The sequence below is a fragment of the Monodelphis domestica genome, chromosome 1, assembly GCF_027887165.1.
Source record: "Monodelphis domestica isolate mMonDom1 chromosome 1, mMonDom1.pri, whole genome shotgun sequence".
NCBI classification, from domain to species: domain Eukaryota; kingdom Metazoa; phylum Chordata; class Mammalia; order Didelphimorphia; family Didelphidae; genus Monodelphis; species Monodelphis domestica.
This window is the reverse complement of record NC_077227.1, coordinates 381921720-381993808: the sequence shown is the minus strand read 5'-3', so window position 1 is coordinate 381993808 and position 72089 is coordinate 381921720. Positions and strand designations below refer to the sequence as shown.

Sequence of the window (72089 nt, the reverse complement as noted above, 5' to 3'; positions counted from 1 at the left end):
AAGTTTGGGGACCTCTGGTCTAGGCTAATAGCCTCTTCTCTGTTCTATAATCCCCTTCCCCATTTTCTTTCTTTGGCAACCCTTAGCTGCTTTAGTCTGTTCAATTTCCGTTCAAAGGAGTCCCTTGCCTGAGGGAAAAATAGTGACTTGTCTGAGGTAGGGATCACCCAATCAGTCCCACGTCCAGATTAAAACCTGACTTCAACCCTTGACCATTTGCTAAAAAGGTTCATTTGGAGGATACCCACTTCAGGAAGGCTGGAAGTTGATAGGGTGAATGTGTCAGGATGATGTCATTTAACCTGAGGCTTATATTTTCCTGTAAATAATGGGTTTTCCTGTAAGTTAGGGCTTTTTTTTTTTGCTTTTTTTTATTCTGGTCACCTTTTTCTCTCAACAAAGTGTCATTTGAAATGGCTTCTGGTTCCTTGAATATTGGCTAAAGGGGGTGTACTTTGAAATTTTCAAGGTCACCTCAATTTCCACTTTGGAGAAGAGCTAGGTTTGAGGAGATCATAGCTCACATAACAAGAAGGGAGCAGAGTAGAGTGCTTGCACCCCTTACCTCTCCCTCTTCCCAATTCTGACTACATCACTGGCCCCCTGCCCAGCATTTCAATGCGAATACTTCGTCCCTCCCCTGGGTGGAATAAGGGGGTGGGGGGAGTAGTGTGAACCCAGCACTCAGTGAGGGGAGGGGCACAGAATGGGGTCTGTAGGGGCATGGGCACAGCTCTTGTTCTGGAGTGTGGACTGGCACTCCATCTCCAAAAGGTTGCCCATCTCTGCTATAGGTGATGGGGATCATATAGGCAGGAAAATAATGATTGTCTTCTTTACCTGTTAACCAGGTTATGTTAAAAGGAAAACATTTCTTGGAACTTCTAACAAAGAAAATGTAAAAGTCCACAGACTAGTTGTAGGATGTAATCCAAGACCAGGAATTCTCTCTCTACAGGAATGAACACAGTATATAAAGAATAAGTTATATCCGACCTGATCACCATTACTGGCCTGAAGGGTTGTTGGATCTACTTTGTTCTCTTCCTATTCTCCTCACAGCCCAAGTATGCACACACAATAGGGATGGAGCTGTAAATGCTGCCTAGGAACCAGACACTGTACCAGAGAATAGTGACAAGTGAATGAGGCTGATACCATCTGTGTGCCAAAGGTAAAATTCAAAAGGAAGAGTGATAACCCCTTTCTTCCTTTCATTTTTGCCTTCACACACAAATATAAAATGAGATGGACTAGACAATCTCTAAGGGCTCTTCCCACTCTAAATCTAGTTTAGTCCAGTGGAAAGAGCACTGAGTCTGGACCTCAGTTCAAATCCTGCCTCTGACACTTATGTAAGTGATTTTGAGGAAGTCACGTAATCTCCCTGAGCCTCAATTTTTTCTTCTGTAAAATAAAACAGTTCAGTTACATGCAAAGTAGGGCCCTGGCTTGGAATCAGGAAGACTCTTCCTGAATTCAAATCCAACCTCAAACACTTACTAGCTGTGTAATCCTGGGCAAGTCATTTCATTCTATTTGCCCCAGTTCTTCACCTGTAAATGAGCTGGAGAAGGAAATGCCAAATCATTCCAATATCTTTGCCAGGAAAAACCCCAAACAGTGTTATGAAGAGTCAGATCTGACTAAACTGAAGTGAGTCCCCTCTCAAAAGCTTTAGACCTAGAATTTTATGATTTATAATCCAAAATTGACTTCTCAAAATTGTTTCCCCCTCTCTAAAAGGGGCAGTGGATAAGACTACTGGCAAGATCTAATTAGAGTTGTTGTCAAGAATAAATTATATATATATATATATATATATATATATATAAACATGTATATGTAAATACATATAACTGTAAATTTAATGCCACAGTAATTCAGATTACTATTTTTCTAATCATTCTTATTACAAATCTGGTTAGCCTTATAAATAAGTGTTGGTTTTATATTCTGGTTTCTCAGTATTCCATGATTGACATACTTTTTTGCAGAGAGCTAGGTCACTATGCAAAATTTATAGATTCTGACCTTTACAGGTACTGCTTGGCCTCTGGGATTTTTTACGGGGAGGATATCCAGCCTGAGACTGGGAGCTCAAGTTAAGTAAGCTCTTACAAATTAATCAAGTTCAGTCCTCCAACCCCTCTTCCTCAGAACACCTCCTAAAGCACACATGGGTTTTTCTGCCTCTAAAAGCGCTGAAAGTGGAATTAGGGGATTAGGTTTGAATTCTAACTCTGCTAATCTACCATGTCTGTATTCTTGAATATATTCCTTCACCTCTCTGGGTCACCATATAAGTAAAATGAGGAGATTGGATCAGTTGATGCTTATTGTTCCCTCCACCTTTAAAACCTTGTTTGTTGGCTCCTAAGGGCAATAGCTGGGAAGTAACCAGATTTAGACATGGAGTTATGACTTTTGTGACATCTGACATTCACGTTCATATTATGAATGTGCAGAGAGATAGCACAATACTTAGAGAACTGATCTTGAAATCAAGAAATACCTGTATTGACATCTGGCTTTAGACACTCACTAGCCAGGCTCTCTTAGGGAAGTTACTTAACCTCTGTTTGCCTCTGTTTCCTCATCTGTAAAATAGGGATAAATAATAGCACCTACCTCCTAGAGTTGTTGTGAGGATCAAATAAGATAATACTTGCAAAGTACTTTGCAAATCTAAAAGCCATGTGTAAATACTGTTTATCAGCTATTATTATTAATAAGAATATGCCTTGAAGTGGTAGAGTGAGCCCAACTTTGTAGTGCTCCTGCCCCATTTCTAGAGAGTGAAGAATCCTAAAAAGGATCCAAAGAGGGAGAGGAGAGATAGCCAAGTGGCAATTTGTTTGAAAAGGGGTTTTAATGGGAAGTCAGAAAGCCATAGCATTTGTAAACTGAATTAGAAGAATAGTGGCTAGGGCTAGGAAGATGAGAGTCCTGCTTTTTAATCTGCCTTGTTCAGACCATATCTAGAGGATGGAGTTCAAGACATAAGATTTTAGGAATGAGATTTGTAAGAAGAGGGAAGAAGAGCTGTGAAGGACCTTGCCAGGTGTATTGAAAAAGCTAGTTATGTTTAGTCTGGAACAAAAGCACCTCAAGAACAATATGAAAGGTACTTTCAAGCACTCAAAGAGTTGTCACATAGACTTTAGACTTCTAGCACCTGGCACATAGTAGGAGCTTAATAAATGTTGCTTGCTTGATTGTACTGTCTTTCCCCATAGAACACAACTAGGAGAGGTTAGCAGACAGAGGGAAGTTAAGGCTAGAGATAAGGACAAACTTGCTTCCCATTAAAGCCACCCAATGGGTGCCGAATTTTAAGTATGAGGACTTGGCTTCAAATCCAGTCAAGACACTGAGGGGGGAGACAAGAGAGATATTCTTTGAACATTATCAGAGATGTGAGAATTAAAACAGATCCCTCTGAAATCCAGGAAACCTTCAACTCACTTAAACCAAACTTTTATTTCATCATAGGACTTCTATATGACCTTGGTAATGAAGATAACCAACAGCCTCTTGTGCATCTGTAAGTTGGGAGGGGTCTATCCCAAACATGAAGACTCCCCCCATCCCACCACAGCAGAATGGGAAGATGAGAACCATTTGTTCCAATGACCATGAAGATAGCTGAAGCAGGCTCTTCACAACCTGGAAATGCTATAAGGTACTTATAGCTTGATCAGACATTGAAAACACCAAGGTCATGCACTTCATCCTGGACCATCACCAGTTAACCTGACTTTTATCTTGTCACTGGTCTTGGATGACTGGAAGAAAGAGTAAGTTTCTACGTCTGATTCACTTAAATCCTATTTATGCATGTCAATGCATCCCCTTTATGATATCATTGATCCTCTTCAATTGGAGGACAGCCAAAAAATGAACTTGGGCAAATGATTTAACCTTTGTATGTTTTACTTTCCTCTTTTGTACTATGAGAAAGTTGGATTAGGTGATTCTAGGATGCTTTGCAACTTTTAAGTCTAGGAATCTGTGAATGAGGGACCTTTATTTGTCTGGAAGTCAGATAAAGAATAGATGGCCTTTTCTTTGATATATTGTAAAAGAGGCTCTTGTGTAGGTATATGGATCAGAGTAGTTGGCCTCTGAAATCCCTTCCAATGCCTTGATCCTCTGAGCATCTTTCTATTCTGGAGCCTCTCTAGAAAGTTAAAAGGAAGATCTAATTTTTTCCTGTCCTGAAACAATTTACACAATTCTTGTAGCCACACCCACATTATAAGAACTAGGAAAGATCCTAATCAAAATTCTTTAGTAGTTCTCTATTGTCCACCAAATAAAGGTTAATTTCCTTGACCTAGCACCCAAGGACCTCTTCAATATGATCCTGTTCTACCCTTTTCAATGCATCTTATACTACTTCTTGCCATGTCTTCCATGCACAAACAGCAGTGAATTTTCTCTAACACCTGAACATTTTCCTTTGTCTCCTTCCCTTTTCTCAGACTGTTTTCTACACCAGTAATGCCCTTATCCCCTTCCTTCACTTATTTTATTCTGTGTATCTGTTATTGTAAGTTAAATTCTATCTCCTACAGGGAGCCTTCTCTGATCTCTCTTGTTCATAAAGATCCTTTTCTTTTGACCTCATATAAAAGTTTTGTTTTGCATCCCTCTAATTAAATGAATCCCACGTATAAAAAGTCAGTGGAATTGCACATTGGCTGTGGGAGGGGGTGGGAGGAGGAGAATGAAAGAACATGAATCATTTAACCATGGAAATTTTCTTAATTAATAAAATTAAATTAAGAATAAAAATGAATAAAAGGAAGATCATATGGTCCCAGATGCTTTTTGCTAGATGGGTGAATAGTGTGAAGATTGGATTTGGCCTTCCCTTGATTGTAACCATGAAGGTACTTAGCTCTTCCTTGATTGTGAAAATTAAATTGCAATCCCCTGTCTGTTTTTAGATTTAATCCCCAAAGTGTAAGTGCAGTACTTAAAGTTGAATATAGAGTCTGCCCATTTTGGATTTAACCAAAAAAGATACAAACACTCATTTCACACATTGACTGGGAGGTCTATGACCTATGTGTAAAAGAGTGGGTGACACTCAGAATCAACTGATTGCCTTCTAGGAGGTCCTATAGTGGAGCATTGGCTGTGACTCCTAGACATAAAGATTAAAGGAAGTGATACAAGAAAAAAGGTCTTTAAGAGAAAGAGACAAGGGCCTGAACTCAGCTCTTCTGGTAGTTCTTCTGGCAGTTCAACTTGGAAGTCTAACTTGGAGTGGAACCTCCTATGAGAAAGAGTTCTGTTGGAGTCTATTGGCAGTTCTAATGGAGTAGAGAATAATTCTTCATTCAGAAGAGTGCTGACTGGGACCTGTTTCCTGGTGACCCCTTTTCTAGTGCAAGGCTGACTCCCTTGCCTGGAGGCACCAGCCTCCAGAAAGGTCCATCATCTTGAGACTCCTTTCCCTTGACAGGGACCTGTGAACTCCTGCCTGACTCAAGAGGAGGCCAGAGAAGCTATCTCTCCCTTTTTCTTCTCTTTCTCTCTTCCTTAATATCTACCCTCTTTATTGTAAAATAAACTACCATAAAATCCATTCTGACTTGAGTAATTCATTTTGGATTTAGTAATTAAATCCTTTGTGACCAACTAAAATATTATTCAGTCCAACCATAAATTTAACAATTGAGAGTCGGAAAAAGGAAGAGACTCTAGGGGTTAGAAGCAGAGCTCCTATTTTAACCTCAACCCTTCGTGTTCTGGGGTTTTTTCCAATGTCATGGTGATACAGATTCTAAGAGAATAAATTTTCATTTCTTTTCTAGAAATAATGCAATATTGAAGTGCCAATGATCATTCCTTCCTTCCTTTGAGAGCAAATCAGAAACATTTTCTTAAGTAGTGTAATTGACCACAGTTGATGGATAAATGCTATTTGGTTGCTTGGTTCCAACCAAGTTGTACAAGAACTGGCTAATGGACTTGTGGTTGTTTAGCCTAGAGAAGAGAAGTGTGGAGGAAAATGTGGTCAGTATTTTCAAGTGTTACAAGTCTTACAAAAAAGGAATTAAATTAGTTTGGCTTGGCTCCAGAGGTCAGAGCTGAGAACAATGAGTGTAGTTGTAGAGAAATAGATTTTGGCTCCAGATAAGGAAAAATGACCTTATAATTAGAGCTGTCTAAAAGCAGAATAGATTGCCTCAGGAGGTGAGGAGCTCCTACTCTTTGGAAGTCTTCCAGCAGAGTCTGGTGGATCATTTCCTGGGGTTGTTTTAGAGGAGATTAATGCTGAGGTAGTGATTGGAGAAATGATTGGATCATTTCTGAGCATCTCTCCAGCTCTGATAATCTAGAAGATTTTGTTTGTTTGTTTGCCTTTGTAGTCTTGGCATTCACTGAATTTAACATAAACTCAAATTTTGGGATCCCACCAGCCCCTGAAAATATTCTTATTCTTCTTGAAACTTCCATATGACATATATTTTGTTATTGGCTTTTGTCCAACCCATAAAACCAACTGCACATCCTAGAATAAGAGGTCTGAGAGGGATCACCTTGCAGAGGAACAGATGCAGTCTGGCACAATGTATAGAATTCTAGACTTGGAGTTAGGAAGACCTGGGTTGCCTCTGACACTGAAAAGTTTCATGTTCTGGGAAAATCACTCCACCTCTCAGTGTTTCAGTTCCCTAATCTGAACTGGAATACTTTACTTCCCTATGTCAATTCTGGCTTCCTTGACTTCCTTTATGAATCAGCCAAGTTCTTACCTTCTAAAAGAAGGCTTTTCTAGTGTCCCTAAATTCTAAGTCTTCCCTTTGAGACTATTCCCAATTCATTTATATATACATAGTTGCTTGCATGTTGTTTCCTCCCAACCCTCAGATTTTCAATTCCTTGAAAGCAAGATCGGTTTTTTGCTTTTATTCAGATTCCTACTGCTTAGCACAATATTTGACACACAGTAAGTGTACTTAATAAATATTAGTTGATTGACTATAAAATGAGTGGATTGGATTTGGTGGTCTCTAAGGTCCCTTCCGGTTCTAAATCGGTGATAACTAAGATAAACATGCTCCAATATATTTTAAGATCTCATTGAAGTGTAATAGGACTCATTGATAGCAATACATTCAGGTTATAAAAATTCAGCAAGAAGGGAGTAAGTGTGTCAACTGTAAATTACTCCATACCAGTCCTAGAGACAAGACTCAGAGGCAAACAGCTGGAGGGGAAACTACAGATGCTCAGCATGTCTCATAGCTCACCTGGCAAAGTGGGTGCGAAGGCTGGCATCAACATACTCCCTGAGCCTAGTAAAGCCCTGGTAAACCAGAACTCTAATAACATGCCTAAGGATAATGTCTATCTACCTATTCAGGCACCTGCTCTTCTTTTTTCACTTTCCGATGGGGAATTGACTCCAAAAGAAAATGCATCTTATGGCTTTCACCTGCATATTCTTGACTATTAAAATCCACTTCTCCTGACTTCTCTCCATCCATCTAAGCCCCATATTCTTTTTCTGTGAATATTTTCAACTTGAGTGGGGGAAGTGTGGAAGATGAGGGAATTCAGTGGAGAGAGCTTTGGATTTGTAGTCAAATGACTAGAATTCAAATCCTAGTACTATGATTTGATGGTAACATAACTTTAGACAAGTGATGGTAACATGACTTTAGACAAGTGATTTCTCTAGGTCCAGGTTTTCTTATTGTCTCTCCCTTTTTCTTGCTCCCACCCTCTCACCTCTCCAGCACCATTTCCTCCTCCTTTAACTCTCTAGCTCTCTCCTTTACCTTTCTTACTCGCCCTCTGTCTAATTTTCTCCCTTCTCTTCCTTCTCCCTCATCCCCTCTCTTTCTCTGTTTGTACTTCTAGTACTTGTCTCCTCTCCCCCTTCCCTTTCTTCTTCTCCCCCTCTTCCCACCCCTTCTCTCTCTCTCTCTTTCTCTCTCTCTGTCTCTCTCTCTGTTCCTGTCTTTATCTGTTTCTCTGTCTCTGTCTGTCTCTCTCTCTTTCTCTCTCTCTCTCTCTCTCTCTCTCTGTCTCTGTCTCTGTCTCTCTTTCTCTCTCTCTCTCCTTCTGATTCATCTTCTCTTCCCCTCCTTTAAGCACTTTAGCCATGGACTTCTAGCAAATGAGTAATGGTGAAGGAAAAAGGATATTTTCCCACAAAAAGCAGTGGAAACAACTGAAAGTCTATTGCAACAAGAATATATGCTTGATTAGCCAAGCCTGAATCCCTTCTGCTTTTTCAAAGAGAATGCATTTTCTGCATTAGCATGGCAAAAACAACATCAACAAAACACCTTTTCCAAAAACTTAAGATATGGTCTTCCCAAAACACAGCTAATGTCAGTGGAAAGAGTAGACATACTTCTAAACTATAAACAATGAAGTGTGTGTGTGTGTGTGTGTGTGTGTGTGTGTGTGTGTGTGTGTGTGTATAGTGAAGACATGAAGCTGAGACAACTTTTAACTTCATTTAAATAAGGGCCCTGATTTCTCTTTGTGATGTTCTCACACTGATACTTGTGGGTAGATGAGATCTACTGAGCCATTTCCTTCACTCCCTGCAAATCAGCTCCTTGTTCTGCTCAAGTTATTAGAGCTTAAGGAGGAAATAGATAGTAAACTGTACTAGTGGGAGACCTGAACCTACCTCTATTAGATCTAGATAAATCAAAAAAGTAAACAAGAAAGAGGTAAGAGATGTGAATGAAATCTTAGAAAAATTGAACTTAATAGATATATGGAGAAAAAATAGAGACAAAAAAGAATACACCTTCTTTTCAGTATCACATGGTACATTCACAAAGATTGACAATGTACTAGGGCATAAAAACATGGCAAACAAATGCAAAAAAGCAGAAATAATTAATGTGACCTTTTCAGACCATAATGCAATAAAAATAATATTTAGTAAGGGTACATGGAGAGCCAAACCAAAATTTAATTGGAAATTAAATAATGTGATTCTCCTAAACTGATTGGTTAAGGAACAAATCATAGAAACAATTCTTAATCTCATTGAAGAGAATGACAATGATGGGACATCTTATCAAAATCTATGGGATGCAGCCAAACAGTACTCAGGGGGAAATTTATATCCTTGAGTGTATATATTAAGAAATTATTGTGGGTAGAGATTAATGAATTGGGCATGCAAATTAAAAAAAATAGAAAGAAAACAAATTAAAAATCCCCAGAGAAAAACTAAAAAAAAAATCCTAAAAATTAAAGTAGAAATTAATAAAATTGAAATTGAAAGAACTAATGGATTAATAAATAAGACTAGAAGTTAGTACTTTGAAAAAACAAATAAAATAGATTAAGTAGTGTTTAATAAAAAAGGAAAGAAGAAAACCAAATTAACAGTATCAAAGATTAAAAGGGAGACCTCACCTATAATGAAGAGGAAATTAAGGCAATCATTAAAAATTATTTTGTCCAAATATATGGTAAAAAATACCCCAATCTAGGTGATATGGATGAATATTTACAAAAATATAAATTGTCTAGATTAAAAGAAGAAGAATTAAAATACTTAAATAATCCCATATCAGAAAAAGAAATTGAACAAGCCATCAAAGAATTCCCTATGAAAAAATCCCCAGGACCTGATGGATTCACAAATGAATTCTATCAATCATTCAAAGAACATCTAATCCCAATAATATACAAACTATTTGACATAATAATCAAGAAGGAATTTTATCAAATTCCTTTTATGACTCAAATATGGTACTGATCCCAAAGCCAGGCAGGTCAAAAAAAAGAGAAAGAAAACTGCAGACCAAGCTCCTTAATGAACATAGATGAAAAATCTTAAATAGAATACTAACAAAAAGACTCCAACAAGTGATCACGAGGGTTATTCATTATTATCAGGTGGGATTTATGCCAGGAATACAAGGATAGTTCAGCATTAGGAAAACCATCCACATAATTGACCATATCAACAAGCAAACCAACAAAAATCACATGATTATCTCAATAGATGCAAAAAAAGGCTTTGGCAAAATACTACACTCATTCTTATTGTAAACACTAGAAAGTATAGGAACAGAAGGGCCTTTCCTAAAAATAATAAACAGTATATATCTAAAACCATCAACAAACATCATCTGCAATGGGGATAAACTAGAAGCCTTCCCAATAAGATCAGGAGTTAAAAAAAGATGACTATTATCACCTCTATTATTTAGTAACATTGTACTAGAAACACTAGCAGTAGTAATTAGAGAAGGAAAAAAAAACTTGAAGGTATTAAAATAGGTAATGAGGAGACCAAGCTATTACTCTTTGCAGATGATATGATGGTCTACTTAAAGAATCCTAGAGAATCAACTAAAAAGCTAATTGAAATTATCAACAACTTTAGCAAACTTGCAGGATACAAAATAATCCCACATACATTAAACAGCATTTCTATATATTTCCAACACAACTCAGCAGCAAGAGTTAGAAAGAGAAATTCCATTTAAAATCACGCTAGACAATGTAAAATACTTAGAAATCTATCTGCCAAGACAAACACAAGAACTATATGAACACAACTACAAAATACTCTCCATGCAATTAAAACATAGATGCAAAACAACTGGAAAAACATTAATTGCTCATGGGTAGGATGAGCTAACATAATAAAAATGACAATCCTACCCAAACTAATTTACTTATTTAGTGCCATACCTATTAAACTACCAAGAAACTTTTTTTTACTGAATTAGATAAAACTATAACAATGTTCATTTTGAAGAACAAAAGATCAAGACTATCAAGGGAAATAATGAAAAAAAAATATCAAGGAAGGTGGCCTAGAAATACCAGATATTAAACTGTACTATAAAGCAGTGGTCATCAAAACAATATGGTACTGGCTAAGAGACAGAAGGAGGATCAGTGGAATACACTTGGGGCAAGTGACCTCAGCAAGACAGTCTTTGAGAAAGCCAAAGATCCCAGCTTTTGGGACAAAAAATCCACTATGTGACAAAAACTGCTGGGAAAATTGGAAAACAGTATAGGAGAGATTAGGTTTCGATCAACATCTCACACCCTACACCAAGATAAACTCAGAATGGGTGAATGACTTGAAAATAAAGAAGGAAACTATAAGTAAATTAGGTGAACAAAGAATAGTAGTATACTTGTCAAATCTTTGGGAAAGGAACGATTTTAAGACCAAACAAGAGTTAGAAAAAAATTATAAAATGTAAAATAAATAATTTTGATCTCATTAAATTATATTTTTTGTACAAACAAAACCTTTGCAACCAAAATTAGAAGGGAAGCAAATTGGGGGGAAAATCTTTATAACAGAAACCTCTGATAAAGGTCTCATTACTCAAATTCATGAAGAACCAACTCAATTATACAAAAAACCAAGCCATTCCTGAATTGAGAAATGGGCAAGGGAAATGAATAGGCAATTTTCAGATAAAGAAATCAAAACTATCAATAAGCACATAAAAAAGTGTTCTAAATTTCTTATAACTAGAGAAATGAAAATCAAAACAATTCAGAGGTATTTCCTCACACCTAGCAGATTGGCCAACATTAGAGCAAAGGAAAGTAATAAATTTTGGAGGGGATGTGACAAAATTGGGACATTAATGCATTGCTGGTAGAGTTATGAATTGATCCAACCATTTTGGATGGCAATTTGGAACTATGCCCAAAGGGCTTTAAAAGACTGCCCTTTCATCTAGCCATAGCACTGATGGGTTTATACCCTAAAGAGACAATAAGGAAAAATTATATTCATAATTGTGCTCTTTATGGTGGCAAAAAATTGGAAAATGAGGGCATGCCCTTCAATTGGGGAATGGATGTAATTGTTGTATATGTTGGTGATGGAATACTATTCTGCTCAAAGGAATAATAAAGTGGAGGAATTCCATGGGGACTGGAACAATCTCCAGGAATTGATGCAGAGTGAGAGGAGCAGAACCAGGAAAACACTGTACACAGAGACTGATACACTGGATACAATCGAATGTAATGGAATTCTCCATTAGTGGCAATGCAATGACCCTGAACTACTTGGAGGAACCTATGAGGAAACCACTATCCACATCCAGAGGAAACAGTGGGAGTAAAAACACCAGAGAAAAACAACTGCTTGAATACATGGGTCGAAGGGATATGGTTGGGGATATATACTCTAAATGAACATCCTAGTGTAAACAACAACATGGAAACAGGTTCTGATCAAGGACACAAGTAATATCCAATGAAATTGTGTGTTGGCTGCAGGAAGAGTGGGTGGGGGGGAGGGAGGGAAATAATATGATTATTGTAACCAAGGAACAATGTTCTAAATTAACTAAATGAACTAATTGAAATGGAAAAAATATTTATAGCCGTGCTCTTTGTGGTGGCAAAAAAAAATGGAAAATAAGCAGATGTCCTTTGATTGGGGAATGGCTGAACAAATTATGGTATCTGTTGGTGATGGAATACTATTGTGCTCAAAGAAATTAAAAACTGGAGGAATTCCATGTGAACTGGAATGACCTCCAGGAATTGATGCAAAGTAAAAGGAGCAGAACCAGAAGAACATTGTACAGAGACAGATACACTGTGGTACAATTCAATGTAATGGATTTCTCTACTAGCATCAATTCAACAATGCAGGACAATTCTGAGGGATATATGAGAAAGAACACTATCCACATTCAGAGGAAGAACTGTGGAGATCAGAACATCGAAGAAAAACAACTGCTGATCACATGGGTTGATGGGTATATGATTGGAGATGTGGAGAGTGCAATAGGACAATCACCCTAGTGAAAATATCAATAATATGGAAATAGATATTGATCAATGACACCTGCAAACCCCAGTGGAATTGGGCATCAGCTGCAGGAGGGGAATGGGGAAGGGAAAGAACATGAATATTGCAACCATGGAAAAATATTCTAAATTAATTAATTAAATAAATGCAATTTTCCAAATAAAAAAAGAACATTGAATCTAGAAACCTCAAACTTGTAGCCCAGTAAAATCCAAGGAACCCCAGATTTAGGACTAGCTTGCAAGTTGGAGACCCCAAAGTCAGGGAACAAGTATAAACTTTGGGGTCTCCAACTTACAAGCTAGTCCTAAGCTTGGGGTTCCTTGGATTTTACTGGGCTACAAGTTTGGGGTTTCTAGATTCCATGTTGACAGTTTCGAAACAGATCTTATAGCTTCCTTGTCCTAAGACTGTGGCTACCCTGGCATCAATACAGGTAGGTTCTGTTCTAATAATCTCTTGATTTCCTGAAGTGTTTTGTGCTCTTTGAGTCAGAGCTGATTCATTGAGCATGGAGACAGTACTGACAGCCTTTGAGGGGTCAACATTTTCTTACTTCTAATGAGTAGTTTTATCCTTTTAAGAAAAAGGATAATGAGGATTTCATCATCTTCTTTCTTGTTAAGGGCACAGGAATGACAGGATTGTTTCACATAAATAGTTCTCTTTTCCACTTTTAATGCTCTATGATTTCTAACTCATCAGCCCCAAAGTGCATTCATTTTTAATCTGATAAACAAACACTCCTTTAGCAGCAGTCATGTGTGCATCCCCAGGTAGAATATTATTTGAATAAAGGCTTTGGGTAATTTACCATGCCTTTTTAATTATAAAATGAATTTGAGGTACAATTAGCTTCTCAATTGGTTTTGGGCTGATTTTAAATCTTATCAGGCTACCTGCCAAACCAACATTTGCTGGGAAAATTGAGGCAGGGGGTATGCATTTGCTTCTCTTTACCTGTCCAGTATCAGCTGCCAAGACTCCAATAGAGGCAGAGCTGCTTAGTACCAGATTTTCTGTTCATTGTCCCAGCATCCCTGGACCTTCAGGTTAAGACATCCAAATGGAGAGAAAATGTCATGAATATATTTTCTGTTGTCAGCATACTAACAGGTCCAGATTAATGTGAATGAATAATGAATCCCATAAAGTGGTCACATTATTTGAATTTCTAATATTTAGAACATATCACTTATATGTGAAATATGTTAACTGGTTTCAGCCCAGTGGAAATATGCCACATTTTAAAATGTTTTTCTCAGTTTTTTAATGAGATATAATAGCAAAGGATGAGAAAAATATATTTGATCTTATTACAAAGTAGTTATAATAGAAAGCAAAAATTTAAAAATAAAAACTAAAATATTATTGAATATTGTACCTAAAATAATTCTACACTCATAATATGATTAAAATGTTATTGTTTTTAAAAATATTTTAGCAGTATAATGCATAGACCTTTATTCACACCTTGGTGAATTTGCTTGCTTACATTCTCAAACAATAAACCAAATGAAGTTGGATGTCTTGGAGCATTGTTTAAAATCAATAATGCCTTAAATGTAATATTGTCTTGTAATCTTTTTCAATAGCTCGGTTAAAATAACTTGAAGTCTATTTTTTGAAAATAGCTTTTACTACCCATGCCTTCTTATTTGATTGCCAAAGGACTGGAAGTAATCGGTGGTTGTAGTCTTTCAGAGTATGAAGATTTCAAGACTGTTAAGAAAATGTTGGTTTTAATTTCAATCTCTTTCTTTATTACTTTCCAATATAAGTCTTAGGTGAACTTTAGACACTTTAAAACCTGGCTGAATTTTTTTTCTTAGAAATGAGATTTTTCTGGAAGATATCCTTTCAAAAAATAAGCTTGTTTCGTCCACATTAAAAATTCGAGCAGTGTATCAACCCTCTTCATTTGTTTTTTTCAAACATCAGGATATTTACAAGCTCATCAATCCCTCATTTGCTCTGGCTGCCTTTCTTGTAATTTTAGTATTATATAACAAGTTGATTTTTTTTTAAGTGATGGAACTAACCAACACTTTCTATAAATTTCTTCAGTATCCACTTCATTTCCATTTAGTTTTACTACTTTAAATAAACTTGAAACTTTTGTCAAAATGACTGCTTTGCTAAGACCAATACATTTTTTTATTGCAATCTTCAGTCCAAACCACTGAAAGGCCCTTCATTTTTAGCATTATTACCATTCTATTCCTTATAATTGTTTGCAAATCACAAAAATATCCCAAACCAAAAACCTGATGTAACTTTTCCTTTATCTTTTATTTGAACTAATTGGTATTCTAAACTATCTTATTTTAGAGTTAATATGACCACATTTATGCCACTAAATTACATCAAATGTTTGTTTTAAAGTTATCAACAAACATTTATTAAGTACCAAATTATGCCAAGCATTGTTCAAAGCAAAGGGATACCAAAAGGGACAAAAGATGTTTTCTACCCTAATGTAATGAATGAAATGCCTCTTTCTTTTTTCTGTGCTGTCACACCAGTGTTACCATCTTAAGTATTCTTCTTTTTGTCCATTTTGTCAAGGATTTTATTTTTTTTAATTAGCATAAGTGTTTATAATATGGTACATAGCAACATATCACATCCACAATAATGGCATATTACAACCCTCTTCTAGCTTACACGCATCACATTAATTGAATTTTGGCTTTAATTAAATAAGACTTGGTGTCAAATGGAATTTCACATTATACAAAATTGCATTAATCACCACCTAGCTGCATATAGCAAAACCTTGATGATTCAGTGGTTTATTTTTTTTTCATAATGACAATTTTTTTCATGTTTCAATTTTTATTTATTTATTTATTTTGTTGTTTTGGGCAAATTCCTGAACAGGTGGTTCATATCTATTAGCCCTTTCTACTTTGGGGACTTTTTCATCTCCTGAAGATTTTCCAGAGCCACCACCTTTATCATGCAGCACCATTAGCTTTCTCAATTTGAATTTGGGTTTCTTTAGCATTTTGATTTTCAAAGAAATATGTTATGGAGAGGACAAATGGACTGACAAGCTTTTTCTATGTCTTTTCAGTGCTGTCTGGAAACAATTTATTGGCAATTTCTTTCAGATCATCTGTATATACCTCCTAAGTCATGAATTCTGTTATTTTCTTATGAATTTGGTGGACTTGTTTATGTTGGCTATAAGAAATCTTATGGATCAGGTGGTCGTGCTTTTTTTACAAAAACCAATCCAAAAGAGGTGGAGTGAGTAGTCATCCATAGTTTTGATGTCAATGTGGGCTTCAGTCATGGTCTGCCACTTTTTTGACCATGGAGCACATCTTGTCCCAGAAAACAAACATCCATGCCATGGAATAAGTTAAAAACTTTTTTTTTCAGTAATTAACTTGACTTTACAAAAAGCAGCCACATCATCATGCAGATCAACAAGGATCACTTCAGAAAACTGACCCTTGACCCATCAGAGGCAATTTCCCTTCCTTGAATCCTTGTGACCAGTGTGTTACCAATATTGCAGTATTATGTGTATTGAACACAGCTGGTACTTTGACATCATACCAATATATTTTTGAAAATGGATCAACCGCTTTCTCCATGGCCTCTTTTTTGCCAACTTTGGTGCTTATTCTTGTGAACCACAATGGTCCTACTCAGGAATTTATATCTAGCAGATGAGCCATATACCTGGTAATATTTCAATTTATTTTAAAAATCTTTTTAAAATGAAAATTTAGTGATTATCAACAAAACCAAATATTTTTTTTTTTTTAAAACCCTTACCTTCCGTCTTGGAGTCAATACTGTGTATTGGCTCCAAGGCAGAAGAGTGGTAAGGGCTAGGCAATGGGGGTCAAGTGACTTGCCCAGGGTCACACAGCTGGGAAGTGTCTGAGGCCAGATTTGAACCTAGGACCTCCCGTCTCTAGGGCTAGCTCTCAATTCACTGAGCTACCCAGCTGCCCCCCAAAACCAAATATTTAAATAAATTTTAAAATAATTATATATACAACTAGTCTCCAGGTTTTCAGTTTCCTTTTTTTAAAAATCACATTAATTTTAATAAGATTTTTTTAAATGTTGTTTATTTCCACAACACCTTCTGGTTTCTTTTTCTTTGGGGATTAAAAAACTGTCATTTCTGTTAACTACCTAGTCACAGTCTGTGCATACATATAAGCTTCAGGTAATGTTTTTTGCCCTGTAAGTTTCAGAATCTCAGTATTTAAAAGCTATAAGGGACCTTAGCAGCTATCTGGTTCAACCCACACCCCTGCTCTACCTAGGGGAAAAAAAAAAAAGCCCTTCTCTATGAAACCAGTATTTAAGCCTAGGTCATTTGCATAAGACTCTCCCTATTGATATAGAGGAAGATTACTCAATGCTATTTTCATAGAGGAGAAAAGGAACTGGCTGAGTTAATAAGAGCTTTGGAGAAGAGAGGACTTCCTTATCTTTTAGAAAAAGGATATACTTGATTTCAGACCTCTTCAAGGACAAATAGGGCAAGAAAGAGAACAGACTTTTGGAAGGTAGATATGTAAGGCAAAATTGCCCTCCCATAAGTACCAGATTTCTAGTTTGCCTCCTGAAGCTTTTGGCAAATTTCCAATTGGGTAAAATAGGGGAGTTTCACTCCCAGTGGTAGTGATCATTCATTCTATTATTGTCTCGCATAGTCTCATCTGTTTAAGTTCTCTGATTACTGTTTGCTTGGATAAGCTTTTATGCTGTTTTTGCTTTTTAATATTCACTATTTGTGATGGTCTTTTATGCAACTAATACTAGTGGGAAGGGAATCAATACTCTATTAACAGTCTTGAGGAACTCCTTCAAGTCCCCTAGACAGGTCACGTTTAAGTAGGCAGATATACAATAATTCTAGTCCAATACTCTCATCTCCAGTTCCTCTCCTGGAGGGGGAATATCCAATGGAGAGAAGAACAAGATTCCAGAAATACTCATGCATACCTCCCCATGAGCTGTATTTATTTAGACAACCCCTGCAAACATATGCATAATCTACATGCCCTGTCTCATACCACCCCAATTGCTTATTTGAAAAGTTGTCATCTAGCCCTTGCTTGAAGATGACATTAAGAAGTAACTTACTACCTACTTAAAACAGCCTGTTAGAAAGTTTTAGGAAGTTGATGTTTGTTTCATTTTCATTATTCCAAGATGAAACTTGGATGAATAGATGTATATATGACCATTGCTCCTGATTGTGCCCTTTGGGAGTACAGAGAACAGGTTGAATTCATCTTCCACAGGACAACCCTTCAAACACTTAAGGCAAACTACCATAAGCCACCCCACCGGCAATTCTTTTTAAGTTTAAATGTCTTCATTTTTGTCCAGTGAATCTAAAAGTATATAAACTTGAGGCCCGTCATCTGCGTTGGTCATCTCCAGATGTCAGTTTTTCAGATTTATTTTTAAATGAGCTGTTCATAATGGACACATGAATTCATATATGGTCTGACTAGTACTATCCTCTCCTGAAAGTTGTCTCTCTGCATGCAGCCCAAGCCCACATTAGCTTTTCTGGTTTCCATATCACTTTGTAGATTTCTTTTTCATTTTTGTTATTTTTGATGGCTCAATGATATTTCTTTACATTGATATATCCTTGTTCTGCCACTCCTCATCATCAGATAAATGGATTATTTCCTTTTGGACACTACAAATATAGCTTCAATAAATATTTTTGTACAGATAGTTTTCTACCTCCTTATTGATTATCATAAACTGCTATATAAGAGATAGCTGTTGTTCAGTCATTTCAGTTGCATCCAACTCTTTTTTTTTTTTTTTTTTTTTAAGTTTTAATATTATTTTATTTGGTCGTTTTCATACATTATTCACTGGAAACAAAGATCGTTTTCTTTTCCTCCCCTCCCCCCCCCCCCCTTTCCCTCTCCCATAGCCGACGCATGATTCCACTGGTTATCACATGTGTTCTTGACTCGAACCCTTTTCCCTGTTGTTGGAGTTTGCATTATAGTGTTCATTTAGAGTCTCTCCTCAGTCTTATCTCCTCCAACCCTGTGGTCGAGCAGTTGCTTTTCAGCGGTGTTTTTACTCCCACAGTTTATCCTCTGCTTGTGGGTAGTATTTTTTTTTTTTAGATCCCTGCAGATTGTTCAGGGAAATTGCATTGATACTTATGGAGAAGTCCATCACCTTCGATTGTACCACAATGTATCAGTCTCTGTGTATAATGTTTTCCTGGTTCTGCTCCTTTCGCTCTGCATCACTTCCTGGAGGTTGTTCCAGTTCACATGGAATTCCTCCACTTTATTATTCCTTTTAGCACAATAATATTCCATCACCAACATATACCACAATTTGTTTAGCCATTCCCCAATTGAGGGGCATCCCCTCATTTTCCAATTTTTGGCCACCACAAAGAGCGCAGCTATGAATATTTTTGTACAAGTCTTTTTGTCCATTATCTCTTTGGGGTACAAGCCCAGCAGTGCTATGGCTGGATCAAAGGGCAGACAGTCTTTTATCGCCCTTTGGGCATAGTTCCAAATTGCCCTCCAGAATGGTTGGATCAATTCACAACTCCACCAGCAATGAATTAATGTCCCCACTTTGCCACATCCCCTCCAGCATTCATTACTTTGCATAGCTGTCATGTTAGCCAATCTGCTAGGTGTGAGATGATACCTCAGAGTTGTTTTGATTTGCATCTCTCTGATTATAAGAGATGTAGAGCACTTTTTCATGTGCTTATTAATAGTTTTGATTTCTTTGGCTGAGAATTGCCTGTTCATGTCCCTTGCCCATTTGTCAATTGGAGAATGGCTTGATTTTTTGTACAATTGATTTAGTTCTTTATAAATTTTAGTAATTAAACCCTTGTCAGAGGTTTTTATGAAGATTGTTTCCCAATTTGTTGCTACCCTTCTGATTTTGGTTACATTGGTTTTGTTTGTACAAAAACTTTTTAATTTGATGTAGTCCAGATTATTTATTTTGCATTTTGTAATTCTTTCTAATTCTTGCTTGGTTTTGAAGTATTTCCCTTCCCAAAGGTCTGACATGTATACTATTCTGTGTTCGCCTAATTTTCTTATAGTTTCTTTCTTTATGTTCAAGTCATTCATCCATTTTGAATTTATCTTGGTGTAGGGTGTGAGGTGTTGATCTAAGCCTAATCTTTCCCACACTGTCCTCCAATTTTCCCAACAGTTTTTATGAAATAGTGGGTTTTTGTCCCAAAAGCTGGGATCTTTGGGTTTGTCATATACTGTCTTGCTGAGGTTGCTTGCCCCCAGTCTATTCCACTGATCCTCCTTTCTGTCTCTTAGCCAGTACCAAATTGTTTTGATGACCGCTGCTTTATAATATAGTCTGAGATCTGGGACTGCAAGACCCCCTTCCTTTGTATTTTTTTTCATTAATTCCCTGGGTATCCTTGATCTTTTGTTTTTCCAAATGAACTTTGTTATGTTTTTTTCTAAATCAGTAAAAAAAATTTTTGGGAGTTCCATGGGTATGGCACTAAATAGATAGATGAGTTTAGGTAGGATGGTCATTTTTATTATATTGGCTCGTCCTACCCATGAGCAGTTAATGTTCTTCCAATTGTTCAAGTCTAGTTTTAGTTGTGTGGAAAGTGTTTTGTAGTTGTGTTCATATAGATCCTGTGTTTGTCTCGGGAGATAGATTCCTAAGTATTTTATTTTGTCTTGGGTAATTTTGAATGGGATTTCTCTTTCTAGTTCTTGCTGCTGAGCTGTGTTGGAATTATATAGAAATGCTGATGACTTATGTGGGTTTATTTTGTATCCTGCAACTTTGCTAAAGTTGTTGATTATTTCAATTAGCTTTTTGGTTGAATCTCTAGGATTCTTTAAGTAGACCATCATGTCATCTGCAAAGAGTGATAATTTGGTCTCCTCCTTGCCTATTTTGATGCCTTCAATTTCTTTTTCTTCTCTAATTGCTACTGCTAGTGTTTCTAATACAATGTCAAATAATAGAGGTGATAATGGGCATCCTTGTTTCACTCCTGATCTTAATGGGAATGGATTTAGTTTATCCCCATTGCAGATGATATTAGCTGATGGTTTTAGATATATACTGTTTATTATTTTTAGGAATGACCCTTCTATTCCTATGCTTTCTAGTGTTTTTAGTAGGAATGGGTGTTGTATTTTATCAAAGGCTTTTTCTGCATCTATTGAGATAATCATGTGATTCTTGTTGGTTTGCTTGTTGATGTGGTCAATTATGTGGATAGTTTTCCTAATGTTGAACCAGCCCTGCATCCCTGGTATGAATCCTACTTGATCATGGTGGATGACCCTTCTAATCACTTGCTGGAGTCTTTTTGCTAGTATCCTATTTAAGATTTTTGCATCTATATTCATTAGGGAGATTGGCCTATAGTTTTCTTTCTCTGTTTTTGGCCTGCCTGGCTTTGGAATTAGTACCATGCTTGTGTCATAAAAGGAGTTTGGTAGGACTCCCTCTTTGCTTATTATGTCGAATAGTTTGTGTAATATTGGGGTTAACTGTTCTCTGAATGTTTGATAGAATTCACTGGTGAATCCATCAGGCCCTGGGGATTTTTTCTTAGGCAGTTCTTTGATGGCTTGATGGATTTCAATTTCTGATATGGGATTATTTAAGAAAACTATTTCTTCTTCTGTTAGTCTAGGCAATTTATATTTTTGTAAATATTCATCCATATCACCTAGATTGGTAAATTTATTGCCATATAGTTGGGCAAAGTAGTTTTTAATGATTGCCTTAATTTCCTCTTCATTTGAGGTGAGATCCCCCTTTTCATCCTTGATGCTATTAATTTGCCTTTCTTCTTTCCTTTTTTTAATTAAATTAACCAGTACTTTGTCTATTTTGTCTGTTTTTTCAAAGTACCAGCTTCTAGTCTTGTTTATTAGCTCAATAGTTCTGTCACTTTCTATTTTATTAATTTCTCCCTTAATTTTTAGGATCTCTAGTATGGTTTTCTTCTGGGGGTTTTTAATTTGTTCATTCTCAAGTTTTTTGATTTGCATTTCCAATTCCTTGGTCTCTGTCCTCCCTAATTTGTTAATATATGCACTCAGGGATATGAATTTTCCTCTAAGTACTGCCTTGGCTGCATCCCATAAGGTTTGAAAGGATGTTTCGCCGTTGTCATTTTCTTCAACGAAATTGTTAATTGTTTCTATGATTTCTTCTCTAACTAAATGATTTTGGAGTATCATGTTATTTAATTTCCAATTAATTTTTGATTTGGGTCTCCATGTACCCTTGCCGATCAATATTTTAATTGCCTTGTGATCTGAAAAGGCTGCAGTTAATATTTCTGCTTTTCTGCATTTAAGTGCCATGTTTCTATGACCTAGTGTATGATCTATTTTTGTGAATGTGCCATGTGGTGCTGAAAAGAAGGTGTATTCTTTTTTGTCCCTATTTATTTTTCTCCATATGTCTATTAATTCTAATTTTTCTAAGATTTCATTCACCTCTTTTACCTCTTTCTTATTTATTTTTTGATTTGATTTATCTAAATTTGATAGTGGTTGGTTCAAGTCTCCCACTAATATGGTTTTACTGTCTAATTCCTCCTTCAATTCTCCTAGTTTCTCTATTAAAAATTTGGATGCTATACCATTTGGTGCATACATGTTGATTAGTGATATTTCCTCATTGTCTATACTTCCTTTTAGCAGAATATATTTACCTTCCCTGTCCCTTTTGATCAGGTCTATTTGTACTTTGGCTTTATCAGATATCATGATTGCAACTCCTGCCTTCTTTCTATCGGTTGAGGCCCAAAAGGTCTTACTCCAACCTTTAATTCTAACCTTGTGAGTGTCAACCCGTCTCATATGTGTTTCTTGAAGGCAACATATGGTAGGGTTTTGTGTTCTAATCCAGTCTGCTATTTGTCTGCGTTTTATGGGTGAGTTCATCCCATTCACGTTCAAAGTTATGATTGTTATTTGTGGATTCGCTGGCATTTTGATGTCTTCCCCTAGTTCTGACCTTTCTTCTTTAGCTTTCTCCTTTTGAACCAGTGATTTACTTTAGGTCGGTCCCCCTAGTCCCCTCCCTTGAGATGCTTCCCTTTCTAGCCCGTCCCTTTTTATGCTCCCTTCCCCTCCCCCCTCTCCTTCCCTCCCTTTTTGTGCTCCCTCCCCCCTCCCCCTCCTTAATTTTCCTTTCTTTCTTGCCCTAATGGATAAGATAGAAATCAGGATCCCACTGGATCTAGATGTTCTTCCCTCTCAGATTTGATTTCACTGAGAGTAAGGTTTAAGTACTTCCACTTCACGCTCTCTTCCTCTCCTTCTCATATGAGAGTTCTTCCCCTCCCCTTCCCATGTGTATCTTTATATGGGAAAGTTTATTCTATTGATTCCCCCCCCTATTTCTTGAAGTTAATCTTAGTATTATCACGGTTCCCCCCTCCCTTTTCCTTTTTTTGCCCCAACTTTCCCCAAATCTTCTTGATTCCCCAATCTTTCCCTATGCATGTTTCTTCTAACTACTCTTATGATGATACAATTTATGAGAGTTACACAAAACATTTTCCCCACATATTAATATATATAATTAGATGTAAATGTAGTCCTTATAGAAGAGAGTTTGACTTAAAGAGAAAGATAAGATTTATCTCCTTTTCCCTTTCTTTCATATTTACCTTTTCATGTTTCTCTTGCTTTCTGTGCTTGGATATCGAACTTTCCACAGAGCTCTGGTCTTTTCTTAGCAAATGCTTGGAAATCTTCTATTTTGTTGAATGCCCATACTTTCCCCTGGAAGTATATAGTCAATTTTGCTGGGTAGTTGATTCTTGGTTGGAGACCCAGCTCTCTTGCCTTTCTAAATATCGTGTTCCATGCTTTGCGGTCTCTTAGTGTGTTAGCCGCTAAGTCCTGTGTGATCCTTATGGGAGCCCCCTTATATCTGAAGCTCTTCTTCTTGGCTTCTTGTAGGATTTTCTCCTTTACTTGGAAACTCTTGAATTTGGCAATTACATTCCTAGGCGTTGTCTTTTGGGGATTTAGTATAGAAGGTGTTCTATGAATCCTCTCTATTTCTATTTTGCCCCCTTGCTCCAGAACGTGGGGGCAATTTTCTTTTATAATCTCCTCTAGAATAAAATCCAATTTGTTGTTTACCTCTGGTTTTTCTGGGAGACCGATGATACGGAGATTTTCTCGTCTTCCTCTGTTCTCCAGGTCCGTGACCTTCTCAGTGAGATATTTTCTGTTTTCTTCCAATTCATTAATTGTTTGGGTTTGCTTTATTGATTCTTGCTGTTTTATCATCTCACTTTCTTCGAGGTCCTTAATTCTGGTCATTAGGGACTGGATTTGCTTTTCAGCCTTGTCTGCCCTTGTATTGGCTGCTTCGAGTTCTTTTTCCAATTGAGCAGTCTTATCTGTCAGACAGCTGATCTCTTTCTCCCATTTTTCTTTCCAGAAGGTTTCCATCTTTTGGATAAGTTCCAGTTTGAGATCTTCCAGAGCTTGTTGATAGTTTCCATTTTGGGAGGCGTGTTCTGAATTTTTTTGGATTTCCTCTTCATTCTCCTCTTTCCCTTGGGTACTTCCACCATAAAAGTTTTCAATAGTCACTTTTTTCCCTTTCTTCCTGGAGGCTTGATTTTGGGCCATGTGAGCCATCCCTTTGGTGGTTTTATTTCCCTTTCCTTTTTGGTCTGGGGTCTGGGTTATAAGAGTGGTTTTTCTGTGAATTTAGGTTGCTTCAGACTAGTTCTTCCCAGCCTCCGAGCCCAGGTATTCAGCTCCGCCCAGATAATCCGTGCGCCTTGTTCAGCGCAGCCCGCCCCAAGTACAGCTCCGCTGGCTTCTCCAGTGAAAGCGCCCTGAGACGTTTTTTCCTGGCAGTCCCCAGATCCCAAGGACCCTGGAGTGCCCCCCCAGACAGAGACGCTCCCCACTCACTCGCTGTCCTGGTGAGCGCTCAGGTAGCTCACTCTGGTTTAGTGGGGGAGGTGGGGTGGGGGAAGGGCGGCTCAGTTCACTTTTCTGTGCAAGCTTTTCCTTCTTATTTTAGTGTGGAAATGTTCAAGCCCCACGTACCTTTGCCTCTGTGGGGTACTGGGGAGTCCTTCTGTTCCTCCAAAGGTGATTTTATGCTCCTTTGATGTAGTCTATTTCGTTCGGTGCTGGGGAGAGGAAAGTGCGGCGTCTAGATTGCAGCCATGATTACCCGGAAGTCTGCATCCAACTCTTGATGACCCAATTTTGTGATTTTCTTAGCAAAGATACCAGAGTGGTTTGCCATTTCCTTCTCTAGCTTTTTGAAAACCCTTACCTTCTGTCTTAGAATCAATTCTAAGTATTGATTCCAAGGCAGAACTGTGAGGGCTGGACAACTGAGGTTAGGTGACTTTCCTAGGATCACATAGTTAAGAAGTATCTGAGGCTAGATTTGAACCTAAGACTTCCCATTTCTCTGGATCTCTCAATCCATTGAGCCATGTAACTACCTCAAGCTCATTTTACAGATGAGGAACTGAGGCAAATAGAGTTGCCCAGGGTCACACAGCTAGTAAATGATGTCAGATTTGAACTCAGAAAGATGAGTTTTCCTGATTCCAAACCCAGCACTTTATCCATTGCCCCACCCAGCTACACCAAAGTAGTAACATTTATAAAAATATGTGCTTCAGTGTATAACAGCTCAAATTTCCCTTGGTGTCAAGTTCTAGGAACACTTCTCTTAGATTCTTACCACTCCATTCTTCTGCTTGTATCAATGACTTATATATATATATATATATATATATATATATATATATATATATATATGTATATGTATAAAATTCTCCACTCCAGAAAGATATCTTTCACTGATGAATGACTCTTTCTTCTTTCACTCAATTAAGTTTTTTGAATAGTTAATTGTAATGAACTACCCTTCCCTTCACTAGATGTTTTTAAGTAAATATTCCATGTCCATTCTTTGATGATGTCCTGGAAGAAGTTCCTTTTAAAGGAAAGAATTAGATGAGAAAAATATGAGATGCTTTTACCTCTGTGATCTTTGAAGGCAGGGCTTTAATCCTCTAGGAGTTTAAAATCTAATCCTTTCATTCATGATATTCCTTATGCTTAGAATGTCTGCTCTTTCCCTTTTTACCTGATTTAAGTCAGTATTGATTTAACCTCCACCTCCAGCCAGATTTTCACAGAAGCTCAAGAACTGGTAGCCCATGGAGAATGGCTGCTTTGATAGACTTAAATTCTATTTCTGACCCTAAAAGCTTTTCCTAATCAGCCTCTCTGGGACACCCATCAGGCACAGCTGGTGCCCAACAAAGGTCTTTTAAGGTTATTATTATTAATTATTATTATTGTTGGTTTTAAAGTAAGGCAGTTTCCCTTTACCTGAGTTTAAACTGCAATTTTCTGTTCCTTAAATAACTTGCACAAGCTAATTAGAAGCTAGTAAAGGCAGCTGAAATAGTGTGAAATTAGGCAGAATGAATTATTCATGACATTTGTTTGCAATTGCCTTGGAGAGGGTTTTCCATTTTAGGGAGATACTTAATAAAGAGAGGATGAATTTCTCCCCTCCCTGTTTTGGTTTCCCTTAAGATCAGCACATTTATGCTAGTGAACTGGATTGTGCTAGAGCAGAATGCATAGACGTAACTTGAGATCCCAGATCAATGTAACTGGAAGGAACCCAAGAATTATAAAGCATGAAATATTAGTCTAGAAACAGGTTTAGAAATTATTTAGTCTAATCTCCTGATTTAACTAATGGATAAAACTAATGGATAAATTGAAATAGAAAGCATAGTAAAAAGACAACTAGCCTGTAGGCTAGAAAGAACTGGTTTCAAATCCCCTGGACACATTCCCCAGAGGAAGACCTTTTAATCTCTCAGTTTGCCTTGGGCAGTTCCCTAAAACCTTAAGTTACTGAGCATATAGTGACCTGCTTTCTTTCAAAGAGTTTCCTCACCCCTGAGTTCCCAGTGAAATCACCAGCCTAGTCCTAAGTAAGCAAAGAAAACAAAACAAAACAGAACTGAAGCCCAGAAGGGGTCACCACCTAATTTCCAAGTTCGTGGTGGCATTGGGGTTCAGTCATTTCATTTGTATCTTATTTTTCAGGACCCCATTTGAAGTTTTGTTGGCAAAAATACTGGAGGGGTTTGCCATTTCCTTCTCCAGTTTATTTGTCAGATGAGGAAATTGAAGCCAACAAGGTCAAGTGATTCACCCAGGTCACACAGCTAATATGTATCTGAGACTGGATTTGAACTCCGGTCTTCCTGACTCCAGGCCCAGTGCTCTGTCCACTGTACGACCATGCTGCCCAGTACCAATTTCGGAGACAAGGACATCTAAAGGAAAATGAGGACATCTCTTCCTTTTATATGCATTTATACCATTCTTCAAGCGTCTGTGATTTTAACAGCATCCTCGAAGCCCCCAACAATGCAGGTAATAGACCTTCCCATTTGTCTTGGAAGCTTTAATGGATTTTCAGGAGGAATTGCTATAGCCAAATGGAAATAAATTGTAAGCCTCTGATAACAAGCTTCTCTTAGCTTTGTGTAACCTACAAGAAACTGGTGACTCAGAACCTGCCCCAAACCTTTCTAGATTGGTAAGAACCAACATACATAGCTTATACTTTGATGGTTTAGCCTTTAGAACCCAGGAATAGTATGTGAGAAGGTAATACATGTATGTTTGAGAGAAAAAATATATATGTAAAATATGTGTAGGCATATCATTTTGATTATAAATTGTATATTTAAATACATTGTATTATATTATTAAACATCATATAATATTGTAATATAATATTACATATTGTATGTGTATAGGATTTCACAACTAGTAAAGACTATGTGGGTGTGTTACATATACAGATATGGATGATGAGAGAGGAGTGGAAAAAGGAAAGAAAAGACAGAGAAAAAAAGGAGAGCTGGAGGGAGGGAGAAAAGGAGAGATAATTGTAGGAGAGCCTGAAATCTCATTTAGAAGGGTACCCTCTTAGAGAATTACTAGGCTCTGACAAATCTTTAAAAATAGAGAACTTTATTGAGTGAATGGCCAGGAGGCAGGTGCAGGTGAAGTTTGCCTCCTTGAGGAGAAGGGGTCCAGGATTTTTACACCTTAAAGGAATAGAGCCTAGATGACTGGGAAAGGAAGGTGGGGAGAGGGATAACCAAAGAGAATTAGGTAGCATTCCCTTATAAGGTGCCTTGGTGACTGGGGTAGAAACACAGGTATACATTGTTGATGACATATTAAGCTCTGACCATAAAGGAGGGTGAGTTTCATATCTCAGAGAATCTAGTGATGTTTGAGATGAAAGAGAAGGTGCTAAAACCCTTATTAGAAGATATGGGGAAATGCACCTAAAAGAGAAGGAAATATTTCTCTCAGAAAATGCTTTGTTCATGCAGTTGTCTCTTTGGTTGCCCCAGGTCAGCTTTCTTCAGCCATGAGAATTCCTGGGGACCAGGATCGAGGTGCTGTTACTCTTGTACTCTTCTTGACCTGGAATTCCTCTAGAGACTTGGGGTTCTCCAATGGAACCTGGACTTTCATTCCAAGAGGATATATAGAGAAAACTCCAGTATTCATTAAGAGTTTATGACTAACATCTATCAGTGCATTAGAATTATAACTCATAGGAAGGAATGGTTCTAGAAACAAATGTATACAAACATGAAACTGAAAATAATATGTATATTCATATGTCTATGCATTGTATGCACAAAGAGAAATGTTTAGCATATATGCACACATCTTAAATACCTGTGTCAACCTAAAATACATAGAGCCACCAAAGCAGTTACAAAAGGACATGTCTTTAAGAATGCTTTTATGGCTACTGTGAATTTTAGATTTACTCCACCCAGTTTAGTCTAGCAACCAGGAATGTATTCCACCCCTACTTAAAGATTAAGTGTTGAGAAGGATAGCCTATGACAGACATGTGCTAGCAAGTGACAAGAAACAACTGACAGACCCCCTGGGCTGTCCTAAGTTAAGCTTAAGTTACCATTGGTACATGTGAGATGCAGGAAGTGATGTACAAAATAGTCTATATATTTCACGTCTCTTCCTCTCTCCAGGTTTTTTCACAGAGACATGGCTCTGGCTCTCACTCTCACTCACTGAGATGTTGGTCTCTGTCAGCAATGTGGGGAGTGCTGGGCTGCATTTGGCATGCTTGTAGCTCTTGTCGGGTTTTGGGGGGTTTTGCGGCTTGCCAGTGAAGTGACTGAGAGAAGTTCTTAGTGTGCTGGGTGAGTGGTTTAGGTTGATTCCTTTTTCCTTTGCCTTCCAAAACACTATCCTTTTAGGAAGCCCCTAATCTTCTGAAGAGGCCTCATGGCTGAGTTCTCTGGACTTCCCTTGGATTAGGCTAGGCTGGAGAAATCTTATACCCATTTCTCTTCTTCTTAATTCCTTCCCTCTATAGTAATTAAACCACCATAAAATTCCCAAACTGACTTGAGTATTTTTATTGGGATTTGAATTAACCCCTGGTGACCACTAGTATAACATATTCAGTCAATAACCCCTAAATTTACCCCTTACACTCCCACACAGAATCACACACACACAACACAAAGTCACCCCAGCTCTGAGACTCTGGGAATACTGTCTCTGGTAAAAACATCAAGAATGAGAATTTCCATCAAACTAAAAACCTTGGGTATATATTTATATCTTATAGAAAATGAAGAACAACTGAGTGGTTACAAGAAGGCTTGGGAATGAAGTTGTAGTCTGAGGCTAGGATAGCTGGCAGCACCCTAAATACAATAAGAAACTAAGAAGACAAAAAGGATATTTAAGATTTAACTATATCTGCCACTCATATCCAGGGTGCTTTTGAGTCCCTGATGGTTTATTGTTCAGTTTGGGGGTTTCTTGAAAACAATTTTCCAGGAAGCAAGTGTAAATTTGGGGTTTCATAAAACAAGATTGCTGAATGCATGGCACACGTGCACACACACATATGTTCATAAAATATGTATGGGACTGGAACAGAAAACAAAATTAATTCTTCCCATAGGTAGAGAACACTGTAACCTATTTCTTCTTTTCTTTGATAGGATCACTGCTGGCATCTGCCTAGAAATTTGCTGAAATAAGGTAAGTTAAATCCATTTACTGAATTCAGAAGAGAAAAAATGCATTTTTGAGTAAAAACTGCTAGGTCATCTCAAGAATATACACGAACTCATTTATTTTAGAAAACTGGTTTCCTTCTGCTGCATAAAATATTTCAAATACTCTAGGAACATTAAAAGTCAACTATCAAATCCATGCACTAATGTCTACAAGTAAATTAATTGAGTCTAAGGAAAGAAATTTTCCTAATAAAAGTGACTAGGAACCAAAGTCATGTTGAAAGATGTTAAACAAAAAGTCAAGTTAGACTTAAGAAGATAGTCCAATCCAAGGGATCAGCTTAGGGGCAGGAAAAAGTTTGTAGTTTGGCTCAAAGCTGGAGTGAGAAAAAATAATGAGGGCAAATATCTTTTTAAGAGGACATAATGACCTTAGTGAAATGAGGGTTTATCTTAACTGATGCAATATTCTTTTATGGTCACATGTCATCCATGCTTCTCCTCTTTTAAATACATCAATATCAATATAGACCTAGAAAACATTTAATAAACATACCTAGAGTTGAAGAGAAGTTGCTAATTTCCTATCCTTGGAAGTCTTCAAGGAGTTGTACTATGATATCTATCTTGATTACTGAGAGAAATGACCCCCTACTCAAAAAAATCTTGAACTCGGTGTCAATGTATCAAAGGCTCTTTTATTTCATCCTTTCCATTCTAACCCTAACCCTAACCCTAATTTGGAAGAACAGAAGGCCAAGAATATCAAGGGAATTAATGAGAAAAATATGAAGGAAGGTGGCTTAACTGTACTGCATCTCAAACTGTATCATAAAGTGGCAACCGTCAAAACAATCTAGTATTGAACAAGAGATAGAATAGTGGATCATTGAAAAAGATTAGACACTTAACACATAGAAATAAATGGCCATAATAACCTAGTGTTTGACAAAACCAAAGATCCAGGCTTTGGAAGACCTCACTATTCAACAAAAACTGCAAGGAAAACATAAAAAAAATATAACAGAAACAAGGCAAAGCCAAAATGGATGCATGATTGAAAAATAAAGGGTGAATATACAGTAACAACAATTGTTAATGAATTGACTACTAGCAGCAATGCAAGAATTCAGAACAATCCCAAGGGACACATGATGAAAAAGGCTATTCACAGCTGTAGAAGAAATTTATGGAGTCTGAAGGCAAGATTGAAGCATATCATTCTTTACTTTATATCCTTCATGAATTGTTCTTCTTTCACCACATGATGAACATGGAAATATATATTATATGATAACACATATACAACAAACACTATTACCTACTATCTCAGGGAAGAGGTGGGAGGGAGAAAAAGAACATGGTTCACAAAATGTCTGAAAAGATTCTTTAAAAAATGTATTAATGTAAAAAAGTTAAAAATTGAATTAAAAATAAGAACATGGACCAGATAAATATAATGCCACCATGTGAAATACTTATTAGTTGTGTGACACTGGGCAAGTCACTTAACCCTATTTGCCTCACTTTACTCATATATAAATTGAGCTAGAGAAGGAAATGAAAACCATTTCAGTATCTTTGCCAAAATAATTCCAAATGAGATCACTGAGTTGGAAATGACTGAAACAATCAAATCACAATAGCTATGTCAACCAATTTGTGGTAAACTAGGAGTTCTTGACCTATACTCTATAGTCCTTAGGGATCTATTGATATATTTCATGGGAATCTATGAAATAGAAAAGAAAAAAAATATCATATGATTACTCACTGACTTCTAACAAATTTAACATTTCCTTAACATTATGAGTATAAGTAACAAGTCATTCTAAAGAGAGGTTCATAGAATTTCCCAGACTGCCAAAGGGGTCTTTGAAACAATAAAAGGTTGAGAATCTCTATGGTAGACTGAAACAGCATGACAAACTGATTCTTCTGCTCTCTATTGATGCCAGCTGATATGTAATCATAGTCCATGCTTTGTAGGAGTCATAAATTCCTATAGAATAGACTCTCACCTTAATGGAAATCCCTTCTATGACATCTTTTACAAGTGGTCATTCAGATTCATCCAGATGATATCCGGTAAGGAGAAATCAATAATCTTTGAAGTCACTGCTTTCTACTTTACGATTACTGAAAATTTTAACACTTTTCCTTTTAGGAAAGTTGAATTGATAACCTGAAATCTCATTACCATGCAGATTGACTCAATTTCGAATACCTTCTCAATTCCCTCCATTGCCTCTCCCCTCTAATTAAAAGGCGAGAGGATAGAGCCATATACTCTTCTCAAAGACTTCCATATTTATAGAGGATTCAAAAGTTTTCAAGTTACATTTCATTTTTCATCATCATTTCTGTTTTGTTTACATTCTACAGACCTCAAGGAGCTCCCCCATTCCTACTCCTTATCAACTTCTTTTTGATCCATTATCTTCTCCCATGACATTGAAATTCTTCAGGGATAGGAATTGTCTTTGTATCCCCATTATGATAAATGTTTATTGAATTTATATTCAACCAAAATATATCTCCCCATCTTCCACCTGATGTGATTTTTCTAAATAGAACACTTCAACTATCTGCATATAGTAACTATTTTATTCCCTTCCTCCTCCAAACTACCACCCAAAGTTTCTCTTCTTCAAGTTAAGTAGCCTTTAGTTTCTTTCACCAATCTTCTCATGGCATGATTTTCAGGCCCTTTATCATCTTGGTAGTGCTTCATTGGGTACATTCCATGAGAATACAGCAGAATTGTCATCTGCCTTTTTCTGTACAGTATGTCTCTCTTAATTTAGTCTAAGGTCACAATAACTTTTGTCTTTATAAATCTGGTTATTTTTTGTCTACATTATTCTTTTTTGTTGTTGTAAACATGTAATAAATTAAAATAAATACACTAATCCAAGAGAAACATATTTTCACATTTTTATGTCTAGAAATGTCTCATTTTTCACTTCTCCCTCTACCCTTCCCAAGAGGGCAGGTAGTAAGATATAGGCTATGCACATATTATCACATATTACACATTTCCATGTTTGTCATATTATGAAACAAGATACATATTATTTGCACTAGAGAAAAACTCATGGAGGAAATAAAGAATGGTATATTTCAATCTACATTTGGCCACCATGTGATCTCTCTATGGCAGAGATATCCTTTTTCATGAGTCCCTTGCAGTTGTCCTAGAGACTTGCCTTATTGATAACAGTGAAGTCATTCACACTGATCATCACAGATTATTGTTGTTACTGTGTACTATGATTACCTGGTTATGCTTCCTTCACTTTGCATCAATTCAGATAAGACTTTCCAGGTTTTTGTGCATCTTGTTTGCCATTTCTTATAGCACAGCAGTATTCCATTATAACCACATACCACAACTTGTTCAGCCATTCCTCAAACAATGAGTATTCCCTCAGTTTCCAGTTCTTGGCCAGCACAAAAAGAGTTGCTATAAATATTTTAAAACATATAATTTCTTTTCCTTTTTCTTTAATCATCTGAAAAAAATAAACCTATTTTGGGGACACCTAGGTGACTCAGTTTGAAACAAGGTTGAGGTGGTGGTGGGGAGTATTTCCTGAATTTAAATCTGGCCTCAGACCCTTCCAACTGTGTAACTCTAGGAAAGTTATTTGAACTCCATTCACAGCCCCAGGCTTTGCCATTTTTTGCCTTGGAATCAATACTAAGTATTGATTCTTTTTTTGTATGTGATAGAGAGATATTATTTTTTAAATTAAGTTCATTTATTTAATTAATTTTGAATATTTTTCAATGGTTACATAATTCATGTTCATTCCCTCCTCTCCTTCCACCCCCCCCTTCTGTAACCAACAAGCAATTCCACTGTATTTTGCTTTTAATCAGTCCCCCTAATCCCCACCTTATTTTACTTCCCTTCCCACCCTCTCCCTTCTTATTATCCTCTTATTTTCCTTTATGGTCTATTAAATTCCCTCCCCCCTCTCTTTCCCTCCATTTTTGTACTCCCCACCCCACTTCCCACCTTGTTTTTTTCCCCTCTCAACTTCCCTGTAGGGTAAGATAGAATTCAATAGCCCAATGGATCTAGGTGCTCTTCTCTCTCAGAATTGATTCCACTGAGAGTAAGGTTTAAGTATTACCTATTAGCACTCTCTTCCTGTCCGTCTTATAATATTATTCTTCCCTTCCCCTTCACTGTGCCTCTTTATGTTGTATAATTTATCCCATTTTTCTTCCTTCAGGTTTCTCTTGGTGCCATCTTCTATCCCCCTTTTTTTTATATATCATTTTTAACTACTTTGAACCCCATTCTCTACCTATGAATAATTCTTTTAACTACTATGATAGTGAATACAGTTTTTGAGAGTTACTAATATAATTTTTCCATATAGCAATATAAATAATTTTACCTTGCTGAAGCCTTTAAATCCCCACCCTCCCTTTCTTGTTTATCTTTTCATGTTTTTCTTGAATTTTGTATTTGGACATCAAATTTTCCATTTAATTCTGGTCTTTTTTTTGTGTAAACACTTAGAAATCTTCTTTTTTGTTAAATGCCCATACTTTCTCATGTAAGTATATAGTAAGTTTTGATGGGTAGATGATCCTTGGTTGTAGACCCAATTCTCTTGCCTTTCTGACTATCATATTCCAAGCCTTGTAGTCTAGTGTGAAGACTGCCAGATCCTGTATAGTCCTGATTGGTGTCCCTTGATATCTGAATTGTCACTTTCTGACTTTTTGCAATATTTTCTCCTTGGCTTGGAAGCTCTTGAATTTGACAATTACATTCCTTATGGTTGTCTTTTGAGGATTTAATGTAGAAGGTGGTCTGTGGACTCATTCAATGTCTATTTTGCCCTCTTGTTCAAGACTATCAGGGCAGTTTTTTTGGATGATTTCTTGTAATATAATGTCAAACTTTCCGTTTTTGAAATAAACAGGAAAGCCTATGATTTTCAAATTGTCTCTTCTGGACCTGTTTTCTAAGTCAACCATCTTCTCAATAAGATATTTCATGTTTCCTTCTAATTTTTCATTCTTTTGACTTTGCTTTATTAATTCATGCTCTCTTTGAAATCATTAGCTTCTATTTGCCCAATTCTAGTCTTTAAAGACTGGTTTTCAGCTATGATCTTTTAATTTTCCTTTTTGGTTTGTTTTAATCTGCTTTTCATGACTTCTAGCTGTTCAGTTCTGGTGCATCTTACTTTTTTTTTGTACTTGTAGATTGCGATTCTTGGCTGTTGATGGCTATTGCTGTTTTATCTTCCCTTCTTAGCCAGAAGTCTGAGTCAAGAGGGCAGGTAGCACTTGCAGAGTGGTTTTTGCTCTGAGGCTAATTTTTGAATCTTCATGGTGTCTGTTATGAACAACCTATCTCTGTGCTATCTCTGTTTCTGTACTCCACAGTTCCCAAGTCTCACTGCCAAGGCTTTGTACTGTCCTCATGGGCAAGACTGGTGCCCTCAGCCAGCTGCCAAGAATTTGGATATTTCCCCAGCCTTTGCTCTGAAGCTGGTATGGTAGGTGATGTGTGTATGGATGATCAGCTCACACTATGGTAGGTATAATTTTACCCTCTTATAGCATGGAAATACCCAAACCCTGCCTACCTCCAAGGCTGCACCCTATGGTAGAACCCTTTTATTTATCTTATTTTGAGTTTTGTCCTTTTAAGATGTTTTGTTGTGATTGGTAGTAGGAAGAGTCCTGAAGTTCCTTCTACACTGTAGCCATCTTGGTCTGGAAGTGCCTGGAAGTATTGATTGTAAGACAGAATTTAAGTGTTAAATATATTTCATATATCTATATATAGCTTTATTTTCCTCATCCAAAAACTATCAGTTCATACCTTTTGACTATTTATCAATTGAGGAATGACATTCTTATATATTTGAAAAGTTTTCCATATATTTTAGATATGAGTCCTCTATTTGAGAAACTGTCTATAAAAAAAATTCTCAATTTATTAATTTCCTCCTAATTTTGTCTATATTGGTTTATTTGTACATTCATTTTTGTCCCTGTTCAATTTTCTCCAAATATGTATTAACTTTAATTTTTCTACCATTTCATTCACTTCTCTTACATCTTTCTCATTTATTTTTTGGTTCATTTTATCTAGTTCTGAAAAGGGAAAGTTGAGATTCCCCACTAATATGATCTTACTACCTATTTCCTCTTTAAGTTCCTTTAATTTCTCCTTTAGAAATGCTATGCCATTTGGTGCATAAATGTTTAGTAATGATATTACTTCATTGTTTATAGTACCTTTTAGCAAAATGTAATTTTCTTCTTTATCTCTTTTAGTCAGACTGGTTTCTACTTTAGCTTTATCTAGTGTCATGATTGCTACTTCTGTATTTTATAATTTAGATGATGCATAATAAATTCTGCTCCAGCCTTTTTTCTTTAATCTGTGTGTGTCACCCTGTCTCAAATGTGTTTCTTGTAAACAACATATAGTAGGATTCTGGTTTTTATTCCACTCTGCTATTTGCTTCTGTTTTATGGATGAGTTCATCCAATTCACATTCAACATTATGATTACTAACTCTGTATTATCCTCCATCGTATTATCCCCTTTAGATCCTGCTTTATTCCCTTTCTCTCTATTCCTCCTCACCAGTATTATGCTTTTTTTTCAATCCTCCTTTCCCCTCCCTTCAATTGCCTCCCTCTTTCCTTGTCTTATTCCCCTTCTATTTTTCTTTAGGTTAAGACAGAATGCTGTGGGCAGTGTCCAGCCTCACTCACATTGGAAGACAGCTTAATAATTAGGGCCATGGGACAGCGTTGCATCTGATAGCTGCTCTGCCATTCCCAGGCTTGATTTTTATTTTTATACCCATTTTCTTGGCATTCAGATTGCATTACCTAACACACATGTTCAAAGAGAGATAATTGGAAAAGTGATACATTATCTTTTAACAAATCACTTGATTAACATTCTAGATTTTTGTATTGTGATTAAAGACAGAATAAAGGTTGCACACAATATAAATGATTTCATCACAGGTGGCTTACTAGGGAGTTTCTGAGTTACTGATTTGCGTAATTGAGTCACTGAGGCATATTGAAGCTTAGTGTACCTGTACTGTACCTGTACATATTGTATCAGCCTCTATGATTGATTTGTGTGCTGTCTTCATGAGAAAGTTTTGGGCTTGGCCTGTAGCTGCAGTTTTGCTGGGAATTATGTACCTAAATAAAAGTTAACCCATGATAGTCTTTTTAGGATTGGGTTTAAGGGTCTGATCTTTTGGTGATGTTTTGGAGAATTAGGGTACAGGTGTTTTGCTCATGCATTATTTCTTTTGAGACTAGGGGGAATAATAATCATGACAATTCATAGGTAAGGGGCATTGATGAAAGAGGTCATGTAAAGGGGAACTGGGTGAGCAGTCACATCTTGCCAAGGACTACTCTGTGGTCTCCCTAGCTACCACACATGACTCTGTCAAGGCATCATGGTCTGATGGCCTCCAGCAAAATTCTATACCCCACTGAGTAGGGTAAGATAGAATTCTGTACCTCACTGAATATACTTGTTTTTCCCTCTCTTAGTCCATTATGATGAGATTAAAGTTTAAGCATTGTCTGTCACTACCCTTATCCTCCCCTCTCTATAAATGATTTTTCACTCCTCTTTATGTTATATAATTTAGCCTATTTTATCTCCCCCTTCCCTTTTCTCTTAGTGCAACCCTCTCTTTAAGCCCTTGATTAATTTTAACATATTATTCATATGCATACATGTCATATCATATATGGATATCATTCCATATCATCACATTCACATATGTTATAACATATATATACATATATATATATATATATATGTATATATATAATATCATCACAATCAACTTACTTCTCTCTCTTTCTGAGTAAATTCCTTCTATCTTCTCTACTTCAAAGAGTAATTTTTGAGAATCACAGAAATCCTTTTTTCCTTGTAGATATATAAACATTTTGACCATAATGAGTCCCTTAAATTTTCTATTTCTTATTTGCCTTTTGGGGCATCTCTTGTGTTTTGCGTTTGGACTTCAGGTTTTTTGTTTAGGCCTAGCTTATTCCTCAGGAATGTTTGGAAATCTTATTGAATTTCCATTTCCTCCCTCAAATAATATACTCAGTTTTGCTGGATAGGTGACTTTGGGTTACAAATCCAAATCTTTTTCCTTCCTGATATCATATTACATGCCTTTCCATCCTTTAATGTAGAAGCTTCTAGGTCCCTTGTGACTCTCATTGTAGCTCCATGGTATTTCAATTGTTTCTTTCTGGCTGTTTGAAGAATTTTCTCCTTCACTTGGTGGCTCTTGAATTTAGCTATTACATTCCTGGAAGTTGTCATTTGAGAATTTCTTTCTGGAGGTGATTTGTGAATTCTTTCAATTTCAATTTTATTTTCTTGTTCAAGGTTCTACAGGAAGTTATCTTTGATGATTTCTTATAGTATGATGTCCAAGGTTTTTCTTGATGATGTCTTTCAGGTAATCTGATAATTCTCAAATTGTCTCTCCTAGATCTGTTTTTAATTTTTTAACTTTTTAATTTGATGTAATCAAAATTATTTATTTTACATTTTGTGACTTTTTCTAAGTCTTGCTTGGTTTTAAAATCTTTCCTTTCCCAAAGGTCTTACATGTATACTATTCTGTGTTCACCTAATTTACTTATGGTTTCCTTCGTTATATTCAAGTCATTCACCCATTCTGAGTTTATCTTACTGTAGGGTGTGAGATATTTATCCAAACCTAATCTCTTCCATTCTGTCTTCCAATTTTCCCACAGTTTTTTTTTTTTTTTATCAAATACTGGATTTTTGTCCCCAAAAGCTGGGATCTTGGTCATTCTTAATGAGGTCACTTACCCCAAGTCTATTCCACTGATCCTCCTTTCTGTCTCTTAGCTAGTACCATGATATTACATAGAAAGGAAGGAAGGAAGGAAGGAAGGAAGGAAGGAAGGAAGGAAGGAAGGAAGGAAGGAAGGAAGGAAGGAAGGAAAGAAGGAAAGAAGGAAGGAAGGGAGAAAAGAAGGGAGGGAGGAAGGAAGAAAGGAAGAAAAGAAGGGAGGCAGGGAGGAAGGAAGGAACAAAAGAAGAAAAGGAAGGAGGGAGGAAGGAAGAAAAGAGGGGAAGGAGGAAAGAAAGAAGGAAGGAAGGAAGGAAGGAAGGAAGGAAGGAAGGAAGGAAGGAAGGAAGGAAGGAAGGAAGGAAGGAAGGAAGGAAGGAAGGAAGGAAGGAAGGAAGGAAGGAAGGAATATTTCAGAGAAATGGGAAAACCTGTATAAACTGATATGGACTACCTTTAAAAACAAACAACTTCAGAAGACTTAGGAAATCTTATTAACACAATGACCAAATATAATTCCAGAGGATTCGTGATGAAACATTGATATCTGATAGAAGAGATGTAAATGGAGACATACTTTTTTTTGGATATAGTCAATGAGGAATTTTGTTTTGCTTGACTATACATGTTTTTAAAAAGCATTTTGTTTTTCTTTCTTACTATGGAATAGAGTTGATAGAAGAGAGACAATGTAGCTCTAAAAAAATATTGGGAAGATTGTTGCAATAGTCTGGACAAGATGTGATAGAGACTGTGTGAATGGAGATGTGAACCAGAATGTTAGAGTTGCAAGAGACCTTGAAGATCACTTAGACCAAATTTCTTAATTTACAGATAAGGAAACCGAGGCTCAAGGAAGGGAAATGGCTTCCCAAATTCACACATTCAGGAAATAGAAGAAGAACACTTTCCTAAAAATATCTTTCCACTATAATGAGTCCTGAAATGATGATTGCAGTCACTTTTCAGCAGCCTTCTAGAGTCATATGCCCCTTGGGACAGCAGAGAAAAATTGGATCAAAGGATCTAAAAGCAAAAAGGGCTCTTAAAAATCTGGTCCAAGTAGCCTAATTTTCCTCAGCTGCGATGACTTATTTTAATATCCATAGGGAGAAAGTGTGAAGCAGGCTGGGACTCTAGCCCAGGTGTTCTGACACTAGATTCCTAGCTGTGTCTACTTTGTATCTTATTAACCAGGATGTTAGCATGTTTTCATTATCGTGGTTTTATTTCATTTGCCTCATGGTAGAAGTAGAACCAGAAGAGAAAAAGATTAAATAGACGTATCTGTGCCTCATCTATACTTAACTCTTTGCTCCCCGTTGCCACATCTAGAAGATAGAGTCTAAGAGTCAAGGTTTAGGGAAAAGTGTATGGAACTCCCCCAGGTTTTGTGAGATATATCATTAGGTGATGGGTATACCTAGGTAGCCTGCAAATAGAACTGGCCTTCCAGAATGAGGGGGAAAATAGGTCCCCCAAAATTTCACCTAACCCAACTGTCCTCCTTTAGACCAGGACTAGTCTGAGCCTCCTACCCAAAACACTACACAAACATTACCAGTAAGTGGCCCAGTGGAGAGAGAATTGGATTAGGAATTAGGAAGAACATAGTTCAGATTCTACCTCAAATACTAGCTGTGCCCACTGATTGATACATTTAGCTTCTCTCTCACTCTCAATTTCCTTATCTCTAAAAGGAGATAATAAAAGTATTTTACAGGGTTGTTGTTTTTTTTAACCACAAAATGAGATAATGTAGGGGATGAAATTTTTTAGAAAATTTAGCTAATTATTATTATTATTATTGTAAAAGCTCTAAATTTGGATGTTGGAGTCCTAGGTTCAAATCCTATTTCTGTTATCTTTTAACTCTAGGGTCCATTAGACTTCTTTGAATCTCAGTTTCTTTTTATGTCAAATGGTTATAATAAGGCTTGTACTCCTCACCTCATAGATTGAATGTGAAAACAGTATGGTATAAACACCTTAAGGTTTCAATGACTTTAGAAATAGTGAATACATATAAAAATGACCCTTCTCTGAAGTCTAATCTTCTCTGTTTGCTTTTTTCAGCTGAGCAAGCTGCTTTATTTTGACAAAGCAAACTCCTCCCAAGACCACTTGTTTTTATTAAAAGCACAAAAAGAAAAATGTTGACATTTTCCTGCAGGCAAGAAATGTCAGGGTACAAGGCCCCATAAAGGTGTGAGAAAAATAGGAACCATTGTTTCTGTTAGAACCATTCAATGTAGAGATTTTATTAGAGGTGGAGAGAATGTAGAAGGAGGATTAGCATTAGGAATCATATTGAATAAATTACCTTTTCCTAAGAGATTAAAATAGTTTGGCATCTCAGCATGGATTCAGTCAGAATGGCTTCGTATCTATTTTCTTTTAAGGCTAGAACTGCAGAGAAACAATTTTTAAGGTGTCTGGCAATATATATGCAAAATAAGCAGATGAGCCCCTAGTAGCCATTCTTATCTCTCCAGTGTGCCCTGACAGGCCTCTAGACTTACTGGTCCATTCTCTCAGAGACTCCTCCCATAGGTGCAGATTATATAGCCTCTCTGTGCCTTCATATTGTGTGTGATTTCTGGTCATCTCTCTCCATAAGTCCCCATTGAGGATTCACCCAATAGTCTGAGATCTTGGGAAGCAACTTTTGAAGGTACTAGGGAAGCACTTGGGCTTTCCTCTGATCTCCTGAGCTCAGCCTCAACCTCCTTGTCAGCCCCACTTATCAACCTTGCTATCTGTTGTGCCATTTCCAAAATCAGATTTCAGGAACTTGAAACACTTACCTTGTCCAGGATCTTTCTTTCAGGCAATGAATTTTAATCTTGCCTTCATCTATATTATACTTAAAAAGTTGAGTTTTGTTTTAGTCTGAGTGTAAAACTTTGCATTTAAGTTTTTGAAATTTCATCATAATAGATTTGACTTCATGTTGCAACCTGCTGAGACCATTTTGAGCCCTGATTGTTTCAGTGTTTATAGCTAGCCCTCCCAGCTCTGTGCCATGTGCCAATTTGATGAGAATGTCATCTACGCTTTTATTCAAGTCACTGATAAAACTTCTACAGACATACAAGCACACATGCATACACTATGATAGTCATCATCAGTAATATTGTCTTGTCTGCTTACCCCCACTGTGTGTCTGACATTGACCTTTTGTTTGCCTATAATTTTGGTCCTTCTGAGCTCATGGTACCCCATAATTCAGAGCCATATAGCATATCACAAGAATATTAGGGCCAAAAGAATAAGCTTTGATGGCAGAGAATAATTTGGAACCCTTGAAAACTGTCCAGTGCCCTAGCCTATGCCTGTCCTTCTATTCAATACTTCCAACTTGCAGTCTCTATCTTCAGCAGAGGATGCATACAAATGGATGGATGTCAGAGGCAGAGATCTCAGAGCCTGTCTAGGATTAAGATTTGAGTGCGCTCTCAGAGGTAGATTACTCTAGATAAGGTTCAAGTGCCCTCTCCTTCACTTTCTTTATTCTTAGGATAATTAAATATGTTATTGTGGGCAATAACATGTTATTAATGATTAGACTGTTCCATGAACCCAGGTGACCTTAGAGCCTTATCTGCTACACTTTCTGGTAGATGTTTCTCCAAGGATTGTTTTACTGTCTGTGGTTCTTGCCTTTAAAAGATGTTACCAGCTTGAATTAAAGCACACTCATTCAACCATCAGTAGATGAGGTCTTTCCGACTCCAGTTTTTTTCTCTGGTCTCTCATTTTCCCTCGCCCTTACCTGAGGAACTCCTGGTCCCTTTTCTGCCCCCCACAGGGGCATCTTATGGATGGACATGTGCAAAAACATGTCAAGTGGGTATCCTTTGTAGGTGGATTGTATCAGGCAATTAGGGTCGTACCAAGGCCCTGGGTAGAGTTAATGGTCAAACCAGAGCATCAACTTTCTATCAGTTCACATCATTTGAAATGAATTTTTAATTTAAAGTGACTTCCTTATCAATTATGAATACAACCTTCAGCTCCTGCAAAACAGCTGGGAGTTCAGTGAGTGAGCTTTGCCTTCAAAACAGTCTAGTGATGGTTTGATTTTTAGGACTCCCTGAAAAATTTCTGGAGTGGTACTTAAAAGAATAAGTTGTATTCTGCTGTTGTGCCTAGAAAAATCCCCTCCTTGGGTAGCTCTGTTTCTCTGCAGTGGTGAAATGCCTCTCCTTAGAGGTGGCAAATGATATGCATGTATAATCTTTAGTATGAGGCTGTCAAAACTTCAAGACACATGAAAAAAAATCAATGAGCTTTTCTGATGATGAATGGCTCTTTTCCATATGTAAGGAGGGCACTGATGACCCACCATCAATTTTATTCAATTCAAAAAACATTCCTTAAGCACCTACATTAGGAGATTCACAGTCCAGAGGAGGTTAAAATATATGTAGAGATAACTGTTACATGATATTACATAGAAAGGTCTCTATAGAAGTACAAAGACAGTGCTATGTGAGGTCTAAGGGAAGAAAGATTGTCAACAAGTGTGCTAGGTGAGACAGTAGAAAGGACACTAAGCCTCCACTCAGGAGGACACAAATTCAAATCCAGCCTCAGTTGCTGGATATCAGAAGCTGAGTGAATCTGGGCAATTCACTTCACCTCTATATGCCTCACTTTCCTTGATTGGAAAATTACCATGATAATAGCACTTATCTCCCCGGGTTGTTAGAAGGATAAAATGGGAGACTATTTGTAAAATAAGTGCTTAGTGCAGTGCCTGACCCACAGTAGATACTTACTAAATGCTTATTGTCATCCCTTTTCCCAACATGAGAAAGCAGGAAAGGCGGGATGTGTGAGATGATGTTTGATTTAGATTTTAATGGATAAGAAGGAACTCAAAAAGCAAAGGTTGGTGTCAGGAGAATGTTTAGAGCATAGGAAAAAGTATGAGCTCAGAATCATGAAAGCATGATGAACACACAGGTGAGAGTGAAATGTTTAGTTTGGTTGGAGCTCAAAGTATGTGGATATATGAGATACAGCTGAAAAGGGCTTAGAGTTTGTTTCATAAGAAAGGGAATGGATTTGCCCAGGATTATTTTCATTTTTTCATTTGGTTCCACATTATTAAAATAACTGTTAAGAGTTAGAAGTTCAAATCAACAGGATTATCCTCATGTAGAAGAGGTTAGGTATTCATGCTGTGATTTCGGACAGCGCCAGAGTCTCTTGACCAAAATTATCACCGCCATCAGTATGTCCCAATGCTGAAATTCCAGTGATTAGAGAGATTTATTTCTTTTATTTAAAGGGTTTTTTTAATCACTAGGAAACCTTTGTTAGCATTAAAATACATTAAGTCAATATCTCAAAGAAGGAAAGATTTCAAAGGAATAATATGTATATATATATACATTCCATACCAAATATAATAAATTGTGTACCAATTATATCACCCTCCTTTTATATTCTTCTTGAAAAACTATATTAGATTTAAGACATACTCTGGGTTAGCACCTCCTTTAACCCATAGATCATATGTCCTCACCAATGACTTTTTCTCTCAAAAATCAGACCAAGGAGAGTATTCACTAGTTCAAATTAAGTGAAGTGTAATTAAGTAGACTAGAAAAAATGACAAAGAAAATTAGCATAATAAAATAACCCTAATTCTAATTCTGTGTTACCAGAAAAGGGGGTATTATAAATATTTTTATGCACATTTTCTTTTTCTCTTTCTTTGATCTCTTTAAGGTATAGAACCAGTAGTTAAAGAGTTATACATGGATTAAAGAGAATACATGCTTAGTGGCTTTTGAGGCATAATTTCAAATTGCTTTCCAGAAAGACTAGACTAGTTAACAGCTGAATCCATGTCTTCTGAATAGAAGAACAAAATCAATTGCATTTGGGAAACTGTATAGTACCTTCAATCTGTCCAAGCCATTCCCTACTGTCAAAACCTTCTTTTTATATGAATAGCCTCACAATTGTTCAATTCAACATTTTGTAGCCATGCTATAAAACTATAAATCTCGGGTACAGTGATTTCTGGAGATTAAAAATTGCTGGAAATGCAAAAAGACAACGATGGGAAATATTGTGTGGCATATTACCAACAATGAATGACTTGTGTGAGGAAAGGCATTAAAGAAAACCAGGGTATAATAGATAGAATGCTGCACTTGGAATTAGGAAGAAGATTCATTTCCCATATCTGACTCTTCTGACTGAATAGCTATGAGAAATTCCCATGACTTCTCTAATTTTCTGCACTTTTGTTTTCCATCTTTAAAACAGGAACAAGAATACCTATCATACCTTCTTACTAGGTTATTGTAAGGCTCAAATGAAATAACACATAAAATAGTTGAAAAAATTAAAATATTATATAAATAACTTATTAATATTAATTATATATCATTATTAGTAGTATAAAAGTTATGACATATATTTCTGGAGAAGGAGGCAGACTAGTTATGTAAAAATGTCCAGGAATACCATATGTTTATATATTATGGAATCATATGATCCAAAGATTCAGTTAATGAAGACTTCAAAGGCCAATGAAGAGAAACATGATGAATATAAGCATAATAGTATAAGAGAAAGCCTGAATGTTGTACTTAGACTCGTGATATACCAAAAATAAGTAAATATGCCAATATATGAATAAAAAAGTAAAAATAGAAAGAAAAAGAAAGAAAGAAAGAAAGAAAGAAAGAAAGGAAAGAAAGAAAGAAAGAAAGAAAGAAAGAAAGAAAGAAAGAAAGAAAGAAAGAAAGAAAGAAAGAAAGAAAGAAAGAAAGAAAGAAAGAAAGAAAGAAAGAAAGAAAGAAAGAAAGAAAGAAAGAAAGAAAGAGAGAGAGAGAAAGAAAGAAGGAAAGAAAGAGAGAGAGAAAGAAAGAAGGAAAGAAAGAAAGAAAGAAAGAAAGAAAGAAAGAAAGAAAGAAAGAAAGAAAGAAAGAAAGAAAGAAAGAAAGAAAGAAAGAAAGAAAGAAAGAAAGAAAGAGAGAAAGAACGCAAAAGGAAGGAAGGAAGGAAGGAAGGAAGGAAGGAAGGAAGGAAGGAAGGAAGGAAGGAAGGGGGTGGGAGAGAGAGAAAGAGAGAGAGAGAGAGAGAGAGAGAGAGAGAGAGAGAGAGAGAGAGAGAGAGAGAGAGAGAGAGAGAGAGAGAGAGAGAGAGAGAGAAGACAGGGTTTGATGACAGGTCTTCTAATTCCAAATCTAAAGTTTTATTTTTTTATACCAAATCGCATCCTTATAAATAATCTAGTACTTGCTCACCCTGAGTGTATCATAAACAACAAAAAAAGCTACAATATACAAATATTCATTGGCAGGTCACAATAATAACTCACCAGAATGCGTCTCAGAAAGAGGTGATCCAAGGTTTTTGAGGAATGTGTCAGTGCATTATAAGATCTGGCATATCCTATTTTCATTGGTCTTTTCCTTAGATAGTGACTTATTTTGATTGCTATGACTTAATTTGTGTTTTGTGGTACTGGTGATATTGACTAGTTACCCTCAGAAAGGAGGCCAAATGATGAACCAAATCACTAAATATATCATCTATTAAATACTGAAACTATAAGAGCAATCTCACTTATTATAGACAGCTGTTAAGGGATCATGACGTTGCAAAGTATTATTATCCCTATCTTAAAATGAGGAAGTTGAGGCTTATTTGATTGACCCAGTTATACATCTACTGTCAGAGTTAGAACTCACACCCACACCTTTGTATCCCAAATACCTTTCCTCTATACTCTTTTCCTTTTCAGGGATCCTAGCATCATTTTGTGTCCAAATCATGTCCTTCCTCAGATTAGGTTCTTTAAACTCAGCCTGATATAATATATCCTGTTCCTGAAATCAATTATTTATTGCTCTTATGAGACATTTGTCATCTAGTCATACATACTGCCTTGTTAGGTTGTTATCTTTATTTTTTGTCATTATGCCTGGTCTTCCCAACTCTATAGTTTAGTTTCACAAGGGAAAGAACTGGGTCTTATTCATCTTTGTTTCTTGACAGGATAGCTCAGCACAGAGGTTGGCCATGGAAAGCATTCGTAATTGAAAATACTTTCATCAACATCATATTATAGTGGTTTAGATGGGGATGGAATGAAGGAGAGTAGGGGTGAGTCTGTCTGATTTTCCCCTTCCGACTTAGTCACAGAAGGGAGAAAACATTTCTCTTTCCCTCTCCTATTATCTCCTTTTCCCAGACTTAACAATGAAATGTAAGATCATAAAATGTCAGAGGAAGAGAGGACTTTAGAGCTCATTGAATCCAGCTCCATGCTTTTATGAAGGAAGAAACTGAGGCCTAGAAAGAAAAATAACATGGCCATGGTCACACAGCTAGCAGAGGGTTTAAATCCAGAATCTTTGGGTCTTGATTCAGTATTTTTTCTACCATGTAATATTCAAATTATGTATACATTTGATTATCCTGCAGTCATATGGGCAGAGTCACAGTAACTGCCCCAAAGGTTTGTTTTAGGAAGAAAAATAGAGCAAGAAAGTATAAATGCTGTGGCTTGCATTTATATCTTACTTATGCTGACATATGGATTACTTTGTACTATAAGCCACATATTTTCCATCAACTTTCTGTGGGAAACAGTGACCTGGGTATCACAGGAACAAAGGGCAGATAGTTTTTTAAATCAAACCCCAAGAATCTGTCTCCTGATTATTTTATCTTTCATGTTTTCAAAGTATTTCTACTTCAAACCAGCCCAATCTATGCCCTTTGATTTATTTTCTATTGAAATACAAATCAAACCACAGCAATACATTCCTCTCCAAATCCAATGAACAAAATGCAGAAATTTCCTTTCATTTACATTGTGTTTGTATTTGGATGGATAAGGATCTTCTATGTCTGTAATCTGCTTTAGAGAGGAAGGAGGGGTGGCAGGAGAAAAGAAGGAATGGTGGGAGGGTGTAGAAAACCTAACTTTTTATCTTGCTGAAGAAAATGATTGGAAACATATTAAACCAGAACAAGAGAAGACACTTAGAGAGAGAGAAAAAAAAAGAGAAGCCTGAGAGAAGAAAACTATGACAAGATACTAGAGACAACAAACTCCAGCCCCTCTCCATGTTTTTATGAAAATCAGAGATTCACAGAGAATTAAAGTTTGGAAGGACTCTAGAACATGTCACAGCTTGAAAGACCCTTAAAGATGGTCTAGTCCAACTTTTCCATTTTAAATGGGTGGAAAAGTAGGTCAAGAGAGGGAAATGGTGATATCAATATCAATAGAGAAGAGCCTTAGATGCCACCACCCACTCCAATGTTTTAAAAATCTCATTATGTTGCCTCTTATTATCCTTTCCATTCACACTCTCACTTATACACACTGACATATTTCTAATTTCAAATGGGACATAATGACACAATTTTACATGTATGTGAATATACAAAGAAACATATAAAGCATTTTAGACATGCACAAATTTAAGGAATTTGGAGCAAAGGATTGCTCAAAACAAGACAATAATTATTTTCAGTTACTTCACATATTTTTGTTGTTATTTCTGTTTTACTTTGCTTCTCTTTTCTTTTGAATGAGACCTAAAATATCTTGTGGGGTTGGGGTAGGGATTAGGAAGGTAGAATGAGGAAAATCTACATTACCCTAGTCCTATAAATCCCTTTGAGATTTGTTGGAAAACAGCCCCTGAAATTATTTGAGGGAAATGCACATTGACAATGTGAAATAAACTTGTGTTGAAAGGACATTCTAACCCGAGTCAGATAGAGGCTTACTGTCTATTGCAACCCTCCATCCCAAATTCATAGGACCCAAGATCTAGAACTGAAAGGTATACTCTATAGCTACAGAGGGTGACCCTACCATTTTACATTTGAAGAAACTGAGGTCCACAAAAGTTAAATGATTTCCTCAAAATCATGTTCATAAGCCTCAGAAGTGATATTGGCACCAGAGACTTCTGGCTAAGGAACCATTGCTCTTTGTTGTAGAGTAGTCATGCTTTTAGTAAGTATATTTGACCAGAAAATATTACCTCCCAGACTTCAGGCCACCCATTAAGTGAGTAACCCCAATGGCTTCTTCCCCTCTGATGGGGTAGGGATGGGGGCTCTAATTGGGGAGATGGAGAGAGAAACTAAAATCTCCTATTTCCTCTCTGTATAGAGGGCTCAAAATCCATCTACTAATCTACTCATTTGCCATCCACTACTCTAGCTAGATTCTACCCCATCATTATCATCATCATCATCCAGTCCATTCTCTCACAGTTGGGTACTGCCTTCCTTCATTATAAGCTCTTTGAGGGCAAGAACTATCTTTTTTTTATTTATATCTCCAGCATGTAATACAACATCTGGTCCATAGTAAGCATTTTTAGAAACATTTATTGTATCAAATAAGTGCCCTTCAGTTTCTTCTTGAACTTCAGTGATCAAAAAAGCCCCAAACTGTTTAACAAAAGAAATATTCCTATTTCTGATTCAAAGAAAAATTTCCCATAAAACCAATATATATCCTTGTAACTTCCACCAAGTTGTGCTTAGTTTTGCTCTCTCACATGAAAGAAAATAGGTTTAATCCCTTTTCATCAAGATGACCCATCTAAATATTTGTAAAGAGAAAATTAACTTGGGCAATTCACAGAGTCTATGACACTTGATTTCTTCTGCTGTTAAATGATGGTATTAAACTACATGATTTCTTAGGTCATTTCCAATTCATATACTTCAATGCTATAATCCTTTGTTCATCCTAAGAGGACTAGGGGATAAGTCAAGATGTCAGACTGGATATGCGATTTAAGGTCATGATCTACTAAGACAGTTCATATCACTTCTGGATAAATCTAAATGATAGGAGTATCTTCTTGATATAGAAGGCAAAAGTTGTTATGTTTTTTTTTTCCCTGAAAGAGAGCATTAGTAATACTGAAGGGTCATGGGCCCAAGTTGACCCTTCATATGGATCGTCTTCAGATGTACACTTTATGAACATCTCCAAGTCTGTAACCTGCCTATGTGCCTCTTTCTATGTCTTTCTATGGGTGGTTCTTGGTCATATGTTTCCTGTATGTCTGTACTTTGTATGCCTCTATTCTGAACTTTTGTAATCTCCAGTATGCTTCTCCATCCACATTCATTGAGCATGTCCATTCTTCCCACTCATAATTCATGCATTTGTAAGAAAATGTACCCTAGTGTTTTGTAGAGGAAATGCTCCTTTTCCATTTTCCTTACCATTCCCTTCCCTTTTTTCTTTTTCTAAGCCACTGCATGACAAGCAAAGTTATGATTAATGTGAGCTCCATCCCTTATACCTGGGAATCAGCGGAGCAGACAAATGGACATAGGATCCATAGAAGAACCTCCTAAAGTCTCTTTGATGGGCATTTGAAAGTGATACTAACTTCTTACATTATGGTAGATACCTAGCTGGGAAAGCACTTTCTAGTTATGTGAATTTAGTAAAGTGAATTAACTACTGTGGGTAGCTGTTACTTATTCTGCAAAAAGATGATAACAATACCTGCATTGTCTACCTTGACAGAATCACAGAATTGGAAAGGACTCCCTGATTGAGGCCATCTGGTCAAGTCCATACCTGAACATGATCAAATGTGGAAAAGAGAAAGGGGAAGGGGAGGGAAGAGAAAGACAAGGAAAAGGAAGAGGGGCAGAAGAATGCCTGGTGGTGCTAAAAAGGAAGGGAAGAGCCTCCAACTGCCCTAGTCAGCCCATTTTACCTTGGAATAAATCAAATTGTCAAGTTAAAAAAAAAAAAAGAAAGGAAACATCAGGGAAAAAAGAAGCTGCTGTGTAGGAACTCCTTTGAGAAGGCAATAAAGGAGTTAAATAGCTAATTCTAGCTTGAATATAAAGTCAATATGAAACATAATTTCGAGGGACACTTGGTGATCTCATACTGAAATACTTTGTTGTACACTTGTCAAATAGGAGCTATGAATATAACTGTAATTTACATGTCAACATCTTTTGCAAACTATGAAGCAGTTAAATTATTTAAATATATGTATATATACATATTCTATTGATATATAATATATGTACATGTATTCTACTGATATCTTTTGCTTTTATATCACCTACATTTCTCACTCTACCTGATTCCTTCTCAGAAAGTCAACCCTCATTACAAAGAATTTTAAAAGTAGAAAAGAAAAATATTGTTATTTTCATTTTTATTTCCATTGTCATTATTAATTTTAGTTAACTAGTTATGCTTGTTTAACTCTGCTTCAATAATGAAGTTTATATTTGCTTTTTTTTAATAGCATGATTATAATTCCTTCTGTCTCGGATTCACCTGACATATAGTAAATTTTGATCTAGCTTCTAATTTTATTCTATGCATATCTTTGATTTTTAGATATATTTCTTATAAGCAACAAATTGTAGACTTTCCTTTTTAATCCATTATCCCAAACTTTTTCATTTCATTGAATTGTTTAACTCATCATCATTTAAAGCAATAAAAGTTAGGATTATGTTGTCCTCCATCCCTTTCTCTAGTATTACTCTTTTTTTTAAAAACACTACGTTCCATCTTGGAATCAATACTGTGTATAGGTTCCAAGGCAGAAGAGTGGTAAGGGCTAGGCAATGGGGGTCAAGTGACTTGCCCAGGGTCACACAGCTGGGAAGTGTCCAAGGCCAGTCTAGTATTAATTTTTAAAGGATTTTTTGATTCCCTTATTCATTTAAGTACTTTGTTCCTATAATTAGTTTGCTTAAATTAATTTGTCCAAACATCTTCCAATAAATCAAATTTTCCCCCAAACCTTTGACTCCCATTCATCAACATTTTCCCTAGTATTGTCATATTTACTTAACTTATGGATTTTTTCTTTCATTTATTTGATTCTTAACCTCTTTTTCCCTTCCATTAAAGAATTAATTAATACCAAACACAGCTTCATTTCTTTTCCTTTCCTGTGCTTTTTAAATGAAGATTGCCTCACTAAAAAGCTAGTGAAAATAATCAACAACTTTAGCAAAGTTGCAGAATACAAAATAAACCCAAATAAGTCATCAGCATTTCTAAAAACTTTCAACACATCTGCGCAGCAAGAGTTAGAAAGAGAAATTCCATTTAAAATTACCCTAGATAATATAAAATACTTAGGAATCTATCTGCCAAGACAAACACAGGAAATATATGAATACAACTACAAAATACTTTCCATACAATTAAAAATAGACCTAAATAATTGGAAAAACATTAATTGCTCATGGGTAGGATGAGCTAACATAATAAAAAGGACAATCCTACCCAAACTAATTTACTTATGTAGTGCTATCAAAACTACCCATAAAACCATCAAGAAACTTTTTTTTACTGAATTAGAAAAAAAAAACACAACAAAATTCATTTGGGAGAACAAAAGATCAAGAATATCAAAGGAAATAATTTTTAAAAAATATGAAGGAAGGTGACCAAACAGTACCAGACCTTAAACTGTACTATAAAGCAGTGGTCATCAAAATAATATGGTACTGGCTAAGAGACATAAGGGAGGATCAGTTCAATAGCCTTGGGGTAAGTGATCTCAGCAAGAGAGTCTTTGAGAAAGCCAAAGATTCCAGCTTTTGGGACAAAAATCCATTATGTGACAAAAGCCGCTGGGAAAATTGTAAAATAGAATGGGAGAGATTAGGTTTAGATCAATATCTCACACCCTCCACCAAGATAAACTCAGAATAGGTGAATGACTTGAATATAAAAAAGGAAACTATAAGTAAATTAGGTGAACAAAGAATAGTGTATTTGTCCAATCTTTAGGGAAAAAAAAGATTTTAAGACCAACATTAGTTAGAAAAGATCATAAAATGTAAAATAAATAATTTTATTACATTAAATTAAAAAGGTTTTGTACAAACAAAACCAGTGCAACTAGAATTAGAGGGGAAGCAACAAATTGGGAAAAAATCTTTATAACAAAAACCTCTGACAAAGGTCTAATTAATCAAATTTATAAGGAGCTAAATCCAAAAAAGCAAACCATTCCACAATTGATAAATGAGCAAGAGATATGAATAGGCAATTTTCAGATAAAGAAATCAAAACTATTAATAACCACAAGAAAAAGTGTTCTAACTCTCTTATCATGAGAAAAATGCAAATCAAAACAACCCTAAGATTCCACCTCACACTCAGCATATTGGTTAATAATACAACAAAGGAAAGTAATAAATGTTAGTGGAGATGTAGCAAAATTGGGACACTAATGCATTGCTGGTAGAGTTGTAAATCGATCCAATCATTCTGGAAAGCAATTTGGAACTATGCCCAAAGGACTTTAAATGACTGCCTGTCCTTTGATCCAGCCATAGCACTGCTAGGTTTATGCTCCAAAGATATAATAAGGAAAAAGACATGTATTAAAAATATTCATAGCCACACTCTTTGTGGTGGCAAAAAAAAATTGGGAAATGAGGGGATGGTCTTTGATTGTGGAATGGCTGAACAAATTGTGGTATATGTTGGTGATGGAATACTATTATGCTCAAAGGAATAATAAACTGGAGGAATTCCATGTGAATTGGAATGACCTCCAGGAATTGATGCAGAGTGCAAGGAGCAGAACCAGGAAAACATTGTACACAGAGACTGATACACTGTGGTACAATTCAATGTAATGGATTTCTCTACTAGCAGCAATGCAATGATCCAGGACAATTCTGGGGGACTTATGAGAAAGAACACAATCCACATTCAGAGAAAGAACTATGGGAATAGAAACACAGAAGAAAAACAACTGCTTGACCTTATGAGTTGATGGGGATATGATTGGGGATATAGACTCTAAATGATCACACTAGTGTAAATATCAATAATATAGAAATAGGTCTTGATCAATGACACATGTAAAACCCAGTGGAATTGCACATAGGCTATGGGAGGGGATGGGGGAAGGGAGGAAAAGAACATGAATCTTGTAACCATGGAAAAATATTCTAAGTTAATTAATTAAATAAAATTTTCCAAATTAAAAAAATAATAAAAGAAGGTTGCCTCATCTTATCTTCATAAACTTTTATTCTTTCTGTCTTTTCCAAATATTTTTGACTCATCATCTGAATCTTTAAGGATTTTTAATTTTTTCCTTTAATTCCTTTGTATTTTTCATGGAGGAAGAACTTCTGGATTATCAAATGTAAGTTTCTTCTTTTGACAAATTTTTATTTTATTTTGCCCTATGTTCCTTTTTTTTCTCTTGTATCTTACCCTTAGAATTGTCATCTCATGATGGAAGTAGTAAGGACAGAAACTGTTTTCCTGGTAGAAATTGCTTTGGGTCCTAAATTGATGTCTGATTCTATCCCTCTACATATCCCAAGGTCATTCTCCTTTCCATTTGCCATGTGATATCCTAATCTATGTCCTTCCACCTTTCTTAGATGCCATTTGAACTTGAGAGCTCCAATTTCCATTCTTCTGAAACAAGATGTAATCCATGTATTCAATACATGGATTCAATACTCTGTGAATCAAAATTCTTCCAGATAGAACCCTTCATAAGATCCTCTTCTCCCATCATAGATATATACTTCTTCATTCATGGGGAAGTAAAGCTTAGCAAGAACTTTTTTGCTTTCATTGAGTTGGGTTGAGACCTACACCTTTCATTCTTCCCATCAGATCCTCTCCTGTCTGCCTCCTCCCCCAATCATCATCAGCTCTTCTTCCTCCTGAGAGACTATAGGAGTTAAAGTATTTTACCTGTGGATTTGATAAAAGCAGATCACTTATTCCCTTCTATCCTTTACTTTCCCTCTGTCCATTTCCCCTCTCATTGTGCAATTCTGTCAACAGAAAACATGGATTTACTTCTAGGTGTATTTTCAGGTTTAGTCTCTAATAATCAAGCTCTTCTTTTACACTTTTACTTTCCTTATAATAAACAAAATAATCACTTTAATCGTTTTTAAAATCTCCTTTTGTACTCATAACATTTTTTAAGGATCATTCTTTTCTTTTAATGACATAGGTCAGGCTTTCTCTTTCACTTTTTAAAAAAGAATCTCCAAATATGGGCTAATTTATTTCATTACTTATTTCTGTGATAACCATATTCATTTACCATTCTGGATTAGCCTTATTTCCCACTCCCTTTCTCCTCATGAAGTATCAGTGTCTGCTGGTTTCTGCAAAGGGTGGGGAAATGTATAGAGTAATGAGATGTGCTGGCATCTTCAGCAGGTAAAAAATTCCTGAGGATTAGTACATCCCTGCTAATGCGAAGTGAAGGTGGTGTTGGGGGTGGGGATGCTAAGTGAGCATGTTGAAGATATGCATAATTCAATATTAATTTTAAGACATTTATCTTATTGAGCTTCTCACTTTATTGTCCCATGTTTCAAACTATCATTTCTCTTTCTCTGGTACCTAATTAATTCATCTGGAGGTAGGTTCAGAGTTTGTAAGGACAGGAGAAAAAGAAATATGTAGACCTGTATCTTACTAGTAACCTGACCTAGCAAGCAATAGAGAAATTCTTGCAAAAGCTAAGTAAGATTCTTAAAATTAAAGATATGTATTCTTGAATACTCAGTAATCACCTCACCTCAATGTGTAAAGGTGGTATCTAAAGGAAGATAGTGAAAAATATTTTGGAAACAATTTGGAATATTTACAGAACTTGAAAATGAGGGTTTGAGAGTTAGAAAATATGGCTTATGAATATTAAAAAAAAGAAGCCTAAGGTTTCTAAACAGAATTCTCATCTTAATATGCCTTGCACATTTTCTTCAAAAAGATGGTTGGGAGACTCTGACCATGGTAAATACTAAATAATAGGAGAAAAAAATTGAAATTGTTTTTTGGTAGAATTTTTCTTTTGTTTTCCTAACTGGAGCTATGATTGTGTAGATATTAAATCTGAAACATTACATGCATGGTTTGAAATATGGATATACCCAAATATCACTTCTGGTCAAATTTTAGATTTGCCTAGGAATATGAAGCTATACATAATTTCAGGATTAGTCTGCAAACATAGACTATCTATACATATACATTTTAATTTAAGGCCTAGGCATTTGATAAATTTTCTTTGATATTATTAAGAGAGATAGACCTTTTAATATCATTAAAATTTCAGTCATAGGAAAGTAAGATAAGTCATGCCTTTGGAGTCAGTGGTACATAATGTAAAGAGCTTTTGAATTTAGAGTTGGAAGAATTGTGATTAAGTACCAACTCTGCTATTTAATATTTTGTGACTATGAATAAATTATTTCATTTTTCTGGGCCCCAGTCTTGTTACCTGTAAAATAAGAGATCTAGTTGGGATAATCTCTAAGCTCCCTTTCAGTTTTAATGGTCTCTGATTCCGGGGATCTAAGCTGCAGCTCTGAAACTTACTAGTAGTGTGACCTTGGGCAAATCATATTGTTGTGGGGTGTAGAGGTGTACCCCTGGGGTTCAGGAAAGATACCTTTTGCAAGAATGCAAGACTCCAAAACTTAACTTAAAAGTAAAGAGAGATTTATTAGTAATGTTGAATTTTTGGCAAGCAAGACAGCATGAGTGGAGCAACGTGGGAGGTTGCTCCCAGAATGCCTCAATTCTGGGGTTTTTATATTATTTTAAAGCAATGAGGATGCAACTCTGGGGCAAGGGATTGGGGAGGAGGTTTCCCCAAAAGGAATGGGGGTGGTTCTCATGACTTGGAAGACAGATGGATGAGGTATGTCTCTTTGTCCATCTCAAATCAATGGGACAATCAAAGGAGGATAATCCTCTCAGGGTCAGATGCTTGGGGTTGGGAGTCTGAGGGTATAAGGGAGCAAAGGAATTTCCCTTATAATAGTTTGCCTGAGTATCTGGGAGTACAATGCCCATGACTCTATAACTTTGTTGAAATTCAATTTTCTCATAGGTAAAATGGACATATAAATACACATATTTCCTACCTCACAGAGCTACAGGGAAGAAAACATAATGTAACCTTAAAACTCTATGTAAATGGTAGTTATTATTATCATTTTAGCATACTAGGACAAGAATAAAGGATTCAGGCTGACTCACCATACTCCATCACACAGATAGAAAGAGATCCAAAAATACCCACTTCTTTGTGTCCCATAATAAGAGGCAGAAAGATAAGTGAATTCTCAGATATTACCAGGAAGGAGGCATATTACAGGCAGTCCTGAGCTGTGATTCTCAAACAAATACTTATTTTCTCCCTTGTTACTCTAAAAAAAGTAAATAAAATTTCTCAAGAATGTGAAGTCAACAATGGGAAACACATCAATGAGATGATGGCTATAACAGATGTCACACCAAGATGATGAAGTCTGTTTTTTACTCAATCTCATGAACTAGTAAATGAATGGAAGGTGAACCCGATGGTGAAAGAACCAGAAACTACATGATAAGAGAATCAAGTAGAGTAGAAATGTCTAATGAGAAGGGAAGATTGAGTAAAGATGAATTATCATTATCTTTGCGAACTGTAAGACAATAGGAGAGTTGAGCATCTTTTATGGCCCCAGGAGACAGAACTTGTGGGCATAAGTTCTATAGAAGCAGAATTCTATAGATTCCCTAAAGGAGAAAAATTACTTAACTGGGCTATCCAAGAATGGAAAGGACTGCCTCAGAGAAAGTTTCCCTGAAGTCACTGAAACACCTTAATAAAGGGTTCATGAAACTGTTGTGAGGGGTAGAGGTATACCCCTGGGGTTTGGGAAGGATACCTTCACACAAATGCAAGACTCCAAAATGTAGCTTAAAAGTAAAGGGAGAGATTTATTAGTAATGCTGAATCTTTGGTCAGTAAGACAGTATGAGTGGAACAACCTGGAGGTTGCTCCCAGAATGCCTCCATTCTGGGGGTTTTATATTCTTCTACAGCAGTGAGGACATAACTCTGGAGCAAGGGGTTGGTGGGGAGGAGATTTGCCCAAAGGCATGAGGTGGTTCTCAAGATTTGGAGGACTGATGGATGAGGTGTGTCTTTGTCCATCTCAAATAAATGGGAAAACCAAAGGAGGATAATCCTCTGAGGGTTAGATATTTTGGGTTGGGAGTCCCAGGGGAAGGGAACAAAAGAATTTCCCTGATAATAATTTCTCCGAGTTTCTAGGGGTATAATGCCCAAGCCAAAACAGCAACAGGATGTTTTGTATCATAAAATTAGAGCTTAAATGGATTTCAAAGTCTATGTAATCCAATGGTTTCCTTACTCTAATTTTTCAGAGAAAACTGAGATTCCATGATCTGACCAAGGTCACTGGTACTAAGCCTCCAAAATGGGATTTCAACTCAGGTCATCTGACTCCAGGGCAAATGGTCTTCATTCTGTGCCATGAATTAATTTCTGCATGGACTAGAAAATTAAATTAGGTGACCACTAAAGTTCTTTCTAATCCAATTATTCTATTATTAAGTTATGCCAGGAACAGAAGAAAAGACCCTGTCACATTTTCAAATATTCATGTTACAAGAAACCATCTCTCACACCATATTTATAATAAACACTAGCCCAGGAAAGTGAAATCAATCAGCTTTCTATAACTGTGAGACATTCTTAGCATAAGAAATATTATCTATTAATTATGATGGAAAGAGACAGGGCTGAAGAGAACACAATTTCTCATTATAGATTTAGAGCTAGAAGGAACCTTATAAGCAATTCTATACAAACCCCTCATTTTACAGATGAGGAACTGAGGACTGAGAGGATGAGGAAGACTAAACAGCTTGCCCTAGGTTACACATCGCAGAGCTGGGATTTAAGTCTATGTCCTCTGCCTCCAAATACAGTGCTCTTACCATTGTACTAAATTTTCAATAATTTCCAACATGTTGGTTTTATACAAGTTCACATGTTACTTGCTTTACTTAAGTCCTTCCTTGAAATTCACCATGCCATAGATGGGATCCTGGGATCTTGAAAGTTACACAGGAAGAGCATAATCTCCTGAAGCTCCTACTCAGCTGCCAATATTTCAAGTACAGGGATTATGTGTATGTGTATGTCATCTAAGTCTAATCACCTGCCTAGCTAAGTGCAGAGTGATATATCTTCAGGAGTCTAATCAACAGATCTCTGTCTGTCTGTCTGTCTGTATCTTTCTGTTTCTTTCTCTGTGTCTCTCTCTGTGTCTCTGTGTCTCTCTGTGTTTCTCTCTCTCTCTCTCTCTCTCTCTCTTTCACACACACACACACACACACACACACACACACACACACACACGGTGCACTAAAGAAGTTTCATGGTTTCCTATAGTAGTAGTCTCTCGGTGACTGAGAATGACAATTGTCTTTGTGTGTTTTCATCTACGGTGTACCCTCATATGGCTTTGAAGTCCAAAGACTGAGGCGCAAAGTTTGTGGCACATGGGACATGGGACACCAGTTGTTACTGGAGGTGTGGTGTGGCCTGGTATCGGTGTTCACACACAGCGGCAAGATGTCGACGTTGTTCATCTTCAAAGGTGGTGGCAGCATGGTTAATGTGGGTTCGCCAGCTGCTTCTGACAGAGGCAGCAAGTTCTAGTTGCTTTGGTGTAATGCTAGCCCACTTCAAGTTTGACTTTAGCTGATTCTCGTATCTTTTCTTTGGTCGGCCTTGTTTCCTGAGTCTAGCTGACAGTTCACCATAGAATACCTGTCTTGGTATTCGCTGTTGGTCCAGACCACCGTAGCTGGGTTTTGAGGACCATGACTTCGATGCTGGTGGAGTTGGCTCTGTCGAGGACTTCCTGGTTGGTGATTCGGTCCTGCCATCAAATCCTCATGATTGACTGGAGAGAGCGTTGGTGGAATTGCTCCAGCTGTTTCATGCACTTCCGGTACAGTGTCCATGTCTCGCAGCCATACAGGAGCGAGCTGAGGACCACTGCGTTATACATTTTGAGCTTCGTTGCAGTGCTTACACCTCTGTGTTGGAAGACCTTGCAGTGCAGCCGCCCGAGTGCCTGGCTGGCCTTTTGGATCCTGGCATTAATCTCGTGGTCTAGGGACCCGTTGTTGGCGATGGTGCTGCGCAGGTACTTGAAAGTGTTGACGTTAGAAAGCTGCATGCTGTCGATTGTAATACATGGCTGGTTAGTTGGCCTCCCTGGTGCGGGTTGGAACAGCACCTCTGTTTTGCTGAGACTGATAGTCAGGCCAAACAGTTTTGTTGCGTTGGAGAACCTGTCCACAATGGTTTGGAGATGATTTTCTTGGTGGGCCATGAGAGCACAGTCATCTGCGAAGAAAGCTTCCAGGATGAGTCTCTCTGTTGTCTTTGTTTTTGCAGTTAGGTGGCTAAGGTTGAATAGTGAGCCATCCAGTCGGTATTTGATGTAGACGCCCAGGTCTAGATCCATCATAGCATGTCGTAATACTTGGGTGAAGTATAGGTTGAATAGTACCGGAGCGAGGACACAGCCTTGTTTCATGCCATTGGAGATGTTGAAGAGATCGGAAGTCTCTCCACCAGATAGGACTTCCCCTGTCATATTGACATAAAAGAGCTAGATCAGTTTGATGAATTTTGCTGGGTAACCGAGCTTGCTAAGGATCACCCACAATGCATCCCTGTTTACTGTGTCGAATGCCTTTGTCAGGTCTATGAAGACAATGTAGAGACTCAGGTTCTGCTCAAGGCATTTTTCCTGCATTTGTCTCACCATGAAGACCATGTCAATGGTGCTGCGATCTGGTTGGAAGCCACATTGTGATTCAGGCAGGCTCTGCTCTGAAACAGATGACAGGAGTCTGTTGAGTATAACACGGGCGAGGATCTTTCCAGCAGTGGAGAGTAGTGAGATGCCTCTATAGTTGTCACAGGCTGCTCGTGTGCCTTTGTTCTTGTATAGGGCTATGATAGAGGCATCTCTGAGTTCTGGGGGCATGTCTTCCTCTTCCCCTATGCTGGTCAGCACTATGTGGAATGCCTGGAGTGCCTTTCCCTTTAAGGCCTTGTACACCTCGGTTGGGATCCCGTCTTTACCGGGTGCCTTGCCTATACTCATTTGTTTAATGGCTTTTTGGACTTCCTCTATTGAAGGAGGGACATCAAGTTGTTCAATGGTGCGATTTTGGGGGATCTGGTCAAGGGCGCTTTGGTCGACTGAAGAGAATTGGTTGAGAGGCTGACTGAAGTGTTCTTTCCACCTGTTGCTGATGCCTTTTTTTTATCTTTTATGAGAGTGTCACTGTCAGAGGATAGCAAGGGAGTGGTGGTGGGTTTTAATGACCCATAGACCCATAGACCCATAGACCCATAGACCCATAGTCTTGAGGGCACTGAAAAATTGTTTGTAGTTTTTCGTATCAGCAAAGCACTGGATTTCTTCTGCCTTTTTTTCCCACCATCAGTCTTGCATCTTCCTGATCTCACACTGCGCTGTGGCTTGGAGAGACTTGTATCTGTCCTTTTTAGGAGCAAAGTTTGGGTTATTTTGTCACTCTATAAAGGCTTTGTTCTTTTTGCTCAATAGGTCTTCAATAGCAGTGTTGTTCTCGTTGAACCAGTCCTGGTGGTTGCATTGTTTGGGGCCTAGGACTGCCTTTGATGTTTCCTTCACTGCGTCTCTGAACTGGTTCCATTTCTCGGTTGAGCTTCCAGGGAGTGGTCCCTTGGCAGACAGCTTGTCGTCTAGGCAGGACTGGTATGCTTGCAAATAAGATGGATCTCTAAGACAACTCACATTGTAAAATGCGCGAACTGTCTGGGCGCGTTTTGGATGACAAGGCGCAATGAGCATTTGAAGAGTCTCTCTAACTAATCAGTGGTCTGACCAGCATTCAGCTCTTCTCATGGCTCTAGTGATCTGTACATCCTGGATGTCTCACCAGTGTACAATGATGTAGTCAATGAGATGCCACTGTTTTGATCGTGGGTGCATCCACGTTGTTTTATATTTGTTCGCCATTCTGAACACAGTGTTCGTGATGGTGAGTTCGAACTCTGAGCATTTGCTGAGTAGCAGTAGGCTGTTGTTGTTCATTTTGGCCACGCCATGTTTGCCAAGCACTCCTTTCCATCTTTCATGGTCCTGGTCTGGGGTGTATGGGGTGTTCAGGGAGGGGTAATATCTCTGTTATGGAGGGCTTGTTGTGCCCTCCTAGGGCAGCTCTCCAGCCTCTGATGCCCACCTGACACCCAGCTCTCACTTGTGGATCCCAGTAGCTGCTAGCATGCAACAGCGGCCACACTCTGGGCAATGACTTCGACAGGTCGGCTAAACCTTGTGAGGGTAGCCATTGGGTCATCGACCCCTGGTGAACCAGGGCTTTGCTTACCCAGCATGTGAAGACTGTTTCGGCAGAACAGGCAGAAGAAACCAATAAGAAGATTCAACGGCTGAGATGGCGATGCAGCAAAGCACTGTGGAGTGCTCATGGCATGTTGGAGCACAAAAGACAACATGGCCACCCAATGCAGCTGAGGAAGTCTCCAGGCATAACGATTTTTTGTGCCACTGGACCCAGGCTTCCAATGCCGAGAGAGTGGGACTGTCTCAGTGCATCGACTTTTCCACTTAAATCTCCTTCACGTACAAGTATCTTTGTGCACACTCATCTATCCTAAACCCGTCCACCCTCTTCAAGACTGCGGCGATGGGGGAGTGGCGACGCAACAGGTGGAGGTGACCACTGGCAGTTGTAGTCATGATCCTGCACATAGGCGGCCCATGGACCAGTGGTCGCTCGGCCCTTTAGTGCAGCAGATATGTTCGGCAGCATCCTGGGCAACTGAGCAGCCCTCTCTAGGACAGCACTGCTCACCCTAATCAAGGGAGGGGACTAGAAAAGGTGTCCCAAACATTGCCTGCCCTACAAACACCCGGTCAGCACACCACAGCTGGCGGGTTATCTCTTTAAGCGGTCGAAATCAAAGAAAACAAAATACAAAGAAACTCCTACTAGGAGCATGGAACATCAGAACATTACTTGATAGAGAGAATACCCCAAGACCTGAGAGAAGAACAGCTCTAATCGGTAAAGAACTGGCGTGATATAACATTGACATCACAGCATTAAGTGTAACGGGCTTACCAGAAGAGGGATCACTCAGCGAACCCACCACTGGATACACTTTCTTCTGGAAAGGTAGAGCCTCAAATGAAGACAGAATCCAGGGCGTTGGCCTGGCTATCAAGACCAGTTTGCTCAAATAGCTGCCAGTCTTGCCTGTGGGCATCAGCGAGAGGCTCATGAAGATCCGTTTGCCTCTCAGCAAAGACCGGTATGCCACAATCATCAGCGCATATGCCCCAACACTGACCAGCACAGAGGAGACCATCGAGCAGTTCTACTCTGACCTGAGTGCCGTCCTACACTCAGTGCCCACAAATGACAAGGTGATACTACTGGGAGACTTCAATGCCTGCGTTGGCCAGGACCATGAAAGATGGAAAGGAGTGCTCGGCAAACACGGCGTGGGTTTCCTATAATCAATAGGATAAACTATAAACTTCAATATTTGGTGTATTAAGCCCCTTAAGTCTTGACTTTAGCTTTTCTCTCCAGAATGGTTTCACATTATGTACTCGCATGCATTTTGCCTTTAGCCAAACTGGATTATTTGCATATCTGACATTACATTTACCAACTCCAGGCCTTCATAAGAATGTACCCCACCCCACCCCATTCATGAAATGTATTTTCCTATCTATTCCACTTCTTGGAACCTCTAGATTTTCCAAGAGCCAACTCAAGTGCTTCCTCCTATGTAAAGCCGATTCTGTTCTCTTTTGTAGGTCCATCCTCATTCACAAAATGATTTTGCATTTATTTTGTATGTATTTTATTTTGTTTACCTATACATATGCAGCTTGACCACCCCTAATTCCTAAAAGAATGTAACCTTCTTGGAAGTAGGGATTCTTGTCTTTATACTCTAAGAGCTTAAATGGCACATAGTAGAGGCTTCAGAAATGCTTGTTGAATGAATAAAGAAATGAATGAATCAATGAGGCAATGCTTTATTTTATTTTATTTTCCCACAGTAACTGATAAAGAACATTTATTAAGGCAGGTAGCGGCAATAGTCTATATCAGTAAAGAGATCACTCACACAGATAAAATCACAAATCCTTGAAATGAAGTACGATCTTCATGGTTTCCTCACAGTTCTAGTCATTGCAAAGCGATATTTGAAAAGAGGGATGGGAATTTCCACATATATAATCAACACAGCACATCCTACTACTTGCTTCTCTGCTTGCAGAAAGGACATCCAATCTCCAAGCTTCCCTAAATTGCATCACACTTGGCTTCCAAAGAGCATCTCAGTGCTGGGGGCGGCTGTCCGTTCCCCTTATCTCTTTAGAATGCTTCTGCCAACCAAGGAGAATAATTATCTTATGGTTCAGGACATCTGAAACTATTTATTCCATTCTGCCAGGAAGAAAAGGCCTATATCGTAGGTCTGTGTGATGCAGAGTGAGCACACTCTCCTGACCTCTTTCCTCTTTTCTCTATACCCTTAAGGAAAGACAAGTCCCCAGACATTCTCTGTTTAGGAGCAAAGCATAGAGGAAGATAGACAAGACAAACACACACTCCCACATATTATTGTTTTGTTAGGCTATGGATATTAAGCAATTCATGCCCAAGTCTTCAACCCAGATTGAATATGGAGCAATGGGACCTTGCCTTGAGAAACTATGTAAAACCATAACTCATGTTGATGTTTTCTGTAGCTTGGGGATTAATGTACCAAAAAAAAAGAATAAAAAGTTCCTAGAAACAGAAATGAAAATCATAGGAGTTTTAGTAGTATATACTGTTTCTATTCCTGAAAGTATGAAGTTTCAGCTAATGGGATACTGTTTATCTCACTGGGAGTACTGGTGTTGTACAGTAGAGTATAGCCTGTACATATATACCACCATGTTTGAGGGAATGGTGAAATGGAAATATCACTCATTCTGGAGTCAGAGAATTTGGGTTCAAATTATGATTCTGTCATTATCTATGTGACCTATCTAAGTGATTCTTCACTTCTCTGGAACTTAGTCTCCTCATAGGAAAATGTGGGGGAGATAAACTCAGTGGTTTTTGAAATCTAAGCCTATACTCCTACTTCAAGGATCTATGATATTCTCTGAAGATATTCCCAGTACCAGTGCATTTCTTTCAAATCACAAGAAATGATGTTCATGTGCTTCTGAAGATGAGAGAGAGAGAGAGAAATCAGATTGACTGGACAGACATATAAATAGATAGATGATAGACAGAAAAATAAATGGATACACAGATAGATGAGCCAGTCTTTAAAGTACTGATAACTTCTTAACATTACCTGGGGCAGGGTGCTTGTCTTATTTTAAAAAATGAGTCCATTTATTACTTTCATTATCAGAATTCTAAATAAGCCTCAATTTTTTAATCTGTCAAATTACGGTCATAGTCCAGGCATTCCTTTTTAAGAGAGAAAAATACTTTATTAACTTTGAAATACTCTAGAAATGAGGGATATATGTTATATATATATATATATATATAAATTATTTCTATAAATATAACAATTTTATAAATGATGTTTTAATTACTATTTTGGTATCAAAAAGATTGATCAGTAATTTTTAGTAAGTGGGTACTTGATTTTGGATTTGAAAAAAAAATTCATCTCCCTCAGATGAATTTTAACTAAGAGTCTCCACATAGTCATCCCAGACTCCTGTGTTGTTGTCTCTGGAGATGAAGTCAGCTTCAGATCAGTTAGGATTCAAGTATTATTATAGCCTTAAAGCATCTAGGGTCTCCTTCATTCCATGCTGAGATATGCTCATAACCTTGATATTATCTTTTATCCTTCCCTATCCTTAATCTTTCATATTCTGTCACTTACCAAGTCCCTTTGATTCTCTGCCTGTATCTCTCACATCTGTCCCCTCCTCTTTATTCCCACTGACACAGCCCTCATTACCACCTGCCTGGTCTATTGTAATCATTTCTTAGCAGTTTTTTTCTACTTACGTGCACTCTTCCCTGCTCTACTCTATTCTTTATATGAATGCAATAATAATCTGTGCTAATGCACAGAAGTGGATGTCATGTTATTTCTTTGTTCAAAAAATCGCTAGTGGTCCCTTCCTGTTTTTCAAGTAAAGATCAAATTTCCTTGTCAGGCATTCAAGATACTCCAGAAAACAGCTCTGTGAGGGGCATCAGGACACAGAGAAGAGGGAACCATACTGGAATTCAGGAGGGACTGGCTTCCGATCCCACTGCTACTTATTAGCAATGTGGCCCTGTAAAAGGAATTATCTTCTGAGGCTTCTCTCAGCTCTAACTATATAATTGTATGCTCTCTTCCCACTTTCTTCTTGTAGTACTTCCCTCTATACTACCACAAACTGCATCAATTGATTCCTAGACATGTCCTATTCCTTTCTACCTCCATATCTTTGCTTAAAGTATTCCCTTTGTTTAAAATTTCCTCCTTTTCCTCTTATCATTAGTTGATATTCTTTGAATTCTTTGAAACACAAATACTACCTCTTTCAGGAGGCCTCTCTTGATCCCCCAATTAGCACCAAACTTACCCCTCAGACCTCCCAAAGTCTTCTTAACACTTCTACCGCACTTACCATGCAGTACTGTATTATTCAATTGTCTGTGTATAGTCTTTTCCCCTTATTATCCTCATACTTGAACTTTAAAGGTCAAGTATAGAATTCTTTACACAGTCTGAACCCTATATGATGGTTTCATTAATATTTCATAACAAAGGATCAATTGATCAATTAACAAGTATTTATTAAATGTATACTTGGTAGAGAAAATGCTTTGGAGATTAACTAATGTACCTCCCTCATTTTACCAAGAATAAACTTGAGGACCAAAAAATTCAAATGACTTATCCAAGGTCACACAAGTAATAAGAGGCAGAATAGGGATTTAAATTCACTGCAAATCAACATGAATTCATTAAACACCCACTGTATACAAGGCAAGCCAGAATCCAACAATATATTATTTAAAAGAGATATATTTGAAATAGAAAGACAGAAAGAGTTAAAGTAAAGGACTGGGAAAGAATCTATTATCTGAAGTAAAAAAGCCAGAAATAGCACTCATGATCTCAGACAAAGCAAAAACAAAAATAGTTATAATTAAAAGACATAATCAGCAAAACTACATTTTACTAAAAGGATACTACAGATAATGAAGTTATATAAAAATTTACAAGTTTCTCAAATACATATGGAAACTGAGTCAAATTAATAAAAATAAGAGCCATTCACCAATTGATAAATGATCAAAGAGTATGAACAGGCAGGCTTACAGGACACTTCTATTTCACTGTTTTAGGTCCTTGATAAATGCCTCATGAACTCATCAAGTTGGATAGAATACACTCTTGTCTTGTACCTACCACTTAACTGGACAGGATGCTCAAGAAACATTTAGCTCTTTGTCTTTCATGAGGAGTCAGTCATAAACAGGAACATGAAGGGAAGAATGCAAAGGAAATCCTTGTACTCCTAAGCTTGAGTTGTCTGGCATACGTGGGCACAGAGAGAACCTATATGCCAAATGCTGGTGGAACCCACTAAAACCCTGCACATTTGACTGCATAATGTAAGACTAGTCATTGGCTGTCCCTGCAGGCCTCAGTTCAGCAAGTCAGAGCCTTCCTCTGAGGACAGGATTATTGCAGCCCCGTGATAGCATGTATTTATTGACTTGAATTGGATGTATTTTCTACTTGCTAAATTGTATTTCTTTAGGAAAGGGCAAGGACAGCAGATAAAACAGATTTTTATAGGGATCCAATAGAAACATGCTGAATTTCATTTGGGCAGGTAAGATTGGATGTGTTTGGGCTTTCTAAAACAATTACTTGGAGAAGCATTCAAATATTATGGAACATTTATCAAATGTAAGGGGTCTTCTTTCTAATAGTCACTTTCATGGGCATTTTTCCTCATTCTGAAAGTCACATAAAACAATGAAAAAAACTTCCAAATTAACCCCCTAACTTGCAAACTGGTCAGGAATTTTCAAGTAAATAAATTTAAGTTTTGATTGGATGAATTACTTTCAAAAGCAAGGGTGGGGGGAAACTTGGTAGATTAGAAAAACTCCCACTACAACTCTTCATGTCTCCTCTCTTTCCCCATTTTCTCCATCTCTACAGCTATAGCTAGCCAAATTGCAGGGGCTATTTTCAATTGAAGTAGTCTTTATGCTAGCTCATGTATCTCAGTTCAGATCGCCTTTCACTGCATTCTCCAGGGGACAGAGTCTATTTGCCCAGCTTGGAAAATAAGATAACCAATCATGCAGTATCCACTTGTATAACTAAAATAGGTTTTCAGTTCCCAAACTGACTCTAGCTTTTATGAATATATATATATATATGTATATGAAAAATATAAGAAAAGAGACATTGTCTCTTCTTGCAGAAAAGTTTGATTTGAGTCAGAATTGCTCCTACACACATATATATCAAAACACACACACACACACACACACACACACACACACACACATACACAAAATCTTCTTTGTCCCCAATTTTCTCAGTCATTAGAATTAAGAACTTTCTGTTAGGCATTTGGTTAAGAAATTTCAGTGCAGTGGAAACAGAACTATTAGTTGCTTCTTCTGAAAGAAAAAGGAGTTGAAAGGATTAATCTATATGTCAACAAGTATTTATTAAGTCCCTGGTTATTTGTCATGCATTGTGCAAGGTACTAGAGATAAAAACATAAAGTCTCTCATAGAAAGGAATGTATTTCAACTGAGGGTAGAGTTAATATGATGGAGTAAAGGCTGGAACTCACCTGTGCTTTCACAAATTCACCTCCAAACTACTTTAAACTAATGTCTTAAACTAAATTCTGGAGAGACAGAGCCAATGAAAGGTCAGGGTAAAACAATATTCCAATCCAAGATAAATTAGGAGGTCAAAAGGGAAGGTCTATCACATCAGGTTGATGGTCATTCAGGAATGCAATGCAGGCCACAGCACAGCAAAACCAGCAGCAGGCTATTCAAATAGTAGAACCAGTAGTTTTGGAAGCTCTTGGTTTAGAAATAGTAAGGGAGTAAGATAACTGGTCAGAAAGAGATTATAACTTCCGGTTAAGATGGCGGCTTAGAGAAAGCTAAAGCTCAGATCTCCGGAAAACCCTTCCCGACCGATCTCAAACTATAAGCTCCTAAGGCGCCGAAATTCAAAACGATCAACAGCACAGACCCTGGGAACCCTCCTCCTGGACCTGGACCCGGTTCAAAAGGTACGGCTCCCCTCAAAAGCCAGAACCCGAGATCACTCGGACCTCAGGGGTAGGAGCGCAGAGTCCAAGGCTCCCGGAAGCCGCAGCCCGCCCGGGCTCAGAGAGCAGAACCCTCGAGTCCCAGTGAAAGTTACTGCCTGGGGCTTCCGCTGCAGAGAGCTGGTCTAAACAACAGCAACCCTCAGGGCGGGCAAGACAGCCTCACGGGCTGGATCCTGCTATCCAAGTCTCAGTGAAAGTCCTTGCCCGGAGCTTGGGGAAGCTGCAGCCCATCCCCCCCGCAGGCCAACGAAACAGCCTCACGGCCAGCGATTCTGAAGGCAACTTCCGGAAAGCGAGCCGGGGGGAGAGTGTGGCCTCGTGGTCCGACCCTTCCATTCCAGTTCCAGTGAGGCATATTCAGTTTAACCCAGGGAAAGCTCATAGAACCATCTGCCCAGGACTAAAGCCTCTGATCACACCAGACAGAGATAAGAAAAGCTAATCCTCCACATTCAGAGATGACAAACTCCACAGAAGCACAGAAGCCCCAAAATACCAAGAAAAATAAGAAGAAAGGGGCGACTTTGGACACATTCTATGGAGCCAAAATACAAAATACAGAGCAGATAGAAGAAGATATACAAGAAAATTCTCCAAAATCTTCCAAAGGAAATAGAAACTCTCCACAAACCCATGAAGAATTTGAATCAGAAATGACCAAAAAGATGGAAGCCCTCTGGGAGGAAAAGTGGGAAATAATGCAAAAGAAATTCATGCATCTACAAAACCAGTTTGACCAAACTGTAAAAGAAAACCAGGCTTTAAAGCAAGAACTAATAAAGCAAAGCCAAAACACCAAGAAATTAGAAGAGAACATAAAATATCTCACCGACAAGGTGATAGATCTGGAAAATAGAGGGAGAAGAGAAAATTTAAGAATAATTGGACTCCCAGAAAAGCCAGAAATAAACACCAAACTGGACATGGTGATACAAGATATAATCAAAGAAAATTGCCCAGAGATTCTAGAACAAGGGGGCAATACAGCCACTGACAGAGCTCACAGAACACCTTCTACACTAAACCCCCAAAAGACAACTCCCAGGAATGTAATTGCCAAATTCCAAAGCTATCAAACAAAAGAAAAAATCCTACAGGAAGCCAGAAAAAGACAATTTAGATATAAAGGAATGCCAATCAGGATCACACAAGACCTTGCAAGTTCTACTCTGAATGATCGTAAGGCATGGAACATGATCTTCAGAAAGGCAAGAGAGCTGGGTCTCCAACCAAGAATCAGCTACCCAGCAAAACTGACTATATACTTCCAAGGGAAAGTATGGGCATTCAACAAAATAGAAGACTTCCAACTTTTTGCAAAGAAAAGACCAGAGCTCTGTGGAAAGTTTGATACCGAAAATCAAAGAGCAAGGAATACCTGAAAAGGTAAATATTAAGGAAAGGGGAAAAATGTTATCTTCTTCTTTTACTCAAACTCTCTTCTATAAGGACTACATTTATATCAATCTATGTATACTAACATATGGGGAAAATGTAATGTATAAATAGGGGGTAAAGAAAGACCAAATAGAATAATCATTCTCACACAAAGATTCACATGGGAAGGGGAGGGGAAGAAAACTCCTATAAGAAGGAGAGGAAGAGAGGGGGGGGGGGGTTTACTTAAACCTCAATCTCAGGGAAATCAACTCTGAGAGGGAAAAACATCCAGATCCATTGGGATCTTGAATTCTATCTTACCCAACAAGGGTAAGGAGAAGGGAAAACCAAGGGGGGGAAGGGGAGAGGGAGAACAAAAAGGGAGGGAAAGAGAGGGGGGAGGGGAGGGAAGAAAAAGGGAGGGACTAAAAAGGGAAACATCAAGGGAGGGGACAAGGGGCACTGATTCAAAGTAAATCACTGGACTAAAAGGTAGAGCCGAAGAAGAAAAGGTTAGAATTAGGGAAGGCAATCAAAATGCCAGGGAGTCCACAAATGACAATCATAACTTTGAACGTGAATGGGATGAACTCACCCATAAAACGTAGACGAATAGCTGAATGGATTAGAATCCAAAACCCTACCATATGTTGTCTTCAAGAAACACACATGAGGCGGGTTGACACCCACAAGGTCAGAATTAAAGGATGGAGTAAGACCTTCTGGGCCTCAACTGATAGAAAGAAGGCAGGAGTGGTAATCATGATATCTGATAAAGCCAATGCAAAAATAGACCTGATCAAAAGGGATAGGGAAGGTAATTATATTTTGTTAAAAGGGACTCTAGACAACGAGGATATATCATTAATCAACATGTATGCACCAAATAATATAGCACCCAAATTTCTAATGGAGAAACTAGGCGATTTGAAGGAAGAAATAGACAATAAAACCATACTAGTGGGAGACTTAAACCAACCATTATCAAATTTAGATAAATCAAATCAAAAAATAAATAAGAAAGAGGTAAAAGAAGTGAATGAAATCTTAGAAAAATTAGAATTAATAGACATATGGAGAAAAATAAATAGGGATAAAAAGGAATACACCTTCTTCTCAGCACCACATGGCACATTCACAAAAATTGACCATACATTAGGTCACAGAAACATAGCACACAAATGCAAAAAAGCAGAAATAATGAATGCAGCCTTCTCAGATCACAAGGCAATAAAAATAATGATTAGTAATGGTACATGGAAAACCAAATCTAAAACCAATTGGAAATTAAACAATATGATACTCCAAAACCGTTTAGTTAAAGAAGAAATCATAGAAACAATTAATAATTTCATCAAGGAAAATGACAATGGCGAAACATCCTTTCAAACCTTTTGGGATGCAGCCAAAGCGGTAATCAGAGGCAAATTCATATCCCTGAAAGCTTATATTAACAAACAAGGGAGAGCAGAGATCAATCAATTGGAAATACAATTGAAAAAACTCGAAAGCGATCAAATTAAAAACCCCCAGCAGAAAACCAAATTAGAAATCCTAAAAATTAAGGGAGAAATTAATAAAATCGAAAGTGATAGAACTATTGATTTAATAAATAAGACAAGAAGCTGGTACT

The 72089-nt window shown here is 37.4% G+C and overlaps 1 pseudogene; it reads right to left on the bottom strand.

The window, feature by feature from the left end:
* Nucleotides 1–15650: 15650 nt before the first annotated feature.
* LOC100620034 (40S ribosomal protein S3a-like) lies at nt 15651–59506 on the bottom strand (annotated as a pseudogene).
* Between the last annotated feature and the right edge of the window lie 12583 nt (nt 59507–72089).